At 39.5% G+C, this 63,666-nt stretch overlaps 1 protein-coding gene across 1 annotated transcript; it reads right to left on the reverse strand.

Moving 5' to 3' along the window:
* Nucleotides 1-29,044: 29,044 nt before the first annotated feature.
* Nucleotides 29,045-49,827, reverse strand: NFKBIZ (NFKB inhibitor zeta). Its single transcript, XM_044070957.1, has 12 exons — nucleotides 49,273-49,827; nucleotides 47,242-47,375; nucleotides 46,901-46,937; nucleotides 45,069-45,169; nucleotides 43,681-44,420; nucleotides 42,538-42,643; nucleotides 40,823-40,969; nucleotides 33,099-33,162; nucleotides 32,362-32,528; nucleotides 30,442-30,552; nucleotides 30,156-30,323; nucleotides 29,045-29,800 (listed from the first exon to the last, which is right to left on the reverse strand). Exons 1-12 carry the CDS (start codon nucleotides 49,499-49,501, stop codon nucleotides 29,747-29,749), a joined length of 2,058 nt encoding a protein of 685 aa, XP_043926892.1. The 5' UTR covers nucleotides 49,502-49,827; the 3' UTR covers nucleotides 29,045-29,746.
* Nucleotides 49,828-63,666: the final 13,839 nt, after the last annotated feature.

Raw genomic sequence — 63,666 nt, forward strand, 5'->3', positions numbered from 1 at the left:
AATGGGAGTGGTGGAGGGACAAATTAGTAGATAGGGTTGTGGTGTAGTACTTGAGTTAAGAGTGTTGTTTGAGGGATGGAAATAGAGAGTAGGTAACTGTGAGTGGTAGGAGGTGAGGTGATAGAGTATAAGGAGTAGAGAAGGGAAGAGTATAGTTTGAGTTTTAAGAGACATGTCACTTTATGGGATGTAGAACAGAGGATGAGAGGAAGGGGTGGGAGTAAGGTATAGTAGTCTTTGATAATGGATAGTAGGTACGTGTGGGGAGGAGCAAAGAAGGGAGGTAGTATGAGAACAGGAAGTAGAGGGGTGGTTAATTTGGGAGGAAGTGAGGGGGTGTGGTTGTATGGATAGGTATAAAGGTAATGATATGGGGGGTGGGAGGGGAGCGAAGTGAGCGAGCCGGGACTACACCTTCCAAATAGAACTTATCTAAAAAAACTATCAGCTAGTCCAGAGACACTTACTAGAGATGCTACACCTGGAGGGTTTTCAGCTGCAATTAGAGCAAATATGGCATCCAGGATTTTTAAAACCTTTGGTGTGTTGTACCTGAGCAATCACTTAGGGGGTGGGGAAGGGAGGGAAACCATCAATTGGAATTTAAAGTAGCAGGGGAGAATCCAAGGCACTCTGCTAACCTAGCTAATTATCAAAGGACAGCCAAGAAAATAAGGTAAACATACAGGCACCCTTGTTCAAGGACTGGAAGGTTTCTCCAACAAAAACTATGTGTAGGAGTACTCCACAGTTAGAAATTGTATGCTGCTTACTAGTCTGCAATGGCAGATTTTATTCTCTTTTATATTTGTATTCCCCTTTGCTCATTGTTTGCTGCACACAATGTAGCTAAAGATAAAAGCAGCTGGAGACTTTGCACCTCTGTTTGGTGTTTAGTGAAGAACAAGTATTGAGGACGAGGGACTGAAGGCCATGACTATTGAGAGGGGCTATTCTAACTGAATCATTACCCAAGTATAAATAAACTAAATCCATGAACAAATATCTTGAAGAATTGCATTAACTTAACTGGCTTAATATTATGCAAAATATATTTATGAATACTGCCATGACACTATATAAAAATGCTAAAAGTTTAAGCCAAAAATGTGGTACTTAGCAAGGAGGCAGAATTAATGCAATGTATTAAAATTTTAAACAGTAATGTCCATAAAAATGTAAATATTAATATAAAAATATCAATATAGAAATCAATAAGAGCATTTAGATATTTAAATTATCAATGTTCTTTTCCTCAATACTGGCATAAGGTTTTTAGACTCGTTCAACTCAGGTAGTGAAGCCACATTTAATCTTAACTGCCAGTACAACTCTGTCAGAGCTAGATTGTTTTCCCAAAAACCTCCTCTCAGGTTTTTTTTAACTATTTCAATAATCCCAAAGTAAAATTTCATGAGAGACTGACAACTATTACTGTGTTTGTACAAAGCATTATTCAAATTACAATGTTAAATGGTGTAATTATGTTCATGAATCCTTTTACAGAAACTTCTTTCTGTTTTCCCCACATAGTAATGTGAGCAGCTCTGGCAAATAGCTATGTAGTCATCTGGGGATTAGTGCTTCTGTTTACTCCTGGTGAGAGAAGGAGAGAAGTTACATTATTTCCTGGAGACTGCTGATCACCAGAAAGCTTAATCACTGCTTTATAGGTGACAGCTTAGAATCTGTGCTTATATTCTGATCCTGGTGAGAGTAGGTGCATTGATTCCTGACTCTTTCTCATTGGAGAGTGAGTGTCTGTGCTTAACATACCGGATTGGTCTGTTTGCTATTCGAGGCATCTACCAGAAAAAGGCTACAAGCCTGTAGACCCTTGCATCATCTGGGACAATACTGTGTATCACCAAACAGGCCGTGGCCTGCTTCTCTCCTTGGGATTGATGCCAAAACTAGCTAGTTTTAGCTAGAACTACCCAGTTTTTTGGTTTCATAACTCCAAATTGTTTCCTTGTGCTCAGCACTTGCTTAGAACTCATTGTAAGCCCTAAATAAACTACAAATTACTACAGCACTCGACTTTCCTCACTTGTCAAGAGGAAAACAGTTCTTAGTACTTAAATAAATAAGCACTTATCCTGGCATGTCCATGGGTCAGCTCCCGGTGTTTTGTCCTGTCCACCTGATGAATCTGGGCATCTTGGGGCAATGTAGCAATGTAGCAATTGCCTCATGTACGCTGACAACCCTCACCTTCTATCACCCAACACTACAACCTGTGAGTGATGCACTTATATAGCCAAACTGGAAGCTAAGCTCTCTCCAGCCAAGACTGGACTAGACAGTCAAGAGGAGAAGGTTAACATCTACACCACACCACACTCAACACATAGTCCTTCAAAACCCACACTACCAAAACCCACACATAGAAACACAAAGCATGCACCCACATTCACAGAGGCTCTCAATAAAAATCTGCCCAAGCAACAGAGACCTCTCAAGCTGAAACGCAGACAACCACTACCCCCCAACACTACCCAAATGACACATAGCCCACAAAATCAGAGTGCCACTCAGCCTTAGCCCATAAGGCAAAACAATATACCCAAAACACTAATCATAGATGACTCTATAGTCAGGCACACTGATGTCCCACACAGGTCACTCCACAACAAGTACAAATATGACTCTGTCATTGTCCATGTTGGTGTGAATGACCCGAGCTGTACCTCCCTGGACTACATGAAAAAAGACATGGAGGACCTCTTGTATCTTGGAGCAGAGGCAGGTATGACCCTAGCCCTGAGTAGCATCCTGCCATCGCCCAAAATGATACCACAGTACAAGGACAAAATGATTGACTTCAACAATTGGCTAAGCTTCTGGTGTCATTCTAAGGGCATCCAGTATCTGTTTGCCTGGGACAACATGGTCGACCACGATGCTTTGCCAGAGATGGCCTGCAACTGTCACCCCAGGGATTCTGTATACTGGCTAAGGCTCTTGCCACCCCAATAGTGCCTTTTTTAGGCAAGGTTGAATTGTCAAATTCACCACTGTAACAGGTACAAGCAAGCAAACTCTAAGGGTAATGCTACTCAACGTTAGAAGTCTAAACCTCAAAATGCACTCACTCAAGGCACTCCTTAAAATTGAGAACATTGACATCTGTGCAGTGACAGAGACCTGGTTCAAGACTCCAGACAGCAACCCTGCATTACCAGGCTATAATTCATACCACACCTTTCGGCCACCTAACATGGACCGAAATACTAAAGGCGGAGGTGTGTCCATATTCATTAAGGATATCCACACCTCCAGGCTAGTTGCTCAACATAATGCACCCAAAATTATCCAAGTGCAACTAACACTGGGCAAGGCTGCAATCCAATTTTAGCTTGTTACAGATCCCCCACCATGCCCCAGGATTCCCACTCCTCATTTCTTAAGATACTGGAAAATATTAGGGTACAACCAAATATCTTAATTATGGGTGATTTCAACTACCCCACCATCAACTGGGAAAACTAGTCATGTACCAACTCATTCGCTCAACGTTTTCTGGAATTCATAAATTCCAGCGCCTTGGATCAGCTTGTCCACACCCCCACTAGGGGCAGCAATATCCTGGACCTGGTCATTACCAATATGGGTAACCGGTGTTTTACGCCAGAGGTCAACTCCTCACTGGTCGGATCCGACCACAAGCTAATCACCCTAGACATCCATATCCCACCCCCACCACCCATTAAGGAAACTATCAAAAACTACTCCAAAGCCAACTTCATGCTTCTTAAGACAGAAGTGGCAAACTTCACGACACCCATGCAGATGGAAAATAGAGGTATGACTGCTGAATCTTATACAAATGCACTGTATAAGCACATACATGACTGCATGGATTGTGCCATCCCCAACAGAACCAAGATGCTATCCTTCAAAAAAAGGAAGCCAATCTGGTGGTCCCCTGCAATAAACAAACTCTACAACAGAAGGACAAAGCTGTTGCAAAAAAGAGTAAAATCCCAAGATTGGAGGAACTCCCTGGTCAGCCTCAGCAAGAAGCTGAGATCCCTCATAAAATCCTCCAAAGCCAGTTATGAAAATAAAAGCGCCACTGATTCCAAAGACAACTACAAACCATTCTACAGCTATGTCAACAATCTCAATGGCAACACTCAGATCTGCTCTGAGCTACAGCACAATGGCACTAAATATACAGAACCAACCGATATTGCCAACATCCTGGCAGATAGGTTCATTGCTAACTTTACCCTCCCTCTCACCCTCCAAAGGGCCCATCTTAATACTGAAATAATGCAAAGCCCCTGTAATCATGGATGAACAAGTAAAGACCGCACTCTCCAAAGCCAAGAACACAGCATCCATGGGACCAGACAACATCCCAGGCTGTGTACTGCATGGACTACAGAATGAACTGGCACCCCACCTAAGTACCTAGTTCAGTCATAGCCTCGCCTCCGGCTATGTGCCTACTGAATGGCACACAGCGACGGTTATCCCACTCCACAAAGGGGATGCCACCACGGACCCTGGAAACTGCCACACCATTAGCCTGACGAGCCTGATCTGTAAGGCCATGGAACGTATCATCTTGGCGCTTATAAACAAAGACGTAGGTAACTCTCCAAACCCTGGACCCCACTCAGTTTGGGCTTGTAAAAGGTAGATCATGTCTACTAAACCTGATTGACTTCTTTGAAGCAGTCACCAGAGACTTAGACGAGGGCAAGGTAGTGCACACAGCCTATCTTGACCTTGCCAAGGCTTTCGACACCATCCCCCACTCTGGAATTATAGATAAACTCACTAAACTGGGCATAAATCCCTATGTGACAAGATGTGTGGCCAACTGGCTCACTGACAGAACCCACACAATAAAAGTAGCTGACTCCAAGTCCAATTTCAGATCAGTGATGAGTGGAGTACCACAGGGTTCAGTCCTGGGTCCCCTCCTGTTCAGCATCTACCTCTCTGAAGTGCAGGCCAACACAGAAGGTCTTTGGCTAACAAAGTTCGCAGATGACTGCAAACTGGGCACCATAATAGAATCACCTAATGATGTAGACATTCTACAAAAGGGCCTCACAGAGACAGATGCTTGGTGTCAAAGTCATGGCCTCAAGCTCAATGCCAGGAAGTGCATTGTCATCCCCTTTGGGAAAAACTTGGTACCCATGAACTACCACATAGGTGGTAGCTCACTAAATACCAAAAGTGTGATGAGACCTCGGGACACAGGTGGACAGTAGTCTCTCCTTTGATAACCACATCGCCACAGTAGTCAGGAAATCCTTTCTACATGGCACACCTCATCACAAAAGGGTTCTCCTCTAGAAAAAAGGAGGTCATTGTTCCTCTCTACTCATCCCTCATCAGACCCATTATAGAGTACAATGCCCCGTTTGGCATGTATCTCACAAGACACCTACAACAATTGGAAAGGCCACAGAAATACCTCACTAAGAGGATTACTGGCCTCAAACAGATGCCATAAGCAGACCGTCTCAAAAAACTCCAGCTCTACTCTATCACACATTGCCTACTCAGAGGTGATCTCTTTCTAACATACAAAGTTATGTCAAACTATTGGACATGCTACACTTAAATAAATCCCAGTCTCTCCATACCACACGCTCCAGGGACCTAAACCTTGTCACCACTATAAACAGAACATGCTGGAGGGATAGATTCCTGTCCCAGAGACTTCCCATATTCTGGAACAAGCTACCCATTCATGTCAAGCAAAGCTCCTCATTGGCCCCCTTTAAGAAAAATCTTGACGACTGGATGGGAAATAGAAAATTTACCTCAGGGATCACTTCTGCGGCACTGCTCAACAGGGGCACAGGAAAATAATTTTCTTGGGTGGTGAAAGCCAGGGAATCTTTTTGGCTAGGCTTATATAGGCCCCAGTGCTGATAGCCTAGTACCTACCTATGAACCTATGTACACAAGACATTTACTGCCATAGTTCCCTGTGTCTTATTTTACTAGTTGCAAGCGTTTACCAACTATGACTACCTCACCCTCCTCAAAGGCAAACACACATACCAAGTGCATTAACAAACACATTTTCTGCCTTAAATGGGTTAGTCAGGAAACTGCTCAAGTCAACAATTTCATGATCATCAATTTGATTTGCATCCATTGTGTTTTAATTGAGTCACATACCCATAGAATTCCAAAAGCACTTCAACAAAGAAGTTACTGAAGATAGAGTAAGATTTAATTCTTTCAAGTTTTATTACACAAAGACTTCATCAGAGTAAAACCAGACTGTATTAACTGCATTTGAAACAACTGATTGCATCATGTGACCATGTAAAAAAAAGTTAAGTAACAACATTCTAGTATAGTAAAATTTCACAACACTGTTTAATTCAGTGAAATATCTTTCAGTAAAACTTTTTTATTCAGTCCTGGGTTATGACCTGCTTTCTTATTTGCCATAACATTTCTTCTTGTTCTTAACTGTTATCTGTGCACCAACTTTTTTTCGGGTCTATATTAGAACACCGACAAAGCCATTAATCAAACGGTCTTATCATCAAAAATGCCAGTGATAGAAGATAGAAGTGTGTTTTGTGAGATTGCGGCACAGTGAAGATCAGAAAATTTGCCCTTTCCTCACTGTAGTGCGATATCGGAGTTGGTATATATAATTAGCGGGGGGGTGGTGCAGCCCCCCCCCCACAAAATTGAGTTCTATCAATGGCATTTTTGCTGATTAGACCGTTTAATTAACGGCTTTGTCGGTGTTTGAATATAGACCCCTTTTTCACAGTCTGTCTCTCTTAAAGTCCATTACACAAAACAGAAGCACCTTCAAATTAACAAATGTCATGGAAGGTCTAATCATTACTTTCTAACATACATAATTAGGCATATCTTATTTGTAGTTGTATGTGATGATTGAATATGTCTGTCAAACACATGATCAATGCTTCTAGCCATTATGGAGAGTTTTCTTTGCCTGATCTTGATTGGAATAGTAGATTATACTGTAGCATTTACTGATAGAAGATTTTAGTGACTTTTCTATTGGTAGATTGTGTTAAAAATGTTTAAATTTGTTTCTATTTAAGCATCGCATTTGCAGGGGGTTGGCTCAGTTTGGCAGAGCTGCTCAGAGTTCAGCATTCTTAGCCAGAGATCTGAAGTGCATCTAAGAGAATCCAAGGCATCCACTGAAATCTTCAACAAATAAGTAGAATTTAAGCCTCTTTTTTGCAGTTGTGTACTGTATTTCACAGAACTGTTGCTTCATTTTGTACTGTTTTTGCAGCTGTGATTTGAAGATTTCTGGAATAAAATATCTGTGAGGGACTTTTCTATTGGTAGATTGCGTTAGAACTATTTAAATTCACTTGGAATTGAGTACCACATTTGCACAAGTTTGCTGTCAGTTTGGCAGAGCTGCTCAGAGTTTGGCGGAGCTGTGCACTGCCCAACAGAGGTTAGTGGTGCCTTGTATAGACACAAATACTTAGAATCACATTTTTTCCCCTGAACACCACTCAGCGAGACCCATTCAGGCTTCTCTGCTGCTCTTCATGCAACTCTGTTGTGCACTGCTGCACTGCAGACAGCTCAGTTAAGCACTGTCAAGTGTCACCCACTTTCTTTGCTAATCCTATAAAATGTTAAGTACCCTTGGTAATCCCAGAGTAACAGCTGAACTTTTTCCCTCCCACAAACCAGGAATTACCTGCTGCTATGGACAGCCAATTTACTAACATTTCTCTAGCCAGCCTGATTGACATGGGCAACCTGAGATAATTTAGCAATTGCCTCATGTATATTGACAACCACCTGCTCCTAAAGCAAACAAATACAGTTTGTGAGAGATGTAAGTGCACCATGAAACTTGAATCAGTCCTCTCATGTAACAATAAACAAGACATCAAATATGTTGTCAGCTCACACACCTCTCCTCTCTACACAAGACAAAGTCAAGACACATAACCCAGATATGCAGAAGTACTCACCAAGAGTTTACCAAAAGACCAGAGACCTCCCAAATGCAGTCAACCCTCACATAGTACTTCACAAACAGAATCCACCAGTACACAAAACAACACATATAACAGTATCTCAGCAATCAAGACCCTTAGGCAAAACACTTCTAAACCAAATTTCCTAGTCATAGGTGACTCAATAGTGAGACACGCAGACATCAATCTCACCAGGCTGGACAAGGAGAAGGTCATGGTCAGCTGCCTGTCTAGTGCCAGGATGTGCCAAGTCACACACGCTCTCAAGTCACTCAGCAGCAATTACCGTTATGACTCTGTCATAGTGCATGTTGGAGTGAATGACTTGAGAAGTACTTCTCTGGACTGTATGAAGAGACACATGGTAGAGCTCTCAGATTATGTGTGCCAGGCAGGTATGTCCCTAGCCCTAAGCATCATTCTACATTCACTTAGGATGATGCCACAGTACAGACAAAAAAATTATTGATTTTAACAATTGGCTTAGCTTCTGGCGTCAGTCCAAGGGGATGCAGTACCTGTCAGACTGGGAAGACATGGTCAACAGACCTCAATGCTTTGCCAGAGATGGCCTTCACTTGTCTCTTCAAGGCTTTAGGATATTGGCAAAGACACTTGCCTCCCCCATAGAGCTCTTTTTGGCTATGTCAAAACAACAAAACTTCTGACTTTAAAAAAATACTCTAAAGACAAACTCAAGGTCATGCTGCTTAATGTTATGAGCCTAAACAGTAAGCTGCATTCCCTGGAAGCACACCTCACCTTGGAGGATGCTGACGTCTGTGCAGTCACTGAGACTTAGTTCAAGACCGTGGAGAGTACCTAGGCCAAGCAAGGTTACAATCCCTTCCACACATTCAGACCCTAAAACGAGCCTGAAAGAACCAAAGGTGGAGGTGTATCCATTTTCATTAAATCCAAATACAGCTCACAAGTGGTGAAACAGTACGACTCTCTTGAGCTACTTCAGGTGCAAATAACTATAGGCAAAATACCCTACTACATCATAAGTCCCCCACTATAAACAAGGAGAAACACACTGCCTACCTGTATTTGCTTGAATTGTACAGTATACAATCAAATCCCTTTGTCATGGAAGACTTCAACTACCCATCCATTGACTGGGCAGCTTACATGAGCACAAGCATGACTGAACTGAGGTTCCTGAACTTCGTTAACTCAAATGCACTGGAACAGTTAGTCTGCACCCCAACAAGGGGTTCAAATATCTTAGACCTTGTACATACCAACATGAGGGGGGGCTACTGCACTATCCCCAGTGTGCTGCTGTCCCTAGTTAAGTCAGACCACAAATCTGTCTCATTTGAATCAAAGGTCGGAACTGACACCCCCACAGGAGTGAAAAAAATTTAAAAAAATTCTCCAAAGCAAACTATCGCCTCCAAAGCAATGGTATAAATTGTTTTGAAGCCCCTGCTAACACAGGCAACAATAACTCCTATGTGAAGAAGTACACAAATGCCCTATATAGCCACTTAAGGAAATGTTTTGACTCAGCAGTACCTGACAGGACTAAAACCGGGTCCTGTTGCAAAAACAAGCCACTCTGATGGACTGCAAATATAAATAAGTTATATAACAAAAGAATGAAACTGATATCTAAGAACAAGAAGGAACATCAGCAAAGGAAGACTGCCCCACACAGCCTAAACAAGCAAACCAGAAACCTTTTAAAGTCCTCCAAAGGAAGTTACAAGACTAGACTGGCATTCCTATCTAAAGACACTCATAAAGCATTCTTTAGCTACATCTGAAACCTCAAAGGGAATACTGTGTGCCGAACCTATAGTGGATGTCACCCCTCACAAGGATCCTGAAGAACTTGCTAACCTGCTGGCTGACAGATATGGCAAAACTTTTACCCCCTGTCCCCACCAGCCATACCCCATAGCATTCCTGATACCTATCCTATACAATTTATATCCAAAGAACAGGTTATTCAAGTGTGCTCCAAGGACAAAAATATGGCTTTTGTGGGACCAGATAACATCCCAGGTTGCATACTAAACAATCAAAAACAAGACCTAATGGAACTATTTAGCTGTCTCTTTAACCACAGCCTGAGCACTGGTTTTGTGTCAGAGGAGTTGAGAACAAAACAGTAATCCTGTTGCACAAAGGGCATCCATCAACCGACCCTGGGAACTATAGACCCACTAGCCTGACCAGCCTTATCTGCAAGGCCATGGAAAGAATCATCATGGACCTTATAAACCAGGACATAGGCAACCTTCAGACTCTTGACCCAACCCAGTTTAGTTTCGACAAAAGTAGATCTTGTTTATTTAACTTGGTAAACTTGTTTGAGAAAGTCACCAAAGCTCTGGATGAGGGTAAAGCAGTATACACTGCCTGTCTTGATTTAATCAAGGTGTTTGACACAATTCCCCAGTCAGGGATCATCGAGAAACTCTCCCATCTGGTTATCAACCCATTCATCACTGGATGGGTTGCAATCTGGCTCACTGACAAAATGCACGCTGTTAAAGTTGGGGAATCCACCTCAACCAGTAGACCAGTTACCAGTAGTGTACCACAATAATCTGAACTGGGCTGTCTACTCTTTGGAATTTATTTTTCTGAAGTCCAGTCAAAAGTTGATGGCCTGTGGCTTACTAAGTTTGCAGATGATTGTAAACCTGGAGCAATCATAGAGTCCTCCAATGGCATCATCAAATTACAGAAGGGACTTCCATAGACAAACGATGTGAGGACCATGGACTGAAACTAAAAGCAAAAAGATGCCTCCCTTTGGCAGAGAAGTAGCCCCTGCTAGTTACAATATAGACAGCACTTCTCTAAGCTCAAATGCAATGGTGCATGACTTGGGAATGCAGACTGACAGCAATCTAAACTTCAATCACCATGTGTCCACATTAGTAAGGAAAGCCTTCTACACTGCCCATCTCATAAATAAGGGCATCACATCTAAGACCAGGTAAGACATTACTCCGTTGTATTCCCTTCTGCATGTGCCTCACCAGATATGTGCAGCAGCTGGAGAAACCACAGAGGTTTCTAACCAAGAGAATTCAAGCCATCAAAGACATGACTTACATGAAAAGGCTGAAAGCAAAATTTGCAAAATGAGGATGTTTAAGAGTTGTTTTGAAAATCAACCATGTACTTTTAAAAACCGGGCAAATATTAAGAAAATATTAGAGACCAAAGGGTAATCCTAGCTTTGGTGATATTCTTTTAAATGTGGCCGATGTAAACAATGTGCATATGTTGAATCTGAATATAGTGGCATGCTATGGAATAAAATAAAAAAATGGATTGTTACAGGTAGGTATTAATGCTACACTTCGAAGCTAGTTTATTTGGCTAGATGTCAGTCTTGTCCAGCATTTTATGTTGGAAAGACAAATAATGCACTTAAACGCATTTATCAACATTTACACAGTACTGGCAAGAAGGAAAACAACAGCGCCCTTGCAAGACATGCCATGACTTGTAACAACTTCAGTATGTTTAAATTTTGTGTTTTAGAATGGGCGCATTTGGATAACCACTGAGGTGACTTGCAAAACTGTTTAGTGCATAAAGAGTTGATTTGGCAGCTATGGTTAGATGCCACTAGTATGCCTAGTTTAAATGAGGATATTTCAATAACTAGAGAGCTTAAATATAGATATTCTAAACTGTAATGTATGTGTTTTTAATGTGACAAGTTTCATTGATGTTGCATTGACTTGTTTGTTACTTTTCATTTTTAGCTATTGATGTGCCTGTTGCTTTAAATTATTTGGCAGACATTTGTTACATTGTTTCTGGTTATACATATAAATAGGGAGGTGTGTCTATAAGATTTTATGGCATTTAGCAGGAGATTTATTATTTTATGTGGTTGTGGAGGTGTCTATTTTCATTTAGATGAAAATGATTAACCATTCATGTTCATAATAAAGTTCCTTTGGAGACTTTAGCTACCTGGTTATCAGTTCTTGAATGCTTTGTATTTATTTTATGATCCAACGTGGTTGCTTGCCTGGTTAGTTTATTCATATTTTACAGCAGTAGTAGACTATCAGCCTGTCTTGATAAGTAGAGTATTCTATTCAAACCGCCATCTTGGGACATGCTGCAGACAATATGACTCTAAAGTAAGCTGATTTAAAACATGAAACCTGGTTTCTTCTGACTCATCAAAGTCCCCTACTCCCACTTCCCTTGCCTAATGTATTCAAATGCCAGGAAGTGTTCTGAAAGTTTATTTTTATTTAATTAACGAGTTGTTAATTCAGGTTAGTAGATTAATTCTTGGAGAGCATTTCCAGTCGTAGCCCAGGCCACAAGAGCAGCAGTAACAATTACATACATGGATAATTTAGAGTAGGCACTAAGCAGCATATTTTGGTAGGTAGAAGGAAATCAGAATGTCTTAAGGAAACTCACATGGATAGAGGGATTACATACAACCCCCTCAAAATGTGTTTAGTTTAACAAAATACTTTCACTCAAGACTTCTCCCCAGTCCAGTCCAATCATTTCCTGTTTTTTAAGTTTCTACTTGACTTCCATGACCTCACTCATTTTACACATGACTCTGAAACCTTGATATCCCTGTAGTGCTTTTATGAGTCAAACAGTTTTTGTTACTGTTTTCCTCTTTAAGCTAAGTGGACTCATTTTCTATTTCTCCCTGTCTGTCTTCATTCAGCACACTCACCTCATTTTTCACTTTTCTGGGGTTATTTTGTCACTATGTGCAGTACTATTGAATTTTCACATTTTTTGATAAGTCTTGGTGATCTGAAATTATTTTGGCCATTAGCATATAGGGTTAAAGGCTTTGAGCAGTTAATATGTGCTTCCTGAGATAAAGGGTATGATTCTTTCCACTTCCATGTGCCTACTTTGTTACTTTGAGCAAGCTGCTTGACCAGACAGTACTCTCTGGTCACTCTGAAAAGGGACACTTGTGTCTAGTGTACTTAACTGCTTAACAACGTTATACAATAAATAAATAAAATCAGAAGGTTCATCACAGTGGGTTATAGCAACAAATCATACAACCCATGTCAGCAGGAAAAGTGAAAAAAACATGTCACTTCTGTCAGTCTTCAAATCAAACCCAGTCATATTTTCTTCCACGATGCACAAAATTAGATGATTAATTCAACTTAAGTTGTGGATTGAGAACCCTGCTAAGCACTCATTAACAACAGGAGTATGAATAAACTAGCACTTTGAATCATGCAAGAAGTGTGAAACTGCAATATTAATAGTAAGGGTTTAACCACTAGTGCAATGTGTGACAGAAAATGTAGAATGCTCAGCTAAGGAGACTCATGGCCAATGTAGAATCAAGGCTACAAGTAGGAAAATGTCTTCTACTTTGATTTCTCATCTTAGGTAAGTCCTGTTGGATGCAGAAGGCATAATGACCCTGTCTGTCATAGTTCAAAGCAGGACCCATTGTGGGAGTGAAACCCTATTGGACCATATAGGTTCAATTGGCCTAAAGCTGTCTGTCATACCATTTGTGATGAGAATCTGGTTGATGCTAGCCTAGAATCAGTTTTCTGGGGAGAATTTATTTGTCTTTGTTGACCGGGAAACACTTGACTTGGTAAAACCCATTTTCAGTGGAGGCCAAGGGAGAAAAGCTCCACATTTAAGTTACACATGATGCATATTTATAATTGCAGGGTAAAACATCTGTACATGAGCTTATTTACATGATTTTCAAATATTTCTTACATAAACATAGCATTTAACACAAAAAAGAAAGCAATTAGCATTAACTGACATTATTGAATAGAAAAATAAAATACAATAAAAGTTAATGTTTATAGCATGATGGCTGCAGGGAAAAAATCAAACTAGAGTGTTTTTGAGGTTTATAATAATTTACAAACAGACAAGTAGAATGTAGCTTAAAAACTGATAATAAAAGTGATAGGAAAGGAGAACCTATGGAAATGAGCAGGAAGATAAAGAGGAGGAGGAATTGTAGTTAGTGGTATGGTGTGAGAGAAATAGGAAGCGTAAGAGTTTAGGAAATTAGTGCAGTATGAGGAGAAGTGATAAGATACAAAGTGGATGTATGAGTCTGAGTATATAGAGCATGTAGTAGTATGTAGGGCATGTGGTAGTAGTATGTGGAACATGTGGTAGTCGTATGTGGAGCATGTAGTAGTAGTAAGTGGAGCGCCTGGTAGTAGTAGTATGTGGAACATGTGGTAGTAGTATGTAGACCATGTGATAGTATGTAGACCATGTGGTAGTAGTATGTGGAATGTGTGGTAGTATGTGGGGCATGTAGTAGTATGTGGAGCATGTGGGGCATGTAGTAGTAGTAGTATGTGGAGCATGTGGTAGTAGCATGTGGAGCATGTGGTAGTAGCATGTGGAACATGTGGTAGTAGTATGTGGAGCATGTAGTAGTATGTGGAGCACGTGGTAGTAGTATGTGGAACATGTAGTAGTATGTGCGGCATGTAGTAGTAGTATGTGGAGCAATTGACAGACTTCTTGTCTCTTGTCTCCCACGTGTTATTAGAAAGCTTAGGATATTTTCAGATTAATCTATCATCCTTGTTATATAATTATTCCTTAGGATCCCTGTTGGATGATTATTCCTTATCTAGTGAGTCTGAGGATTGAATTTCACTCCACTAAAAGAGTGGAGATTGTACCAGGTCTGCATCCAGTAAATGAATTTGTGGGGATCTTCTGACGAAACTAATGGACATTACTTTGTTAATTCACAGAGATTCTGAATGTTTAACTGGAATATAGTGGAACACTTATAAAAGGTTTTTAAGAGGATAATCTCCCAATCTGGGACCTATAGAAGCAGAAATCAAGAGAATGAGGAGTAAGAGGTCATAATGTCCTGCATTTGAAAATTAGATAATAGCGTTTTTCAAACATGAAACATGGCTTATGTCTTAATCTTAAATGACTTGAAAAGTAAAGCTCAATATTTATTAGATGATAAATCAGACAGCTCCTATCAGGAGTACAAGAGCTGATATTGAAAGTCCCAGCTGCAATCCCAAGAAACAACAATGATATCCAAAACTTGATGTTACCTTTTAAAAGCATTTTTGGGGGGACATTGTCTTCTTATACCTTTGGGCAGGGGCAATGTATCCCTATCCCTGCCATTTAGTATATGCTAACTCTAAGACTGCTGTACTTAGGAACACAGATACCACACTCTTGGATTTGGAATGTATACCATCTAAACTGCTCTTGCAGAACTGCACTTCAGAGGACTGCAGTTAAAGTTGAGGAAATTTCAGGGAACACTCCCATCAGAGGTAATACCTATGAAGCTGGCAGCTCATAATTACTAGGCTATGGATCTAAAGATGCAAAGAGTCCTTAACAGGATGCTATTACTGAAGGACTGTACACATCCTGATTCCAGGCCAGGACTACAAGCCATGTTATCAGTATTCAGGAAATATTTCAGTGAGTAACAGACTGAAGAAAGAAGCATGTGGAAAGCATCAGGGCATTCATTCAACTCATGGGGCTTAAGGTTTTATAAGAACAAATGAATGGAACACAGTAACACTTAACTCAAGAAAAAGGAATTGAAATTATGGTGTTTCTTAAACCTATTAACTGTCAGATATGATGGGCCCCCTGCTGAAGTTTATCAGGGTGCTCTACATCTTTGCTGCACACAGTCTTTCAAACAGTAGGTAGATTAACAATTATACCTCTTTTGTGATACAGTCCTTCAAACAGTAGGTTGATCAACAATTATACCTCTTTGGTGGTACAGTCCTTCAAACAATAGGTTGATTAACATTTATACCTCTGTGGTGGTACAGTCATGCAAACAGCAGGTAGATTAATAATTATACCTCTTTGGTGGTACTGATCTTATATGGTTCCACTTTTGAAACATGACAGGAAACCCTCATCATATCAGACAGTATCTTCCTTCAGTATAGATGTCAGGCTGGGATGGTACAATCATTGTTAAGATAACTGCACTTCTGAATGAAGATTATGCTGGCTTCATGGTCAACAGGAGTAGTGCTAATGGCACACAGAAAGCCATTCAAGTTATTTAAAGGTGAATCAGTTAGGAATTCCACCTCTGTCAGCTAAGAAAAGAAACAATTTCCAGAACAATTTCTGAATATGTTAAAGTGCATTAACAGTCATTCCTCAGCAGTGGAGGAAATAAGGCAATAATTATCTGGTATTGTTTATTTAAAAAGTGGGACAAGGTTTCTCAATATCTCATTTTTTTCAATTTAAAGATATAACCATTAATTCAACAATTAAAACACATTTCCATAGATCTTATGAGAACATCTGTCTCATTCACAGGGTTAATTGTATCCTACATATTGATGATTTATTGTCTATTCTGGTAAATGTGGATCATCAGAACACTCATATGCAGCTGCATGGACTTCTATCATTTGGAGATCAGTTTGTCAACTTACAGAATATCATATTTTCAAAGTTCAAGAAGATCATACAGACTTTTCGAGTTATGATACCAAATCTAAAGTATTGATACCAAAAAGTATGCATTTCTTATTTGTGCTTAACATTTCCTTTACATTGGATGTACCTTCTTTATCATAACTAAGAATAACTGGGTGATGCCAAAAATGGTCAGAAATAGAAGGAACATGAACGGGAGCCAAAAACACTACAGAGATTGGGAAGCTTGGAAATTATAATCAAAACTGATTTGGTTTTATATCTGAAAATTCTTTGCATATTTCAGGCCCTGTCAGCACTAACATGATGGCTTCTTAATGAAAATCTTAATATTTTGAATGGAACTGTTAATGTGGGTTTGACTTTGAAGCCTTTGTTTTATGTGCTAACAAAGACCGGAATTACCAGTGCTGAAGAAAACTGGCATAGATGATTTTTGGTCAAGTTTTTTTTTCCAGAGACTTTAAAATCCTCCATACCCAATGGCAGTATCAGATTTTTATTCCATGAGGCTAGCATACATATATATATATATATATGTGTGTGTGTGTGTGTGTATATATATATATATATATATATATATATATGTGTATATATATATATATATATGTATGTATGGATCCCTATCATATGATAAAAACCTCATTTGACTGAAACCCATAATACTAAATTTCAACATACTAAATTTTAAACTGGACCATATAAAACCAGACAAGGTGAGGGGCTATGCCCCCCCACACCCCCAATGTAGGGAGCTGTGCCCCCCATACACCCCTAAGTATATATACTAACTCCAGGGTCATACTACAGTGGGGAAAAGGGCATAGAAGTGGCAGCATGTAGACTACTTTAAGGTAAGTGAAAGGTATATGGGGAAAAGGGGGTTTACTATTAAAATATCGAAACTAAAAAAAAAAATGGTACTTAACAGTGAACTAATTAGCCAAAATTACACATTACCTAACAGTTCTAATGTTGAAAATCAGCTGTTAATGCCGAAAATGTTGAACACGACATTTTACGGCACTTAATGGCAATGCCACCCTTGCTGTAACCCCCTAACTACTACTACACTTAACATCCCATTTATGCAGGGGGCAAGTCTCCCTGCACCCCCCCTGTGGGCCCACACCCCCCTAACCATATATTTCAACTCCAAGACCGCACTACAGTGAGGAAAGGGATGTAATTCCCTCACCACACTGTACCACGATTCTTGTACATCCCTTCAAACATTCATATTTATGAATGCACAGTACATTCGCAAATATTACGTTCGATTATTTAGCTTGCACACATATGAACTATTCGAACATTGGGGTGTGTGTGTGTGGGGGGTATAGCTTCCCACCTACTCTGGTTTTATATGGTCCAGTTTACAATTTAGTATGTTGAAATTCAGTATTACGGGTTTCAGTCTAGTGACTTTTCAGTCATAACGATTTAAAAAAAATTAATAAAGGCACCAGCATTCAAGAAATGGTATTTGCACTTACTTATTTAACATTTGTTGAATAGGTTAAAATGGTCCACAAAACCTTTTCAGTCATAATCTGGACCAAAAAAAAAAAAACAGAACCCAACATAAACAGTTACACTGTGACTAAACTGCTTACAAGTAGTTTCTTTTTCCCTTCAACTCAGCCCTGACCATCAGAGCATCCTAATGCTCTTTTTATTGATCAGGTTTGCCTACTGCCTTAATCACTTCTGAACTTAACAGTACAAACTCTAAAACCAAAAAATATACTCAGCTCTGTATATTTACAGAGACAACAGTTTCAACAGAGATCTAAGCAACAATTAACAGTACGAACTCTAAAACAAAAAAATATATACTCAGCTCTGTATATTTGCAGACAGATTGGAATGCAGTCTCTCAGAACACATGTTCCAGCAATTAAATGCACGCTGTTACTAACAGGTCTAATTTTATGCAAGGGAACCTTGAGTTAGATAACACACAAGCTGTAAAAAACAGTTATATCAACTGAAGACGGCAGAAAATAGGGGGAGGTGTGACAAAACAGTTTCAACAGAGATCTAAGCAACGATTAATAGTACAAACTTTAAAACCAAAAAGATATACTCAGCTCTGTATATTTGCAGATATTTTGGAAAGCAGTCTCTCAGAACAGGGAACAACAGTTTCAACAGAGATCTAAGTAACAATGAACAGTACAAACTCTAAAACCAAAAAAATATACTCAGCTCTGTATATTTGCAGATAGATTGGAAAGCAGTCTCTCAGAACAGGGAGACAACAGTTCCAACAGAGATCTAAGCAACAATTAACAGTACAAACTCTAAAACCAAAAAATATACTCAGTTCTGTATATTTGCAGAAAAATTGGAAGGCAGTCTCTCAGAACACAGGTTCCAGCAATTAAATGCAGGCTGTTACTAAGAGGTCTAATTTTATTCAAGTGACACTTGAGTTAGATAACACTGAGTAGGAGCCCATTTTCAGCGGAACCCTGAGGAGAAAAACTCCAAAATATTACAAATTATTTTAACAATAATTTTACAATCTTTAAAAATCATACAAAAATAACTACAGTTTGTTAAGAATAGATACAAGTCATATGACAAAGATTTAACATTTAGAAAAATGTTAGCAAGTTTATAAAGAAATTAAAGGCAAATCAGGAATTGCATTATAAAGTGAGAGAAAAGCTGGCTTATGGTATATTTAGAGAGAAAGCTGGGGGGGGGGGACTGATAGAAGTGAGTGAAGAAGGAAGTGTAAGGTATGACTAGGTACTTGTTCACATTTAGGGATATATTGTTTATCCTGGTGCTGAGCAAGAACTTTGCCAGCTTTTGGTTAGGAAGTCTTTCAGAATGGTTTTGAAGGATGAGTGTGATGGAAAGTTCCAGGCCTTAGCAACATGGTACGAGTAAAAAAACAATGCCTAGTAGATCCGATAGGTCTGTGGACAGACAGGAGTTTTTGGTCATTAGATCATAATGCCCGACTTGGCACATAGTTGTGTAGAGTGGTATTTAGTGCTGGACAAGCAGATGGATGCTGGATAATTTTATATGTGGTAAGAAACTGTGTATATGTTAATGGATGGGGTAGTCCTAACCAATTTAGGCTTTTTAGTGCTACACAGTGTTGAGGTATTTGCTGCAAATTTAACAACTTTATTATGGTATTGTTTAAGTTTTGAATTTTGTGATGCCTGAAGGTTAGTAAGGATGGAAGGCCCATAAAGAAGTGTGGGAAGGAGATAACTAGTGGCAAGTGAAGTTTTAGTTGTGTTGGTCATAAAGTTTTTGGCTGTACAAAGCCTCTCTAGTTTTTTGTGAGTTTTTCTTATGCACTTTTGTATATGCAACGTGCATTTAAAGACTGTCATCCACTAACATCCCTAATAATTTGCAATGACTTCAATGGCTTTAAATTTTATTTAATGAGAAAGGAATTTGGAGAAAAAAGTTTTTGTTTTTTTTTTTTTTTTAGGGATGAGCAGGATTTGTGAGTTACAAAGCCATATTTTAGTGGCTGTTAAAACCTCCTGAGTACTTTTTTGGAGGTGTACTATGTTGCCAGATGTCCAAATGAGTGTGGAATCATCTACATACTGTATTAGGGAGGCCTACTGTGTGGAGGGTGCTGGTGAGAATATTAGAGAGAGGACAAGACCAAGGATATAGACTTGTGGCACACCGGTGGTGACTTGGAGGTATGGAGAGAGGGTGGAGTGCCCTTTTACTGACAAATACCCATTGGATAGGTAGCTTTTGAACCACAGAAGGGTGGGCTGAAAGAGACCTAATGAGGAAATTTGAAGTAAGTTTGCAGTGACAAACTGTGTTGAAGGCTTGAGACGTCTAGAAATGAGGAGACTAGTTTGCTGTATCCCTAGCTTTACTGACAGAATTTACATTGGTTAGAAATGCTGTGTTATTACTATGGGAAGGCCGAAAGCCATGTTGTGTGGGGTATAGCAGTTCTTCCTGTGGAAAAAAATTAAGTATTTTGTAGTAGGGAATAAGATAGCTATAGGTCTAAAGTTACTAATTTCTGTTGAATTTACTACTTTGTGCAAAGGGATAATGTACAACTTTTTCTAATGAGAGGGAACATGGAACTCCTGGACAGACCTATCTATAAAGATTGACACAGGATAGGCAATGTTATCAGCTGCCATTTTAGGGGAGTCACTTGGAGGTTCATCATCTGAAGTACAGCATGGTTTTGACTGTGTTTAAGAATAGTTTAATATAGAATGTGGGCACAGGTTTGAAGGTGGAAGCAGATGTGGTGATATACTGTTGTTGGGCAGGGTTATAATTAGATGTTGGGAATCCTCGGTTAGAGATGCTATATCATCTACAAAATAAGAGTTGAACTGTACTGCGGTTTTGAGTGGGGAATTATTGGAGAGAGTTTAGTGATAAACTTTTTGTCAGGATGCAGGATTTCTTTAATGGCTGCCCACATTTTTTAGGTCCATTTATTATTATTCCAAAAGTTATTATAGTATACTTACTGGTCTTCATTTATTTGTTTTTAGTATGATTGCGAAGCATTCCAAAGATTTCAGGCTATTGTGGCGTTTTAAATTCTTGCCATTCTTTCTATGCTTTTTCCTCTATCCTGCATTAATGTTCTACTCTTTTGGATAGCCAAATTGCATTATTTGTTTCTAGTCTCTTCCTTTTAGGAGATGCAGAGAATTATCTTGATGTTCTTTGTGATATGTGGGGCCAGGATTAGCGTAGATGTCTCCTCTTAGAAAGATTTTAGTATACTGGGGAATTACTGATGCTTGTTTTCTGGAGAGTATTTTTACACTTAATTTTGTTTTTGCTCGAGTTGAAACAGAAATAGTCCGTATTTGGAGTAAAAGTGAGGAGTGTCATTAAATAAGTTAGATGTGATGTATGGACAGTGCAAGGAAGAAGTATGAATAAGTGGTTGGGACAAAGTGGAAGAGATTCTGTGAGCTATTACAGAGTCATGGTAGGATAAGAGATGGCCCAGTAGGAGAAGAATAGAGGATAAGCTAAGGAGTAGCATGATTAAGTAACAGATCTGTTGGCAAGTACAGGGGAAGTACGGCTCAAAAAGAAAGAGGCTTTTCAGGGCAGTAGGATATTTAGTGGTGGGGGGATCTGAAAGCTGGTACAGGGTAGGTAGGAAAGAAGTACTTTTTAAGAAAGTTTGGTTGTCTAGTAGCTTCTCTGGAATGTAAGGAACAGAGGGGTTTAAAATGCTAGAGTATGAAGACATAGTTAAAATAGACAGAAGTGAGGGTTTATTCAGGAAGAGTAAAATATATAATGGAGACTAGTTAGGTACTGTTAAGAAGGTGTGTGACTATGAATGCAGTGCAAAGCAGTATGGGAGGGAGAAAGATAGTTGGGAATGGTGTTAAATGGAAGTTAGGAATTAGATAAAAAGAAACATGAGTGTTTGAATGATAGTAGCAAGGTTGTTTGGAGAGGGATAGGGAATAAGTCACAAGTGAAATGCGTATGTTAGAAGTAAAATAGTTGAGTATGAAGCCATATGAGGGGAATTAGGATAGGGTGGGAAATAGAAGCAAAGCCAAGTGTAAGAGGCTTCCACTGACACTTGGGTCAAATTGTAACACAATAATTAGTTTATAACCATAATCATAACCCATCTGTTCCACAGTAGGGGTTTTCCCCACTTGGAGATGAGGAATGGCTATGTGAATGGTGTCAAACCCAGCTTGTAGCAGTAAACAGGCCCATGGAGCATACAGATTCAGCCTGGTGTGCTGCCAAATTGCTGCTATATTTATGTGAAGCCATCTGCAGCACCCATCCTTATCTTAGTGCACGTGACAAGGGTGCACTATGTGCTGCTCTGTTGAACAATTCCTGTACTTCAGTGATCTGGGAAAAGGGACGGCTGCACTGGTAATGGAGCTGTGACAGTGGAAGGGAAGTAACAACCACTGTGCCAAGCTATTGCCACTATTGGCTGGCTCATATTTCCCTGACATCAGTCATGCCCTGATCCATGAAGGACAAGGACCCGATATACCTAATTACCTGAAAGCAGACAGTCTGTCACCTCATATAGATGTCAAGATCTCCACCATGTCTGTGAGGGTGTTCTAAGCAGGTGAAACAACTACTGACATCGTACAAGTGTCATACTGCAGAAGTTGTCCTTTTTGAAGCTGTTTTTGTATCTCCCATCCTACCACTATTTTTAGAACCATGCTTACCAGAACTTTATTGGAACTGTTGGTTTTAGTTTTTGGGAGAAAAGAAAGAGGCACGGGTTTTTAAAGTTTGAGAGAATGGGGACTGAAAAGTTTTAGTAACTCCCTGAATCAATATGCCTCTTATCAAAGTTTTAGTATCTACTCATCTCACATCTGTTTGAATTGTTTCTGTAAGTAAACTTTTTTGTTGTTCTTTAACAAACTACTGTTAAAAAGCAGAGATCACATCATTTATACTCAGCCTTGGCCCATTCTTGGTTATATTGAAAAGCTCTTGGATTTTTTTTTCATTTTACAGACCTGTTTTACTGATTAGATTACTATCCTGCTCTTTGTTTAATTAAGACTATATATCACTCAGCCAAAAGATTTCCCTTATTTATGTTACCATGCTGACTTATATACATATACTGCGAACAAGCTGCAGTATCTGATTTGTCTGGCTTCTTTAGTTTTCCATAAGTAAACTTTTTTGTTGTTCTTTAGCTGACACAGTTGTCTCTTTCGGCTTTTCCCGGTTAGGGGTCGCCACAGCAGAACTCCGGTCCGCTAATGATTGGCAGTTAATTTTTGTGTGCCGAGTTGCCAGCCCTAACACACAACCTTCAACGAAGGTACGCCCATTCACGCATGTCTCCACGCAGAAGATGCTCTAGCTGAGAGTCGAACCGGTCAGCATCTTACTGTGGGGTGACAACGCTACTGCAGCACCACCACCGCGGATTCTTTAGCTGACAGTACTACTAAGATCTTTTACAACATAGCCAAATTCCCACCCAGGGTGATGTTAAGGCCTTTATTTAATAGTAGTACTGTGTCTTAGGCCTATTTATTTATATATATATCCTCTGGTAGCTAGTAGTGCAGATAAAGGCTCTTTTACCTTGCCTGATTTTTTTTTTGTCATGAGCTTTATATTTCTCATATAGATTGTTAATTATGGAATTTTACTAGAATGGCTTGTGTTTTGCATTGACCTCATACTTATTTTGGGTATGTACAGTTGTTTAATATGGTTATACAAGGTTTCTGTGAACATTTCTGCATAGGCAGTAATATTTTCCATCAAGTAGGGGGGGGGTGGCTTGAATACTGGGTTGTGTAGTGGTATGCCTTATGGGCTTAAGAGGTTGACACCATGGGTTGTGGCAGCATGCATCTTGGGTGTGTTTGTGGGCTGTCCTTGACGTCACTTAGAATTTTTGTTTTGTGTACAGTACCTTGGAGGTTTTTCATGGAAATAACATTTAAGAGCCTCTGCATATGTGGGTTTATGTAACTGGTCTGTACTATGTGAGGAGGTTGTCGTGTCTGTGTGTTACTGACATCCTGTTTGGTAGTGCAGGTGCTTATGTGAGTGCCTTGCTTCCAGTGACTGTGTAACTACATGTTGCACACCTTGTATGTATAGAATAGAATTATGTAGTTGTCAGTGTACATGAGGCAATTACTAACTACTTACTTTATGTAAATGACTTGTTTGTATTAACTTCAATGTGGAGCTTTTCTCCCCGGGCCTCTGCTGAAAATGGAAATGTATCCAGTTGGACTAGCCCGGTAAACAAATGTAAAATAAATAAAAAATAAATAAATCTCTCTAGAATTTTGGAGAGTAGAGAGGGAATAGCTATGGGGCGGTAACTGGTTAGTTCAGTGGAGGGGCCACCTTTGTGGAGGGGAATTTTGTGATACTAGTGTGGGGACATAACTTTCTGAAAGAGATTGGTTAATCAAGATGGATACTAGGTCGGCTAGATCAGCTGAGATTTGTAGGTATTCACTTGGGAGGTTGTCTGCTGCTAATTTGGTGGGCTTGTTTAGTTAAGAGGCTTTTTTTATGTTGGAGATGGGTACAGGCGAAAGAGAAGGCAGTTGGGAGATTACTAGTTGAAGGTGTTGGAGGGGAGGGGGGGGTTGTGTTTAGCTAGTGATAGTATGGTTTGTGTGAAGTGTGTGCTGAATGAGGTAGCAATATTTTCAGAGGAGTGAGGGTTGTTAGGAGGGGGTACTGACTTTACCTGGGAGGATGATGGAGTTTATGGAGGACTTGAATTGTTTGGGGTTGTGTTGGGAGGAGTCATGGGCAGACTGGCAGTATTGGAATTTATCCTGTTTTATTAGTTTGACTATTGTGTAGTTTTAGGAATTTGTCTAGTGGAGGGGGGGGGGGTTTAGTTTGTGCCAGTGCTCCCAGGCTTTGGGGTATATACTGTGGACAACAAGCTATAGTATTTGAATATTCTGGCATTCATCTAGAATTTTCTATAAGTAAACTGTTTTTGTTCCTAGTTAAACGTAGGGGCCATATGATTTGTAATCAGCCATAGTCATGGTAGGAGCTTGGCTGTGTTGTAAAAGCTCTCAAATCCGTTTCTTTTCTTTATTTTCCTGGTTGTACAGAAATGTTCTACTGACTGGATTGCTAGCACTACTCAAATCTAGTCCCTAGCACTAGAGACCACACTAGGAGCCCTCTGTAAATCCCAGTCCTTGAACGCTGTACAGGTCCAGGCAGCATGGATTTGCAATTTCCAAATGGCCAGCTTGGTAAATATGGGCATCCCAAGACAATGTATCAATTGTCTCAATTCACTGACAACCCTTCACTCCTTAAAGAAACCAATACAGTATATGAGAGATGCACATACAAAATTTCCTTTGAGACAAAAAATATTGCACACGAACACTGTATCCACCACATACAGCTTCCATATGCACACAGATCATGTTACGCTGTGGCACTAAAAAGCAGTCTGTTCAAACCTCGAGACCTCCTAAGCCTGCAAACAGCACAGCTACAGTCCGTGATCTCTAAAGCATACACCAAAAGCAACATCAGACTCTCCAACTATTGTCTCTAGGAGCTCCCCAAGGATCCATCCTTGGACCCCTACTCTCTATTTTCACCAATAATCTAGCCTCTGCCACCAAACCTGGCACATTCATACAATACTCAGATGATTCAATCTGCTCAGCCCAGTCCCTACTCGAACTGCAAAAAAAGTCTCACAGGAAGCCTTTTCCTCTGTTGAAACTTGGTTATCAGATGCCCAATTAATACTAGACCCAAACAAAGCTAAACTACTCCTCTTCCAACCCACCAAACACTCAAAACACCTCTCACTTTAACATTACAGCAAAAGACAACACTATATACAACCAACAGAACACACCAAATTGCTAAGAGTGGAAATTGTCATTCACATATCCATGACCATAAGTCAAACTAGGAGCATTATACAGAAATAAGCAACTTCTCACCAAAGCAGCAAAGATTTCAGTATCAAATTCCCACCTCATCTCCACCCTACTTTATGCCTCTCCAATATATACCAACCTGAGGCAATGCAATCTAAACAAGCTAGAGACCTGCTACAACAAACCGCCAAATTTGCCACAGGGGCATCCTAGTCACCACTGTCTCTCATTTGCTGAACTGGGCTGGCTTGAACTCCCTCACCTCCTCCAATGGTAACTCACACTCGCCCACAGACTAGTAAACCATCCACTAAATGTCCCATCCCTCCAGAATCTACTCCAACCCTATCGCACCACCAGAGCACTAAGATCCAGCAACAAAAATCACTTGTAGATCACTAAAGCCAATAACTGCTGGTGAAGCACTATTCTCTTCTGCCATAGCTAAATTATGGAACTCCCTCCCACCCACAATTACCTCCATACCATCACGCACCCACTTCAAAACTTTACTAAAAGCGCACCTAAAAACATGTTGGCTATGCCCTTGCAACTCCCACTCTTAATATCACCCACCCACTACCTTTTTCACCCCACTAACTACCTTGATTATAGCAAGCTCGGATGCTCGTAAGCCCCACTAACTACCTTGATTATAGCAAGCTCGGATGCTCGTAAGCCTACTACATATACAGCAGGAACTTCTTATTGTAACAATTGTTAATGTCTGTTATGTACTCCGCAGATAAAGATTCTAGTTGTCTACAGATGTACTATATTCTTCATCTGAAACTGTTTGCAATTGTTACTTGCAATGTAAAACCAATGTAACTGCTGTCTGTAGAGTTTAACTGTGGAGCTTTTCTCCCTGGGCCTCTGCTGAAAATGGACCTACTTCCAGTCAGACACTCTCGGTCAACAAATGTAAGTGAATATCAGGTCAGCATGCATGCCAAAATCACAAGGAAGATGTTTTTGGTCTACTGATATATAGAGCTGTCTAAATACACTCTCACTGTCACAACTCTACTGTGGGGCACAGGCTGAGATTATGAATACTACACTGTCATTAGGCTGGACTCTGCCATCAGTCTGTCACTAGTTCTGATAATATCCCTTACTGCCTTCTGAAACTTCTCCCTTACCACAATTACCACACCATTTCTGATCTATCCTCCTTGTGAGTAGTCGGTCTCTTGATCCCAAGTTAAGTAGTTTTGCTGCACTGCCCTTCTGTCTTGTCTCTTGGATACATAGAATGTCCAGCCTCCTCCTTGCAATCATGTCAGCCACTTCCAAGCTGCATTCTGTCAGTGAACCTAACAATTCTTAGTTCACGTTTGGCAGGTTGATTGGATTTGTCTATCTTTCGCTCAACAGAACTAGCCTAGATAACTAGAGTCGGGCAACTGGACCAAGAACTTAGCCAGACTTCTAGTTTGTGTCTTTCGGCTTTTCCCAGTTAGGAGTCGCCACAGCTGAACTCCGGTCAGCTAATGATTGGCAGTTGATTTTTACATACCGGCTTGCCAGGCCTGATGCACAACCTTCAACAAAGGTACACCCATTCACGCATGTCTCCACGCAGAAGATGCTCTAGCTGAGAATCGAACCAAATATCTTCTGGCTTAAAAATCTGACTTACCCCCTTCCCCAGGAAATTCCACAGGTATGTTGACATCCATCGCACTCCCAAAATCACTAAACAGCAAGTCCTCACTGCACTCTCCAGGGCCAACACCACTGCAGTGATGTACCCTGATAATATCCCAAGATGCCTCCTTAATGGCATATGATTGGTCTCCACTAGAAACTCAATTTCAACCAAAGCGTACAAAATGGGGGGTCATACCAAAATGAAATTGAGGACTTAGGAGGTATACCACTGCTCAAGGACAGCCCATGCACAAACCCAGGAAACTACCAAACCATTAGCCTGACAAGCTTGCCGTGCAAGGCTATAGACAGGAAAATGACATAAATTAGGACATAAAGCAACCCAAAACACTCTGGACTCAAAGTTCGGGTTTGCCAAGGGCAGGTTTTGTCTGCTAAATCTAGTGGACTTCTACCAAAGAAGAGGGCAAATCAGTACATACTGCCTACCACTGACACATTAGTCCACTCTGGCGTTGTTAAACTCACTAAAATTACATATTAATCCATACATCACCAGCCGGCCCTGACAAAACCCAAGATTAGAAAAAAAAAAAAAAAAGTCTACCTCTACGAAAAGGCTGGTTACCAATGGGGTTCCTCTCCCAGAGATCAGTGCTAGGGCAACTACTGTTTGGCATGTAATTTTCTAAAGCAGGGGCTAAAGTTGAGAGCCACTGACTGACAGTTGACAGATTACTGCAAACTGGAAGCAGTCTGTAATTACCCTCCCCCCCACAAAGATAGTAATATGCTCCAAGATGGTCTGAGACAGACCAGAGTCATAGCAGAATTAATTTCACTGCTGACAGTGGAGAGCCCCCCCATGCCACATATTTCTATTTCTTCCCACCTACCAAGCAAAGGGTTTTACTATTAGGCAAGGCAAGATTTATCACCCTAATTAGGCAATATCATAAGCTGGTTAAAATTTTCAGGCAAAAATAGAAGACTGAAGTTATAACAATTAAACATTTGCACTCGACTCGTAGAAAGAAGAAAAAAAAAAAAAAAAAGAATCACATTTTATTGTGCTCAGATCTTTATTTAAAAACTATTAAACATACTTCAATATATAAATAATTCCACTTTTTGCATCACTGTTTTTGTATTATTCAAATACATCAAAAATGTTGTCCACAAGACATACCATGTTAAATGCTATGAACATACACATAGATAAAAAGCCATACTTAAGCCAATGATAATTTATCAAAATGAAATCACACGATCTTTTCACTGTATAAAAGAGAAAAAATCCAAAGAATATTTAAAATGAATCAATGAGAGGTCCAAAATGTGGTACCAAGTGGCACTACAAAAAGAAACAGCCAAAATATCTCCTCCACACACTTTGTAAAATATCAATTTCCTCAAAATAAAAATCTACGCAAGATTAGATTATATATTACTAATGTCAAGTGAAACATCTGCATATTCATTTAACAAAAAAAAGTTACATTACACACGTGTGTATGTGTATATGTACACATACTATATATATATATATATATATATATATATATATATATATATATATATACACACACACACACACACACACACACACACACACACACTACATATATACGTATACACACATATACATAGACACACTCTCTCTGAAGTCAGTCTACACTTTTTGCATTACAAAAAATATAATCTCAAAAATGAACAGTATCTGTAAAATTGTGTTACAGGGTCTATGGACCACTCGAATCATAAAACTGACTTATTATGCGGCTCTTTTCTTCATCAGTATATGAGAAACTTGTTTTCTATGTAGTGCAGACATACCTCTATATGCTAACTGCATGTAAACTGGGCCCCGTATTAGGCAAAACAAAGATTATGGTGCTCAACAGCCCCTTATGCAATGTTGACAACTAGCTTTACATTTTTAGTTATAAAAATCATGCAAAAATTCACTCATCTACCACACTCAATGGCACGAAAGGATAAAGCCCAAGTACCACCCTCAGGTGGGGGGAAACTGGTGGTTCCACTTTACAGGTTACCACTACACAGGCAGAGAGCTGCAGTTAGTGAACAAGGCCACAGCAAATCACCTGAAGAGGCAAGACGTCCTTATCTGCTCAGTTTTCCTAAAAAGTCATTACATAGTAGTGAACAAAATACATTTTGTTTCATAGAAACAACAGTCATTTGCCATTTCATGACAAATGTATAAAAACAGGACTGCCTAACTGACAGTGAGTATAGAAGTTTGAAAATCTTTAAAATTCAGAATTAGTAGGGCAATGTTCTTGGGTGCACAGTTTTTCCTTTCAGAATGCGCCTAACCTGTGGATGGAGGAAAGGAAAACAAATTATTTCTCAACTCGGGTCACCAACACCGCATACTGTAAAGAATCATTTCAAAAACAGTAAAACAAACCTTTGTTGAGGCACAAGACATTCACAGTATATACCAGAAAAGGATGCACTCAAAATACACATTTCAGAGCTAAGCACAGTGTAGCCATCATATCTGCATCCCAAATTTTTACTTTTAAACCATTAACTAACCCCGAGTAAAATGCATATCCTGAGACTTACCCACCCCCACACACACACACACACACACACACACACACACACACACACACATGCAAAAAATAAAAACTAGCAATGAAGAGAGAGAGTTTACATTACTTACTTGTTCCCCTAAGGAACCATCAAGTACCAAATGAACAGGCTGCTCATTCTCTAAATTTCGGGCACTTGGATCTGCTCCTTTTCTCATCAAGAGCCGAACAGCATCAAGCTGAGCTACCCGGTACTGCAACCCAGAAACAACATGCAATGCAGTATTCCCACTGTAGGCCTAATGTCACAAAGCAATAAAACAATTAGTATTTCTACTGGATTTTCCACCTAACTATTAGATGAATACAGGTGTTCTTTTTATTAGGACATCAGCGTTAAGTGTTAAAACGATTTACCTTGGCATTAACAAAACATAGGGAGTTAGGAAGTTCAAGGAAGACCCGGAGCAGCTCAACATTAGCTTCTTCAGCAGCCAGGTGCAGTGTAGTGCGACCACTTTTTCGATCCTACAAATACAAAAAAAGGCCAATCCATAATGGTTCTATACAAGCTACATTTTTTTTAAAAGTCAAATTAAAGACTGTCCATGAAGCTAATGTAACTTATCTAGATCCTAAATCAACAGAGGCATTCAACTAAAAGAATTGCCAGACTAAACTTTCACTCAAGTCTTTTGCCACAATAAAAAAGTTTATGCACTGCCTACAGAAACGGTGGTTGTTACAACCATCTGTGACTGAAACAGATAAGATTAAGTATCCCAAGACCGCAGGGATCAGTATTAGGCTCCCCACACAAACATACAAGAGAAAATATTCAACCAGTATATAAATGAAGCATGACTCAAAGCTCTTTTGCCATGCAAAGTTATACCCTCCAACAGGAGTTTATCACAAGTGTTTAGAGCATATATAAAACAATTTAGAAGATTAGTAGACATGTTAAGAAAGTAGCAGTGTGTGTGTTTGAACCTGCCCTGTGTAGCTGTGGTTACAGAAAAGGGTCTTCTGAGGTAACGGTACAGACAGGGTTATTGTAAGCACGCACTAGTAAGGTGGGGGTTACAGAAACGGGATTTGTGTTTTTTTGCAATTTCAAGTGGAACTTCGGTGTTTGTATTGACAGTTCTGCATTTGGGGTGCCCATATTCCAATATTTTGGATTCAGCATTTGGGGTGCCCATATTCCAATATTTTGGATTCAGTATATATATCTATATTATATATATATATATATATATATATATATATATATATATATATATATATATATATATATATATATATATATATATACATATACATATACATATACACATACACACACACACACACACACACACACACACACACCACAAATTACATTCATATCCATTTATACACATGCATGGATATCTACATTCACTGCAGCCCTCATTTGTGAACTTACATCAAGCATTAAATGAAAAATGAAACCAATAAAACTGTATTCTGCCACAGCGTAGGAAATGATGTACTTTTTCCTACAACAGTATTTTTTTCCCCCAGACCCCATTTGTAAATGGCCTGTGTCCATCTATGGCAGAAAGTATGAGAATCTTTGCAAGCTTGTCTCCTACTGCCTGTGCAAAACTGCACTTCTCACTCTGCAAAGACTTTCTAGTCCCAAATACTGTGCAATCTCACCATTAACCCAGTTTTATTCAGATATCAAGGACCTCACTTACTGAACAACCTTGTCTTAGTACTCTGGAGACATGCAAATCTATACAAGGAAAAGTAAAGTAATCAGAGTCTTGATATAGCAACTATAGTAGGGATAAAATGATGGAACCAAGTTCTTCCTTACATACACACATTCTAGTATGCTCTCCACAATGAAATTAAAAGTCAAGCAAACTTGTCATCTTAGTTGAATTATAGTGCACAAGAGGTCTTAAAGAAATCAATGCACACGCCCACATGGCAAAGTGCAATATCCACATGAACACAATGCAGCCATATGGCACAAAGACAGTAGCTGGAGATCAGGACTGAATGTAGACACAGGAGCCACTGTGCCATCTACTGCTGGCCACCCAATTCACCAAGTACTAGCAATAACCCAAAAGCAGCTTTAAAAGATGCCTTGAGCCATTCCTCACTGCCATACTTGCATACATGTGTTGTAAAACTTACTGACCAAGGATAAAGACAGCACATTTATATCAAGTGAAAGCTGAAAGCAGTACCTTTACTCCACAAGATAAATACCTGGAACAGGTTAAGTACCAGATAAAAACCTTTATTCCAGGGGGGGGGGAGCTTTTACTGAGACCCATCATTCACTAAACTCACCTTTGCTTCAACAGAAGCACCCATCTGGATCAGCGTTTTGACTGTATCCACCAAACCTTTGTTCTTCAGCAAAAGCTCTTGCATTTCAGGAGAGCGAGGCTGACTCCTCTGGAGTTCATGTACCACTGCATTGTGAGCAACTGCTGCACAGTGAAGGGCCGTTAAGCCTGAAACAAAAACAAAGATAAGAAAACACATTAGAATTGAAACATAAGCTGGTTAACCTTATACCACCAGTGGTGACCTGCTTGATAAACTGCTTTACAGCTTATGCAATTTTGTAACAAAACACTGTCCACCTCTGATTAAGCACAAGAGAAAAAGGGATATGACCACAAAATTAAAAGGAAAACAGAAGTTGCCCAAACACTGGCTGTAAAACAGGAGAGGAGTTATTGACCTCTTGAATACACTGAATACACATTTGACATTCTATTAAAAACAAATCACCTCAGAGTACACAAACCCAGTCAGACAAAACACAAATCAAGCAAGATGGGAATGACCAGGTTAACTGATCTTAACTGGCATCAAAGTGGCAGTTTCCAAAAGTACTTTAGCAGTCTGCTAAAAAGTTTTATTTTTACAATACTACTTGCATGAATCTTTCTGCATGCAAACACCTGCGTACAAAAGTTAATTTCTGAACAAGGTACTGAACACTGTAGCCATTGCTCTTCTGCAAACAAACCCTTTGTAAAAACATTGTTTTTTTTCTATGTTCCAAGAGTACTTACCATCATAATTTGTAGCTTCAAGATCCATCTGCTGAACACTAGTTCTTGCTCCTTTTTGGAGAGCCTACAGTTAAATTACAAATATTGACACTTGTTACAATTGGATACTTTACAGCAGATGCACAACCCGAAACACAAACACCTATTTTAACAAACAAAAAAAGCACACACCTTATAATAATGTACCACCTGTAATGAAATACCAAAATGTAACCACTGCACGAGTTATTTACTTAACTGTATTCTAGAACTTGGGAATTCTACCTCGGGGGGGGGGGTCAGAGTTCTGTAAAAATATGCAGTAGCAGTGCGCAACGTAGCTCATAAGTTAATTGCAGGATTACTACATAAACCTAATGTTTTGGAAATTCTGCAGAAGCTCTTCAGACCGCTAGCAATAATGTAGAAAGAGGAGCAGAGGATTGTAGGGATATTTAATACTAGTACGGCAGAAAAGAAATAACACAAAAGTGAAGCAATAAGACACAAGGGCAACTCAAGAGAATACATTTCCAATAGAATTCTACAAGGGGGAAGTCGGTATCAGCAAATAATTTTTGCAAGGGCTTTTGGTGATTAGGCTTAAAGAAATGGGGGGGGGGTGCAAGTCAGTCCTGATGTGTGTTAAGAGTCACCTAGTGGAAAGACAGGAGCAGATTTTAGGGAACTGGAACATACAGATGACTACACCATGATGCTTATTGGGCACAAAAGGGATGGCCAAGGATGCTGGAGAGAAGAAAGAATAAATACATCAAATGTGTGTGGCAGGGCTGAGGACACAGCAAAAATATAGCTGGTAAATATTTTAAGCCAATCTTTCAAGCCCTTTGGGTAGCACTCTCTCAAATTTACGTTTCCTAACAGTACTGTCTACTGATACTTGCCACATAACTGGTAGCATCATGTATAACGGTGATTGTGAAATGCAGCTAGCCTTAACTTATAACATTTATATGCAAAGAACATTCTAGTTACAGGAGCAATAGAGCATTTTAAAGCTAATTAACGCAGTCAAGATTTTCATGCGAGCATAGCAAAGTAAAAAAGGACTGACACCAACTAGAAGACTAGTTGGAACTTCAAATTCAAGCTGAAGCAAAAAGCACTGAATAGGCTACTTGCAAACTTAACATTCAAAACATACAAGAAATTGTTGGGCACCTAGGTGAAAGGATGGCAGTGCAAGACGACCACCAAAAATGCACTTTGTATCCTCACAAGATCATATCACAAAGGCAACCACCTAAATTTGTAAAATGAAATCAAATCAAAATAGTAGCCCCCCCCAAATCACCCCAGGTTGATCTTCCTGGGGTATAATGAAAACCATAACCCCTTATGGTGATGCAAGTCAATACTTCAGAAAGACCAAATATACCATGATGTTAAGTTGTCTATCTCGCCTTCATTCTTGCTGGATGGGTTCGGAGCCGACCTCGGCTCCGACTCGGCCACTCTAAAAGCTCGAGAGTTGGTTCCACCAGCTCGAGGCTCCCCCTATATCCCACAATGCTAGGCGTGAGTTACCTCAGATCTCGTTTGCGGCTACAGCGATCGAGGTGTGTTTTCTACCGGCTCCAGGTTAGTGAAAGTTAGACTAGTTTAAATTCTTAGACTTAGGCTAGCTCTGTGTATTTTTCTTTCCCTTTAGTGTAGTGGACTTATCCCTTCTACCTTTTATCCAGCCCCCTTTTTTTCTAAAGAACTTATAGTTCTTTCACAAGGCCTTCGGGCCCTTCCTTCCCTATCCTTAGGGTGTGTATGTGTTTTAATTAGGGAGTTCTTTTTTAACTTACCTTTAGTTTAAATAATTCCCTTTGAACCCTATTAGTGTAATCTGTGTGTGTGTTTTCTGTGTGTGATTACACTGCATTTCCTTGAATATGTCCAAGGATACAAAGGTCTCAGGCTTCAAGAAGTGTGACTCGTGCTGTCAGAAAATGTCTCTGACAGACGGTCACACCTTGTGTGTATTGCCTGGGACCTTTACACCTGCAGGTTGTGCTGTATGCCATGGCTTCAGCCCTAGAGTCCTGCAGGAGAGAAAAAATAAACTCATTTTGAGGGGAAACCTTCTAAGGCTTCAAAGACCTCGGCTCCAGCTTCAGAGTCGAGGCCTAAGGCTTCGAAGCCTACTGCTTCATCGGCTCCGGCTGGAGCCGAGGCATTAGAGATTCCTGGGTCGGCTCCGATCAGACCATCGGAGCAGACATCTAGAAAGAGATAGAGGTCACCGTCCCTTGGCTCCGTTCATTCGGCTCCAGCGTCTCCCCTGCTATCTGAACGGAGCCATAGATCTCACTCCTCCAGGTCATCGAGACTCTCGGATCTCGACCTCCAGAGGGTAGTGAGTAGACTTTTGAAGTCCGAGGCACTGGCCCAAATGCTCCAGAGTCCGACTCTCGATGCCTCAACTTGTTCCAATAAATATTCCTCCTCCGACTCCTTTGAGTTTGGAGCCGGGGCGTCTCGGGACCGAGACTGTGGTAGCGTCGGAGCCGATACATTTGTCTTCGGCTCAGTCGTCGGCTCCGATTTCTTCCTTTGAGGAATCTCTGCGCCGGGCTTCCCTCGTTGGCTCCGAGGGGGTGAGTGGCATCGGACCCTTGTCCGACCCCCCTCTCCCTCTTGGTGCTTCGGCGCTGGTGAGCTCAGCTCCGACATCGGCCTCGGAGCCATCTCTGTTGGTGCCGAGGGAGGTTCTCAGCTTCTCGGAGCGGGGACCTCTGGCTTTGCCTGACAGGGGTGCATTCGAGGTCATGCGGAGTGTGTTGGAACCTTGTTCGACTCCACAGTCGGCTCCGTCCGCCCCTCCCACTTCGGTGCCTTTGGTTATGTCGACTCACTCCCTCATCCCAGACCGCAGAGAGCAAGCTCCTCAAGAATCCCCTGTGGGGATATCATCTTCTTCTGAGGCCTCTCCTGAATTGGCAGGGGAGCCCCCTAGGAAGAGAAAGTGTAAGAGGAAGCACATAGACTCACCTGAGTCTGTCACCTCTGACACAGATTTAGAGGATTCCGAGGGTTCCCCACGTTCCCCTTCTGAAGATGTCTCTTTCGCAGACATTCTAGAGATCCTGAAACAGAGGGGAAATTGGCCAGCCCTTAACCCTTCGGAGGATGAATCTGTGTATCTTGAGGAGTTTGGCTCTCGCCCTTCCACCTCCTGGGTGTCCCCCCCCCTTTGATCCCCTCATGCAGGTGGTTGCAAAGAAGGCTTGGACGGCTCCTGATTCAGTGAACCCTACCCCCAGGAGACCCTCCAAATTTATAACAGCACCAACTGACAAGCAATTTCTCACAAAAGGTGTTTCTGTGGATGCTATGGTGGTAGCTGCTGCCACCAAGAAGGAACTAGCTGATCCTTCAGTGCCTGTTCATCCCCCTAACAAAGAATCTAGGTCTATGGACAGGTACGGGAAGCGGATGTTCTCGTCGGCGACCTTTGCTATGCGTTCGCTGAACTACCTATGCCATTTTACTCGTCTTCAAAGAGACTTGATCAAAGAAGCGAGTGACATGTTGAAGGATCCTACGGCTGCAGGTTTTCAAGACAAGATGAACACCCAGCTGGCTACCCTGAACTCCATAGCTAACTCCTCCATGCGCCTCCTTTCTTATGCGGCTGATGGAGCGAGCAGGGCCGCAGGGACAGGTGTGGCCTTACGCAGGCATGCCTGGACGCGGCTATGCAACTTTGCGGACCCCTTTAAAACGTCTTTCACTAATTCCCCGTTTGATGGATCATCTCTCTTCGGTCCTCAAGTGAAAGAAACCTTTACTAGGTGCGAGACAGATGGCAAGACTCTGCCGGAGTCCGTTTTTCTACTCCTTCTAGGCCTTACCCCAAAGGCCAGAAAAGTGGGAAAATGTGGTTCCGCAAACAATCTCAAGGGACTTCGCCTGATGCACAAAGCCGGTTCCCCGCCAGAGGCAGAGGGGGGAACAACAATGGTAGACTTCGCCCTAGAGGCAGGGGGGGGTCCGCAGAACCAGGGCAATCGGGAAGTTTTCTTTCAGCATCCCTGAGGTGTTGCCCGACAGGCAGTCGGGGGAAGATTGTCACTGTACCCAGAAGCCTGGCTATCCCTGACTCAAGACAAATGGGTACAGTCCATCATTTCCGAAGGCTATTCCATTCTCTTCGTTCGCATTCCAAACCAGTCAAAAAAATCCCTTCCAGATGTTCCACCCGCTCAAAGGGATCTTGCAGTTTTGGAAATTTCAAAGCTGCTTGCAAAAAGAGCAATTCAGCCAGTTCCAGCAGACCAGCAAGGATCCGGAATCTACTCCAGGTTCTTTTTAGTTCCAAAGAAAACAGGGGACTGGAGACCAATTTTGGATCTCAGTATCTTGAACAAGTCAGTCAAGAAAACAAGATTTCGGATGGTCACGCTGCAGTCCATCCTTCCCCTTTTGGGAAAAAGAAACTGGATGTGCTCTATAGACCTTCAGGATGCGTACTATCACATAAAAATGAACAGACGCTCCAGAAGATTCCTCCGCTTCAGGCTGGGAACCAGTCATTTTCAATTCAGAGCCCTGCCCTTTGGTCTCACCACTGCCCCCCGGGTGTTTACCAAATGCATGGCAGTGGTAGCTTCTCACCTGAGACGTCAAGGATTCCAGGTGTTTCCATATTTGGACGACTGGCTCCTCACAGCTCCCACCAAGCATCTTCTCCCAATGGCCAGGGACTACACCTTTCGCATTTGTCAAAAGTTAGGCATTTCAGTAAATTGCGAAAAGTCTGTTTTGTCGCCTTGTCGTACTATTACCTTCATAGGCGCAAATCTAGACACAGTCAACATGTCTGCGAGACTAACACATCAGAGAATAGCAGACACACACAAACTGGTCTCACTCCTCTTCCGCAGCAACAGAGTCAAAGCCAGGTTAGTTCTGAAAGTGTTGGGGATTATGGCTGCCATACCTCTGCTTCCATTAGCCAGGTTCCACATGAGAATCCTTCAATGGATGCTCTTCACGCATGGTCATACCAGCAACTTCCAATGTCCCACACCATTATGATCACGCAAACATGCAGAAATAATCTTCTGTGGTGGATGTCTTCCCCTCAGCTCTTATTGGGAAGACCTTTTGTACCTTCCCCTCCGGTTGCTACTTTGACAACGGACGCCTCCCTGATCGGGTGGGGGGGGGGGCATTATCAGGTCAGAACTGTCCAGGGCACATGGCAACCAGACGAATGCCACTTGCACATAAATGTTCTAGAGATGAGAGCAGTGCTTTTAGCGTTGCAAGCCCTTCAAGACTCTCTTCCCTTGGGAACGATAGCAATCCAGACGGACAACATGTCTGTAGTGTGGTATATCAACAAACAAGGCGGAACCAGGTCATATCCCCTGTGTCGAGAAGCATGGCAATGGGCGATTTTCTTCTCAGCGGTTTCTGATAGCAACGCGCACATCCCCGGGAAGTCCAATCAAATTGCGGACAAGTTGAGCAGAGCTATCCTCATGCCTCACGAGTGGTCCTGAAAGACTCTGTGGTGAGAGAAATCTCTCAAGTGGGGTCAGCCTTGCTGCGATCTTTTTGCTACTCCCCAAAACAGCAAGTGCAGAGATTATTTCACCCTATTCCCGTTACCAGGCCAGCCCAGCAGAGACGCTCTAGTCCAAGTCTGGCCCCGGGGACTTCTGTATGCATTTCCTCCCTTCCCACTAATCTCTCAAGTGATACAGAAAGCTATCGCTCAGAAGGCCTCGTTGATCCTCATTGCTCCTTACTGGCCTCGACAAGTTTGGTGGTTCCCCTTTCTACATCATTTTCTGTTGGAGCGACCTTGGCATCTGGACCTAGTTCCAGATATTTTGATCCATCAGTCGGGGTCAGTTTCATCGCTCCCTTCCCTCTCTGAACCTCACTGCTTGGTTCCTCCTATTCCAACCTTAGCCAGGCTTCCTCAAATATCTCACTCTGTTAGAGATATTTTGATAGCTTCCCATAAATCTTCCACTCGAAAGATTTATTTGAGTAAGTGGAAATGTTTCGCCTATTGGGCTCAAGGAAGGGACATAGATCCTTTCACTGCTTCCATCCAAATGGTCCTTGATTTTCTAGCTGAACTCTTCCATGCAGGTTCATCTCCTTCTACTCTTAAAGTTCAATTGGCAGCTATTTCTAACTTTCATGTGGGCATTTCAGAGTCTGCCATAATGTCCCACAAACTTTGCAAAGCCTTTTTGAAGGGAGTTTTTCTACTCAGACCTGCTATAAGAAATCCTCCTCCTCGGGACCTAAATTTAGTTCTTTGATTCTTTCCCCTTTCGAACCTGCAGCCTCCTGTTCTTTAAAATTGCTATCATGGAAGACACTCTTTCTGGTAGCTATTACTTCAGCTAGAAGAGTTTCAGAACTTCATGCACTCAGCTGTCTACCTCCTTATCTGTTGTTCCATAAGGACAGGGTATCTTTACGAAACAACCCGTCCTTTTTACCTAAGATAGCCTCGGCATCTAACCTGAATCAAAGCATTGACCTCCCTGTGTTTTTTCCAGAATATTCTAACAGGTCTGAACAAAAATTGCATTGGCTAGATGTTAGTCAGTTAAGGTACTATTTGGATAGAACCAAACAATTCAGAAAATCTGACCAGCTGTTTGTCTCTTATGCAGAAGGCAGAAAGGGACTTTGTTTCAAAGGTATCATTATCTAGATGGCTAACATCTCTGATTTCCCTTGTTTATGAAATTAGACACCAAAAGCTGCCTAACAAACCTAAAGCCCATTCCACCAGAGCTTTGGCTACTTCTATAGCCTTCCAAGACAGACTGCCTATTGACACCATTTGTGCAGCGGCTACTTGGGCTACTCCTCACACTTTCATTTCTCATTATAAGTTGGATTTAGCTTCTAGGCATAGAGCTAACTTTGGTTCCACTGTTCTCAAGAGTCTGTTCTGTTAGGCCACCCGGGACAAGGTGCTAGGGACGCGGTCCCATCCAGCAAGAATGAAGGCGAGATAGACAACTCAACATATAGAAGTTATGTTCTTACCATAACGTTCCATGTTAGTTGTCTTCTCGCCTTCTTCTTGAGTCCCACCCTCCTTCCCCCTGGCCTGGACAGACCTAGAGGAGTTTGATTGCGACCTCTCTTTCTACCACCTCTTTACTTTAGGTATATGCTGCTGTGCATATTTTCCTGGATCAGGATGTAGGTCACCCTTCTCTTCTCCCTGGTTTATAGAGGTGGACTGTGTTTATAATTATTCTATTGCTATTATAAGCTGGGCCTAGCTTACAAACGAGATCTGAGGTAACTCACGCCTAGCATTGTGGGATATAGGGGGAGCCTCGAGCCGGTGGAACCAACTCTCGAGCTTTTAGAGTGGCAGAGTCGGAGCCGAGGTCGGCTCCGAACCCATCCAGCAAGAAGAAGGTGAGAAGACAACTAACATGGAACGTTATGGTAAGAACATAACTTCTATTTCTTCTTGAAAAAAGCAGACAATGTTTCATACAAAAAAAAAAAAAAAAAAACTGAAAAATACATCCATGCAAGAATAAAAATGGATCAAAGAAAAACTAGCATCTTTCAGTTGTCCTCCAGCATTTTATAAACTTCCAATTCTACAATTAAGTTAATGATATACTGCATAATTGTTTTTTTTTTAAAGTTCATTTTCATCATTATGAAATTACTGCATTCTTCATTTTTAACGTTATCAGCACTGGACAAAAATCTCTCCCTCTCACCTGAAGGACTTGGGCAAAACCTTTCTCAGCACAGACATGTAGTGGTGTCCTGCCCCAACAGTCTGTCGTATTCACCTGTGCACCAAGACTTACTAGGTCCTGAACAATCAGATGCTGGTTGGCTGCAACAGCTACTTGCAAGGCACTCTGTCAAAATACACAAAATAAAGTAAAATTTAGATGCTGTTATATAATCAGTGGTTAGCGCAAATGCCCCACAAGGAAGGCAATAAATAACTGTGTAGAAGCAAACTGTCAGGCTCCTGTTAGTACATCAGCAGGTTTGCATGCATTTCACAATAACAAAGCAAGAAAATGCATGGTAAAATGTGCACAGAAATGAAAAACGTTAAATGTAAAGCCACCACTAGAGACAAACATGCTAACAAAAAACAAACTGAATTTGCTATTTAGGTTGTTTTGTATACGTTATGAGATTTATAGGATTCAGTCCAGCTAACAGTATTACCGTGCATGTTAAATGTGTCTTAACTAGGTACCTGGGACTAGTTTTGCATCACTGTGGCCTAGAGGAGAAATAAAGGCCAACTAAAGTTGAGCATTTGAAGTAGATATTTACCAAACATTTTGTTGGGACACCTCAATCTTTCCTACCCAAAACCTGAACTCACTTCCATTTGAACAACCCACATGCCTTTTCATTCAAATCTCGAAAAGGCACAGAATTTTTGCCAGTCATCTCTTTTTCACAACTTCATCCCCCACCCCCAAGACCTCTCTTGCCAAGCTTATGGCTTAACTATTTCCACTCTACCAATGTCACACCCAACATCCTCCTTCACACTTTTTGCATGTGCATCCCTATCCTGATGTCATTCATTTCAAACATCTTTACTACCAAACAATTACATCAAAAGTTACATCCCTTCCTGCTTGAACAACCCTTTTTCAACTTCATGCCATTTCCTTACTCCCTCCTTAACCACCTTATCACTTTCTTATATTTAACATTTGCAGAGACCGGCAATGTTTTGTTAATGCAAAACTGTGAATACATTTCTGACTACACTTCAGTGCGTCTTTGGAGTGCAAAAGATAATAATGTCACAGTGCAAGTCGTTTATATTACATTTAACAGTTCATCCCTGAAACAGGCATCTCCCATCAACTAGAAAATAAATAGGCAAAATCCTACGTTATACATTTATATACCATACCACCACAGCAAATTAAACTATTACACCACAATGAAGCAGTAATTTGACATTTAATTAATGAAAAGGTGTTAGAGAACTTCATTTTCAGTGGAGGCCCAGAAGAAAAATTCCACATCAGTAATTACAGTCATTACGTTTTAACATTGCAATCATAAAAAGAACTAAAACACGGAACAGTAACAAATCACATGAACAAAGTACTAAAAAAAAAAAAATAAATAAAATGGTTGAAGCAAGTAAGCAGGAATGAAGACAATTATAGGAAGGGGATAAGAAAACAACAATTTACACAGATGTTAAAAAAGTGAAAATCAGAAGAACTGGGGAGAAAGTGTAGAGGCAAGTTAAAGTGAGAAGGAAAAAGAGGAGATACATTATGAAATGTCAGGTGATAATACAGGAGAATTAAATACAATGGTCACTACTACCCAAGAAAATTCATTAGCACTACTTCTAGCAATAAGAATGCAACTCCTAAATAACCAATGCTGCACCCCAGTTAAATTCAAATACAATCCATGGCATTTTCTACATTACCTGCCCATTGTGCTCTTTAACATCCAACATACACAAGGCAGCCATCTTCCTTGCTAGGACATATGACAGAGCCCTCCGTCCCTGTGCAACACTTATGTGAAGGAGTCTAAACAGAAAGGAAAAAAAAAAAATCAAAATACAAGTGACTGTATTTACAACAGTTTGGATCATCAGCATTCCAAAATTACACATAAGCAAGATCACTTACTGTTTTATTAAAAAAAAAAATATATATACATGACACTGGTCTCAGAAACGAGCTACCCATGTGCCAAAGTATAAAAAATTAAGTTTTTACATAAGGCAAACCAGACTAAACACACCAAAGCTGTTTTGGACATTTTAGGTGACAAAACACAAGAATGTTGCACGTTTACAATGTTTTTGTTCTCTACATATGAACAATTATAACCATGTGGAAGGCAAGCATAGCCTGTGTCCAGTTCTAGCAGCAACACTGAGATAAGGGCCCAGTGTATCTGAATTGCAACATAAGAAAAGGGAAAGCAAAACTACACAATGGTGGAGAACAGAAAGCAAAAACACAAGGCAAAGATGACTGTAGAATGGTACATAGATCTGTCACACATGCTTAGCCAAACAATGTAATAAAGGGGAAGAGCTACCAGCATGCTTATCCAAACAATTTAATAAAGGGAAAAAGCTACCAAAAAAGCAGCATGCAGACTGCTACATACAGGAAATACATACAGGAAATACTTTGGGTATGTTCAGCCCCAACAAAACAATGAATTCCACATTCATCTAAAACAGCACAGTTAAAAAGCCACCTTGCTAATGCAATGCTGTAGAAAGAAATTTTTAGCAAAAAGAAAAAAAAATGGAGAAAGTGACTGTAAAAACACAGCATCAGCCAATTTTTTTTAAGAAGCCAGAACTCTCACAAGGTGCTCATCTAATACGGATAGGAAAGCCTTCATTTGCTACTAAATAGAAAGCCTTTATTTGTTACAGAAACAAAAAAGGGGAGAAGCATTCTAGGACAGAAACAATACCAATTTAACAGGGAACTTCTGCAGATGCTGCCACCATGTAAACAAGTGTGCCACACAGACTGACAATGCAAATCAGTTACTGTTAGAACTTACATGCAAGAGATCACCTCTCTTACACAATACTTACGTATCTCCATCAGAGTCCTTGGCCAAAAGCTGATCATGGGTAACATTTGTAAGTTTATTCTCCTCCTGTTCTATCTGCCATTGAAAGAAAGACTTTCCAGGCTGTACAGGGTTTGTCTCAGTAACAGGCTTCTGCTGACAAAAACGCTCAGATGACAAAAACAAAGCATTTGACTGCACCGCAGCAGAAACTTGATCTTGTGAAAGGTTCATATTCTGGGAGCAATTAAACATCACAGAATGAGTCTGACCACTAGGCTGAACAAGTGGAAAACTTTGCTCATGCAGTACAGATTGGAAGCTTTGGCCTTGGGTTTCAAATGGCAAAGTATGGAATCCAAATCCAGACTGCTGGTACATATTAGACTGGCCATCTGCAGGAAAGAGCTGGTAGTCCTGTAAGTCACCTCCATTTAAGTACTGCTGTAAACCTGGAGGCAAAAGTGAAAGGTCAGGTGAAAATGAACAGGAAAAATTCTGCTCTATTGAGTGTTGGGGACTGGTGTCCTGAAGATGGCAGTTCTGGGACTGTGAATAAGAAGCTCCTGAGCATACTTCAAGATAGTCCTCTACTCTGCAGTCTTTTTTCAAATTATTGTTCCAACTGACTTGCACACTGTTGAGTGACAAGGGGTGAGACTCATTCTTTATATTTATAATAGTCTGAAGTGCATCAGAGTTTGACTCCGCTCTACTTTTATCATCCATACTTTCAGCAGACGTAGGCGTATGAGGAGGAGTCTAAAAAAAAAAAAAAGTTAGCCATTTTTATTCAGACCAAATGAAAAACACTACATTTAACTGCCCCTACTTTTTTTTTTTTTTTTTTTTTTAACTGCCCCTATATGTTGTTGTGTCTTCCGGCTTTTTCCCGGTTAGGGGTCGCCACAGCAGAACTCCGGTCCGCTAATGATTGGCAGTGGATTTTTACATGCCAAATTGCCAGCCCTGACGCACAAGGTACACCCATTCACGCACGTCTCCCCACAGAAGACGCTCTAGCTGAGGCGACAACGCTACCGCAGCACCACAACCGCAGTTCATCCATGCCAATTAATGTAACATCTACAAGAGTAGCTCTTGCACTGTGTTTTAGTCTGCAGTCAAGATGCTACAACAGCTCTATTTTCAGTCAGCTTATTACAGAACATGTAGACACCAAACAGTGCTTTGGAAAAGAATTAGTGAAAGACAGCAGTATTATTAGCGGATACACATTATATGGCAGATACACATTATATGGCACAGTGTAGGAGAGAATAAGCATTTAGCTAAATGTTTTATGAACAGGGGGCAATTACTTTCCCTCAGTTTGACCTACACAACTATTCATTCTGGATTAATTTGCATCTCAAAATAAAACTAAGCAATAAAAATATTGATACATACCAAGAGAGGAAGTGACTCATAAGATGATCTTTTGCAAGGCAGTTCATCACAATGATCATCAGGTGCATTTCTTTTGGAATTTCTAAGAATAGTCTTCAATTCTAAAAAACAAAAATAATAAAGGTCTCAAAACACCAAACAAAGATTAACATGAACAATTTCTTTCAAATGCCGTTTTGAAATACCTACATATATTCTGGTTTTGGAAAAAAAATGTCTATAGCTAAGAAATAATTTAAAATGCATACCGTTACAAATTATGCACTTCAGTTAAAATGATCCAAATTAAACATGCCCAACTAGTTTTGCCATTACAAAAAAGAAAAAAAAATGTACCAACATTGCAGATAAAAGAAACCAGTACACCAGGGTAGCACTAGAATGTTTCAATAAGTGTAAATTCTAAAATAGCAATAATCCACAGCTGGGTGTGGATAATGCTGAGTTACCCAGGGAACTTTAAATGTACAGGAGATGGGACAAAGAAAATAGTCAGATATGTTTCTCTAAATTAGTTTTGCATAACGTAACTGGATATGTTTTATGCTTCTCTAAATTAGTTTTGCATAACATAACTGGATATGTTTTTGCCCTGTGTCTCATTCATTTGAAGTCTCCCGTTTTTGTAACTTTTTTAAATGAAGTGATTGCTGAAAGTAAAATTTTCGTGAAGTAGCACGCTGATTACTGAGATAGGGACACTGACTTGTGGCTTGGACAGACGACTGGCAGCTACAACTAGAGTAGCACCTCTCTCTAACCAAGGGAACTGCATTGTGAAGGCAAGGATATAGAAAGTGAAGATCCAAATAAATTATTGCACGAAACGTACCTCTCAAATACCCCCGATTTTGGATACTACTTTTAAGCTTACCTCTTAAAATTACTGAGTCTTTGAGGAAAAGGGTGGATTACAATCAACATTCATTGCAGTTTCAAATTTCTTAAACTTCTGAAAACGCATGTTAAGTAGTGTACTCTTATTTTATCAATTTACTAAATAACTGGCACTGAAATATTAAATTTTTTTGTAGCATATATTACTGGAAGAAAGGCTGGGCGACCAGAACTTTACTGGCAAATGTTCAATATTTACAAAGGGCATGCTGGTTGGACACAGACCAGGGGAAGGCTGGCACCACAGAAAATATTTTAAAACACTGCAGGATAGTCTCACATAAATACAGAAAGATTCTAAACTAATCTTGCTATACTCCCATGCATCGTTAACAGAGATACTATAATCCAGGAGAGCAAAGCAAATGCACATTAGAAAGTGCTGAAGATGGATGTTTCAGGTTCAAACACAAGATATAAAATGTACACTCACTCGGAGGTGGTTTCAATTATTATCAAACATTTCTACTGCACTCTCAGATTACATCATTCTGTCATCTATGTCAAAAATTTTTCAGAAGTTTGCCTGGAACTGGAAGTCATAAAACAGTTACCTCTGAAACTTGTAATTATTTCCATTTCCAGACAATAGAAAGAATTTCTAGCTGCAGACATTCTGTCTCCTAGCTGCGATAAACCACTGTAAACAATTCACTTATTTTGTTAGAGTCTGCAAGTGAACTATGTTCTTTTCCAGTGGGGTACACTGTGGTTGCGTTCTTGAAGCTCAGCACACAACATACAGTTTAACAGACACTTTTGCACCAGCAGTTTAGTATACACAACATGTTCTCTTACATTTGTAAGACAAGCATACAAAATCACATTACTATTCAAGAATGACAGTATTTACAAAATTCCTACTAGCTGGGCTGGTACCCTTCAGACACATTTTATGAATATGTAACTGGTAATTTACTGTAAAAATTACTTACCTAAAAATTGTTCTGGATCCGCTGGACTTCCTTTTACCTTAAAGGGAAAACAAATATATTTTTTTTAAATCACATTTCCAAGTCAGAAGGGACTTGTGGCATGCTTTCACTATCCTTTTATATTGGCTACAATGAACAGATAAAACATGAATGTTAGTAGTACATTCACCCCTTTGCTTGCCAACTAAATAAAACAAGCTCAGCAAAAGTTACACTTCAGGAAACAAATCTCACCAAAACACAGGTTAAAGAAACGTCACACACAACTAGTACAGACGTACCAAAAATGTCAAAAGCAGAGAGAAAACAGAGGGGGGGGGGGGACACCACAAATACTGCACCTTATAATCTTCCAAGGAGTCTCCTACCAACTGTTGGTTTCTGAAGTGGTTGAGTAGCTCTTTCACAGGATTTTTCACACGAACACCCACAAAGCTGCCTTTATGCTGCCTTCCTCCACCGATCTGACGTTTTCCTATAAACAAAACAAAAAAGGTCAAGGAAAAAACTCACTTTAAAAAAAGTAAGCCAATAAATAAAAGTGTTGAGCCATTGCTTGCACTGGACATGTTCTTTAATCTACGAGAATCAAAAATCTCAAAAATATCATAAAGCCGTACAGTATTTCAAGGTAACTATGATCATTCAATAAACTGTTGGTCCAAACCCACAAAGCCTTTAACTCAGCCTGCGACTCCCTGGTTGCCAACGTTGTTGGCAAAACTTGGAATTCACTTCCATCTAACCTTACCCTCAAACCATCTTTAAATCTTATCAAAAAAGCCTCAAACAGTAAAGAGCACTGGCTTTGTCCCTGCACTAACCCGGATTAACCACTATTACACGCTGTGTATACTGTGAGTACCTACTAGAGGGTTTTGTAAATATGTTATATCTGTTATGTTCTGTGTTATCTGGAGCTTCCCCCCCCCCCCCCCGGCCTCCACTGAAAATGGACATATAAATGTAAAATAAATAAGTATCACTATAGCAAGTTAAAACTGCATTACCAGGACTAGTCTCCCTCTAACCTGGGATACAGCAACTTCAGAGTTAACAAAGATACATAAAAGAGATGTTGAGGTGCACGGTAACAAAATGTTAATGGTGTTCTACAAGATCCACAGTGCAGTCATTTACACAAAAGTAATTCGTTTACACTGGTTTACATTTACTTACCTGTGTAAACACAGTGTGAATACATTTATTTACTTACAAGAAACCATAACCAGCACTGTGATTTACCACAATTATGGCTATCATATGCAGTACAGTGCCAAGACGAAGTCACTTGAAATTCGATTAGACAGACAGTCGTAGGACTGTGCCATTCTAAGTATAAATATGTACAACTGCACACAAATGTCCCCCAAGCAATGTATTCTTGTACAAAACCCCCAAGAGATATTTGTTCCATCATTCACCCATCCCACTTTAAAGTTATCTACTCAACTCCAAAACATGTCCTTGTCAAGCCCCTACTTAAGCTCCCCACAACCCTGCTATATACCTTTTCAGTCCCAGCACATAGTCAAGTTATCGGCGACATTGTGGACACTTATTAAACTCTACAATCAATACTACTGGACTTAATATAACTATACGTTTTAGGCTGTAAAAATACTGATATGTATATTTAGGCTGTAAAAATATTGATATATATATATATATGTTTACATTTCTACTCCGTCTCTAACGTTCTTGTATAACTGATTTTGACTTTTTGATTCCGATGTTAAAACTCTGTAAACTGTTTTTTTTTCCCAGCTTTTCTCCTCTGGTCTCCATTGAAAAGGGGCCACAAGCCCAGCTGGACCAACCAGATTAATACAGGTCAATAAATAAATAAAACCACCACCGTAAAGTAAAACCCCAATTAAGTTTTGTTTTTCTTAATTCAAATATGAAACGGCGAACGCTGCTCTGCTGAACCACTCATTGCCGCCTCCCAAAAGTATTTGTATAAATACAAACATGGGAGAGCATACGCACCTTTCTCTAAACTAATCTCAATAATGAATCGTTACGTACTACAATGCACTAGGCGGCGCTTATTCTAATGAGCATTCATCCCAAACCTGCGCGGAAATTAGGCAGGGTAATTAAAACACACTACGTGCAAAATAATGTAATCCATCAGGAAAAGAAACATTTTATATCACAGTAACATAATTGGGAAAAAACGAATCTGATCCAAAAGAAAAATAGAATAAAACGTGTTACAGAGGTACCAGAAGCCAACTGCCATTAAGGAAAAGCACTACAAAGACATTAACTCATAACCGGGTAAACAGCAGCTAATCTAGTTAAAACTGGTTATAAACTCAAAAACGTAGACATTTACGAAAAGGCAAGTCCCAGTGGCAGTTTACCGTTTCGCTGTGATGCCTGAGAAATTCCAGCGTCGCTCAAGCAGCCTTCGTTGCTGCTACTCAGAGAATTACTGTCGGGAGACACCGGAACGAAATACGTCTGATGTGGGGAGCTTGGCTCACTCCCTTCAGGGGAACTCTCCCCAAAATGGCTGAAAAATATGGGGCTTTCCCCATACTCCAGAACAAATGCTTCCCTGTTCTCTTCGGTTATCCTATCCACTATCATTATGTCCGCTTACTCGTCTGTGTGGAGAAGAAAGCAATATCTTGTTTACTGTCAAAGGCTGACCTTCCTTCCCACGCACTGGCGACAACTGTTTTCTTCTTTCTACCCAGATACGCTGTGATCTCTTGGAATGTCTGAAAATGTCTGCCTTGACTTGCTTTTGCGCCTAGTTTAGTATGGTATGGTATGGTATTACGTCTGACTGGTCAGGTTCCTCTTTCAGAGTCTGCACCAATGGAAACGGCCAAGTGTCGTGTTAAACTGCCTTTATTGGCAGGGCCACGGTGGGTGTTTCCTGAAGAGATTGTAATAATGTCGCCATTATTTGCTTTTGACACGCAATGATTTTTTTGTCACGTACACAGAGAAACTTTCGTGTCAATGTTGTTCGACAAGTGTAACGTGTTGTTGAAAATACTTCAGTTTATTTATTTTGTAAAACAAACCCACGGCGAGTGCAAAGTACAGAACGGTTTTCGCACAAATAAAAACGTTTTATTGTAGCGTATGAGTTGCTTATGCTATTTCAATGTGGCAGTAAATCATACAAAGTGTTTCAGATACAAAATGCCTGCGTTATTCAACTATTAAAGAAAACTCAGGAATTATTTTTGTCCGAAAATCTCACGACATTTGCCATTTTTTACGTTTTTTCTCACCGCAGGACACGACTGCCCAAAGAGAGAATGCCCCTCGCAATGATGGACATCTCTCCTGGTTCCACATACAAAAATAAATAAATACAGAGAGAAAGACATGACTTAAAATATATAACATGTCTGCTGAAATGGCCATACAGATTTCTCCAATTTGTAAGACTATTACATTCTTTGTTGACTTTGTATATTTACTGAGACATTACAATGTACGCTTTTTACTTCTAAAGAAATCATGGTTTATGTGCATGATGATTACAGTTACATGTATGTATATCTTTTTATCTGATCGTGTGGTTAAAAAAAATGTATTGATTACATAATTTTATAATAGAGAGAGAACTGCTTACTCGTACACAAATATTGTAAGGGCTATCTGTCTACAGACTCGAACTACTACTAGGGAAAAGACTCCACACCGAACCTGTGGCGCCCACTAACGGCAGAACTCTAAACAAAAGAAATTCCTTCATGATGTAAAGGGAAAAACCGTAACCTAATCCCATGTCGAGAGTAATGATTTTCACAAACTTGTACGCGGTTCTTTTTCGGACACAAATCTCAGTTCTTCAAATCATAGGTATAAAACGCTGGCTTTTTTCATCAAACTTAAGCTCGTTTATATGTGATGCATAATAAGAGTCGACATTGTAACTCGGAATATGTCATGGTGGCCAAAGCTTTAAGTACTAACATGCGATAGAGGGTCTCATTCTGTTGTTTCAGTTAATCCATGGCCGTAAACAAATAAGGAAAACATTTCTAAGTAAAGAATGTTTATTCAGTTCTGCAGCGCCAGCACACGCTATGCTGTATGTTCAGAGCAACATATTGCACACAATTTAATTTTCCACATCATTGTATTTTTATATTATTATTATTATCGTTTGTTTTTGGGCGGCTACGGTGGTGCAGCGGTTAGCGTTGCCGCCTCACAGGAAGAGGTTCATCTGGTTCGATCATCGGCTGTGGAGTCTGCATGTCCTCCCTGTGGTCGCGTGGGTTTCCTCCCAAAGACATGCTGTAGGTGGCATTGGACACTCTGAATTGGCCCTAGGTGTGTGTGCCCTCTGTGGAAGGTTGGGCGCCGGGCTGGCAACTCGACACTGTAAAACTCCACTGCCAATCATGAGCGGACAGGTGATCCGCTATGGCGACCCCTAACCGGAAAAAGCCGAAAGAAAAAGAAGATTATTATTGTTTGTTTTGTATAACTTCTTATTGTATTTATAGGCTAAGTCTGTAATTATTCATTGTTCGAGTACTTATTTCTTTGACATTTGTTAACCGGGATAGACCGAGCGGGAAAAAAAAGCTCCTTACATTAAAATAATCAATAATTAATATACAATATAATACATATCTAGACAAAAAATGTGCAAGAAAAGTAAAGTTAGTGAGAAAAATAGGCATACTTCTCAACTATCCAGATTTTGTCTAGAATGTTTCCTCACGATTTTTTGGCTTGTTCCTTATAAAAAAAGATTTTCTGGCAAACCATTGAGGGTTTAAGTCAGAAAATAATGTCAGACACATGAGTTTTAGATGTCATACCCTTCAGAAAATTCACACTGCGGTGGTGGTGCTGCGGTAGCGTTGTCGCCTCAGTAAGACGTCCTGTTCGATTCTCAGCTAGAGCGTCTTCTGTGTGGAGACATGCGTGAATGGGCGTACTTTCGTTGAAGGTTGTGCGTCAGGGCCGGCAACTCGGCACATAAAAATCTACTGCCAATCATTAGCGGACCGGAGTTCCGCTGTGGCGACCCCTAACCGGGAAAACACAACACCCTTCAGAAAATTCATGCTAATGGCAACCTCGTTATTGTATCACTTTTCTACGTTTATAAGAGTAACATTTATAAATTGTCCATATTTTGGGGGGTTACATTAATTATGGTTTTGTCCGGATTTGTTGCTCTAAGAGATTGAGAGGTATGTTAAACTAGTAGGAAGAAATATAGTAAGCAAAGTATAAAGTACCAGTGAGTGGAAATTTTTAAGAGATCCAACGTGCATTGCAGAATAATAATACAATATAGATTAATTTAAGAGCATATAAAGCATTATATATAAGGTAAGGTTAGTAGAATTGAAATGCAGGATGGTACTGAGCTATATATTAAGTAGGAGTGTGAGTTGAGATTGGTGACATGGTGAAAAGAAGAGTAGGTTGGAGGTGGAAGAGAGGTGATGAGTTGGGAGAAAAAGGAGGGGGTGGCTGTACTAGAGGGGATAAGATAAAGCAGGCATATTATGATTCATCTCATTTCACCTGCACCAAGAGCTAAAAAGCTATCATAGATGCACCAAGAGCTAAAAAAACTATCATAGATGATGCCTCTTTTGTCACCAAGCCCTAAATGTAGAAACAACTGACAGGCGACACTGTGTAGTTCCAACTTTATTTTCCAGTAATGGCTGTTTACTTCCTCCCCTACCATTTGAGACAGGCAATGAGAAGTAGTTGTCTTGTCAGATCTTTCTTGCTACTGAAGAGAAACACATCCACTGCTCTGTTTAACTGAGGTCTGTCTCAAGTATTTAAAACAATTTCTCCAAGTACAAGCTTTATTTCGCTATTCCTTCTTCATAGTATGATTCGCGGTATACTTAGTATTTCTGTGCTACATTTACACAGGGTATTTGTTACATTCTTTATACCTGCATCTTAGTGGCAGCTATAAGTGTTTCAACAAGGGCAAAATCATGTGGTGCACATTGGCTCTAGGTGCTTTGATCACACTGACTTAATGTTGATGTGATACCCCAAACCCATGTTAAAGTGAGGAAAAGGGGGTGATGCTACTGCTGCCTACCATAAGTCTCTCAGGCTGACTGGGTTGTTTTTCCCCTCTACAAGACAGGCTCCCAGCTGCTAAAGATGTGTGCTGTACATGTGTTAAAAGTTTCCATTTGAAAGTGGTGCTGTTAGATGTTTATATACCTGGTCTAGGGTGTGTATATTTGACACCTGTTTGCTGCCATGGGGCTGCAACAAAAGTCTTTACATACTTATTTCAGAAAGCTCTACATGCTGGCTGCTTCTGTCAGTTCTCCTGCAGCTGTTTATTTTGTTCGATTTTTATGCTGAATTTATACTTTCCATCTGAGTTGTTGATAGTTGTTTCATTTCATTGGTGTCCCGTGTTGAAACTGTAATTTTTCCACCTGGCTGAAAATTACTCATTGAGTCACAATATCTGAGCAGACAGTTTTATAAAAGGAATAGAAGGGAGAGCGGGACAATACTGTCCAGTGCCTAAGAACTTTACAGTGTTTTGAGTAACACCATAGGCACCAGCTCACTTTCCAAAAGGTGTCATTTTACTAATACTGATTCAGGCATTAAGTTTCTTAATCTCAAAAGCAGAAGAATAGACAAAAATATTTATAGTAGATTTAACTTATCGCACATTCATTGGCTGCAGTAATAGCTAAGGTGATGCAGAATTCTTTAGTGAATACTGCCATTCAACAGGAAACAAATATATGCTGTTCATCATAAATCACTGCTGCAGTAGCCTATAACTATACAGGTTATAGCCAATGATATAACAGCCAGTCAGTCTTCTAAAGCCTTTGGCCATTTCCATATGGGTCTATATTATATGCTCCACCATTTAGCTTGCCGAATGCCAAAACGTCAACAACTAAACATCGAAAACTTAAAATTGTGAATGGCCAATTATGCAAATTTTTCATCAGGAAAGAATTTGCTTGTCCGTTATTGGGAATTTGCCCTTTCCCCAATGTAGAGTGACCTTGGAGTTGGTATATTTAGTTAGTGGGGGGATGGGAGGCACAGCCCCCCACATTGGGGGGTGTGGGGGGGCAAAGCCCCCCCCCCCAACTTATTAGGGCTTGGAAGTTTATTTTAATTTGCGACGGCCAAGCAAATTTTTCCAGATGAAAAAATGTGCATAAGTGGCCATTCGCCGTTTAGCTGTCGACGTTTCGGCGTTTGGCAAGCTAAGCGGTTGAGATTCTAATATAGACCCTTCCATACATGCCCCTAGATGCTGGTGGTGCAAGGCACCAAGGGAGAAAATCAGCAGCCTCAGTGCCACAACCTTCAGTAGTTTGTTGCCACTGTTTATGAGCTCTCCTCCTGGACCTCTACTATTAGTATTCAGATAAGTCCCGGTTTACGAATACCTTCCACACTTATGTATTTTAATATTATGTGAAAAAAGTGCTGTGTTGCTTTAAGAATACCCACAATTTTCATGTATTTCTATATATATTGTGCCCTTTTTTCTTCCAGATGGCCTGATGGGGATTACCTACTGACTTACTGTAATGATTGCTTTTTTTTTTTCCCATTGGTTTGCTCACACGGTGCAGTTGTGAACCCATAATGTGATATATAAACAGAGTACAAAGGATTACTCCAGATAAAGCACTAGAAGATCTAGGAGACTCTCTCTCTCTCTCTCTCTCTCTCTCTGACACAGTCCCCGTGGGAACAAAGACATCTTGTTGAAGTTTCAAGCAGTTTAAAAAGTTAGCAAGTACAGTAGTTTACCTACTTACTTAACTGAATAAACTGCTTGAAACTTCAGCAAGGTGTCTTTACTTCTCCCACAGGGAAGGCATCAGAGTCAGAAACTCCTAGATCTTCTAGTTTAAGTGATTTTATCTGGACTAATCCTTTGTATTCTTTCTTATTAGTCCTGTCACACTCTGGGTTGCAGGTGGAATACCAGACCTGACTGGAGTTTTCTGGATACCTCTCATTTCTTACTGTGATAATGGACTACATGCAAAACATCATCTTGCTATGTTTGTGCATTTACTTCTAATGTTATTGTTGTAAATCACTAGCTTCTTAGTCTTACACTGCATCATTGCAGGTGGAATACCAGTCTTGACTGGAGTTTTCTGGATACCTCTCTTTTCTTGTGATATGGACTACATGCAAAACATCATCTTGCTATGTTTGTCCATTTACTTCTAATGCTATTATTGTAAATCACTAGCTTCTTAGTCTTAGACTGCATCTGGAAACAGTATCAATGTGTTTTGTGTTTTATTGACTTACCTTAATTTGTGCAAGTGGCAAGCTGCTGCAAAACCTTTCTTCATATATTTAAAACTTGTTCCAGACCACTTAATTAAACTGCATTGCATATATATTTCAGAAAGTTGAGAACACACAGGTTTAAACTCTGAGCTTTGGCAAGCTAAGACCTACATACAATCAACTGGATGTATAAGTGAATTTAAGTAAATGTTTATCTGACTTTTTTTCAAATAATACAGCATTTAAATTGATTTACTTGTGCTGCATTGAATAGTATCTAGCTGGAAGTTGTGGCTCTGTTTTTACAGTTAATGCTTGTTAGAATTCCTGAATAGCCAGTGATAAGTGGGAGTAGTTCACTTCATTGTGATTTGGTTTCTGCCTTATATAAGTGGTACATTTTGAATTATTTTCTGCTTAAACTCTGAGCTTTGGCCAGCTAAGACTTACATGCAATCAACTGGATGTATAAGTAAATTTAAGAAAATCTTTATCGAAACTTTTTTCAAATAATAGAGCATTTAAATTGATTTTTTTCTGTAGCGTTGAATACAATCTAGCTGGAAGTTGTGGCTCTGTTTTTTCATTTAATGCTTGTTAGAAATCCTGCATAGCCAGTGATGAGTGGGGGTAGTTCACTTCATTGTTATTAGGTGTCTGCCTTATACAAGTGGTACATTTTGGATTATTTTTACTTAAACTCAAAGACCTACATGCAATCAACTGGACGTATTAGTGAATTTAAGTAAATATTTATCTGCACTTTTTTCAAATAATGCAGCATTTAAGCTGATTTATTTGTGTTGCATTGAATACTATCTAGCTGGAAGTTGTGGCTCTGTTTTTTCAGTTAATGCTTGCTAGAATTCCTGCATAGCCAGTGATAAGTGGGGTTAGTTTACTTCATTGTTATTCGGTTTCTGCCTTATATAAGTGGTACATTTTGGATTATTTACTGCTTAAACTCTGAGCTTTGGCCAGCTAAGACCTACATGCAATCAACTGGACGTATAAGTGAATTTAAGTAAATCTTTATCTGCACTTTTTACAAATAATACAACATTTAAATTGATTTATTTGTGTTGCATTGAATATTATCTAGCTGGAAGTTGTGGCTTTGTTTTTTCAGTTAATGCTTGTTAGAATTCCTGTATAGCCAGTGATAAGTGGGGGTAGTTCACTTCAATGTTATTCGGTTTCTGCCTTATGTAAGCAGTAAATTTTGGATTATTTTCTGCTTAAACTCTGAGCTTTGGCCAGCTAAGACCTACGTGCAATCAGCTGGATGTATAAGTGAAAAGTAAATCTTTATCTGCACTTTTTTCAAATAATACAGCATTTAAATTGATTTATTTATGTTGCATTGAATACTATCTAGCTGGAAGTTGTGGCTTTGTTTTTTCAGTTAATGCTTGTTAGAATTCCCACACAGCCAGTGGTAAGTTGGGGAAGTTCACTTCCTTGTTATTCGGTTTCTGCCTTATATAAATGGTACATTTTGGATTATTTTCTGCTTAAATTCTGAGCTTTGGCCAGCTAAGACCTACATGCAATCAACTGGATGTATAAGTGAATTTAAGTAAATTTTATCTGCACGATTTTCAAATAATACAGCATTTAAACTGATTTATTTGTGTTGCATTGAATAGTATCTAGCTTGAAGTTGTGGCTCGTTTTTTTCAATTGATGCTTCTTAGAATTCCTGCATAGCCAGTGAGATAAGTGGGGGTAGTTCACTTCATTGTCATTTGGTTTTTTCAATTAATGCTTCTTAGAATTCCTGCATAGCCAGTGATAAGTGGGGGTAGTTCACTTCATTGTCATTCGGTTTCTGCCTTATATAAGTGTTACATTTTGGATTATTTTCTGCTTAAACTCTGAGCTTTGGCCAGCTAAGACCTATATGCAATCAACTGGATGTATAAGTGATTTTAAGTAAATCTTTATCTGCACTTTTTTCAAATAATACTGCATTTAAATGGATTTATTTGTGTTGCATTGAATAGAATCTAGCTTAAAGTTGTGGCTCTGTGTTTTCAGTTAATGCTTGTTAGAATTCCTGTATAACCATTGATAAGTGGGGGTAGTTCACTTCATTGATATTCTGTTTCTGCCTTATATAAGTGGTACATTTTGGATTATTTTTTGCTTAAACTCTAGCTTTGGCCAGCTAAGACCAACATGCAATCAACTGGATGTATAATTGAATTTAAGTAAATCTTTATCTGCACTTTTTTTCAAATAATACAGCATTTAAATTGATTTATTTGTGTTGCATTGAATACTATCTAGCTGAAAGTTGTGGCTCTGATTTTTCAGTTAATGCCTGTTAGAATTCCTGCATAGCCAGTGGTAAGTGGGGGTAGTTCACTTCATTGTTATTCGGTTTCTAATTTATATAAGTGATACATTTTGGATTATTTTCTGCTTAAACTCTGAGCTTTGGCCAGCTAAGGCCTACATGCAATCAACTGGACGTATAAGTGAATTTAAATAAATCTTTATCTGTACTTTTTTTAAATAATACAGCATTTAAATTGATTTATTTGTGCTGCATTGAATACTATCTAGCTGGAAGTTGTGGCTCTGTTTTTTCAGGCAATGATTTTTAGAATTCCTGCATAGCCAGTGATAAGTGGGGGTAGTTCACTTCATTGTTATTCAGTTTCTGGTTTATATAACTGGTAAATTTTGGATTATTTTCTGCTTAAACTCTGAGCTTTGGCCAGCTAAGACCTATATGCAATCATCTGCACGTATAAGTGAATTTAAGTAAATATTTATCTGCACTTTTTTCAAATAATATGGCATTTAAATTGAGTTATTTGTGTTGCATTGAATGCTATCAAGCTGGAAGTTGTGACTCTGTTTTTTTCAGGTAATGTTTGTTAGAATTCCTGCATAGCCATGATAAGTGGGGGTAGTTCACTTCATTGTTATTCGGTTTCTGCCTTATATAAGTGGTAAATTTTGGATTTTTTTCTGCTTAAACTCTGGGCTTTTGCCAGCTAAGACCTACATGCAATTAACTGGACGTGTAAGTGAATTTAAGTAAATCTTTATCTGCACTTTTTTCAAATAATAAATCATTTAAATTGATTTATTTGTGTTGCATTGAATACTATCTAGCTGGAAGTTGTAGCTCTGTTTTTTTCAGGTAATGCTTGTTAGAATTCCTGCATAGCCAGTGATAAGTGGGAATAGTTCACTTCATTGTTATTTGGTTTCTGCCTTATATAAGTCGTACATTTTGGATTATTTTCTGCTTAACTCTGAGCTTTGGCCAGCTAAGACCTACATGCAAAAACTGGACATATAAATGAATTTAAGTAAATCTTTATCTGCAGTTTTCAAATAATACAGCAATTAAATTGGTTGTGTTGCATTGAATACTATCTACCTGGAAGTTGTGGCTCTGTTTTTTTAGTTAATGCTTGTTAGAATTCCTGCATAGCCAGTGATAAGTGGGGGTAGTTCACTTTATTGTTATTCAGTTTCTGCTTAATATAAGTGGTACATTTTGGATTATTTTCTGCTTAAACTCTGACCTTTGGCCAGCTAAGACCTACATGCAATCAACCAGACGTATAAGTGAATTTAAGTAAATCTTTATCTGCACTTTTTTCAAATTATACAGCATTTAAATTGATTTATTTGTGTTGCATTGAATACTATCTAGCTGGAAGATGTGGTTCTGTTTCTTCAGGTAATGCTTGTTAGAATTCCTGCATAGCCAGTGATAAGTGATGGTAGTTTACTTCATTGTTATTCGGTTTCTGCCTTATATAAGTGGTAAATTTTGCATTATTTTCTGCTTAAACTCTGAGCTTTGGCAGCTAAGACCTACATGCAAACAGCTGGACGTATAAGTGAATTTAAGTAAATCTTTATCAGCACTTTTTTCAAACAATACAGAATTTAAATTGCTTTATTTGTGTTGCATTGAATACTGTCTAGCTGGAAGTTGTCGGTCTGTTTTTTCAGGTAATCCTTGTTAGAATTCCTGCATAGCCAGTGATAAGTGGGGGTAGTTCACTTCATTGTTATTCGGTTTCTGCCTTATATAAGTGGTACATTTTGGATTATTTTCTGCTTAAACTCAGAGCATTGGCCAGCTATGACCTACATGCAATCAACTGGACGTATCATTGAATTTAAGCAAATCTTCATTTGCACTTTTTTGAATTTTAAATTGATTTATTTGTGTTGCATTGAATACTGTCTAGCTGGAAATTGTGGCTCTGTTTTTTCAGGTAATGCTTGTTAGAATTCCTGCATAGCAAATGATAAGTGGGGGTAGTTCACTTCATTGTTATTCAGTTTCTGCCTTATATAAGTGGTACATTTTGGATTATTTTCTGCTTAAACTCTGAGCTTTGGCCAGCTAAGACCTACATGCAATCAACTGGACGTATCATTGAATTTAAGCAAATCTTCATTTGCACTTTTTTGAATTTTACAGCATTTAAATTGATTTATTTGTGTTGCATTGAATACTGTCTAGCTGGAAATTGTGGCTCTGTTTTTTCAGGTAATGCTTGTTAGAATTCCTGCATAGCAAATGATAAGTGGGGGTAGTTCACTTCATTGTTATTCAGTTTCTGCCTTATATAAGTGGTAAATTTTGGATTATTTTCTGCTTAAACTCTGAGCTTTGGCCAGCTAAGACCTATATGCAATCAACTGGATGTATAAGTGATTTTAAGTAAATCTTTATCTGCACTTTTTTCAAATAATACTGCATTTAAATTGATTTATTTGTGTTGCATTGAATACAATCTAGCTGGAAGTTGTGGCTCTGTTTTTTCAGTTAATTCTTGTTAGAATTCCTGCATAGCCACTGATAAGTGGGCGTACTTCACTTCATTGCTATTCGGTTTCTGCCTTAAATAAGTGGTAAATTTTGGATTATTTTCTGCTTAAACTCTGAGCTTTGGCCAGCTAAGACCTACAAGCAATCAATTGGATGTATACGTAAATTTAAGTAAATCTTTATCTGCACTTTTTTCAAATAATACAGCAATGAAATTGATTTGTGTTGCATTGAATACGACCTAGCTGGAAGTTGTGGCTCTGTTTTTTTGAAGTAATGCTTGTTGGAATTCCTGCATAGACAGTGATAAGAGGGGGTAGTTCACTTCATTGTTATTCGGTTTCTGCCTTATATAAGTGGTACATTTTAGATTATTTTCTGCTTAAACTCTGAGCTTTGGCCACCTAAGACCTATATGCAATCTACTGGACGTATAAGTGAATTTAAGTAAATCTTTATCTGCACGTTTTTCAAATAATACAGCAATTACATTGATTTATTTGTGTTGCATTGAATACTATCTAGCTGGAAGTTGTGGCTCTGTTTTTTTCAGGTAATGCTTGTTATAATTCCTGCATAGCCAGTGATAAGTGGGGGTAGTTCACTTCATTGTTACTCGGTTTCTGCCTTATATAAGTGGTACATTTTGGATTATTTTCTGCTTAAACTTTGAGCTTTTGCACGCTAAGACCTGTATGCAATCAACTGGACGTATAAGTGAATTCAGTAAAATCTTTATCTGCACTTTTTTTCAAATAATACAGCATTTAAATTGATTTATTTGTGTTGCATTGAATACTATCTAGCTGGAAGCTGTTGCTCTGTTTTTTCAGGTAATGTTTGTTAGAATTCCTGCATAGCCAGTGATAAGTGGGGGTAGTTCACTTCATTGCTATTCGGTTTCTGCCTTATATAAGTGGTAAATTTTGGATTATTGTCTGCTTAAACTCTGAGCTTTGGCCAGCTAAGACCTACATGCAATGAACTGGTCGTGTAAGTGAATTTAAGTAAATCTTTATCTGCACTTTTTTCAAATAATACAGCATTTAAATTGATTTATTTGTGTTGTATTGAATACTATCTAGCTGGAAGTCGTGGCTCTGTTTTTTCAGGTAATGCTTGTTAAAATTCCTGCATAGCCATGATAAGTGGGGGAAGTTCACTTCATTGTTATTTGGTTTCTGCCTTATATAAGTGGTAAATTTTGGATTATTTTCTGCTTAAACTCTGAGCTTTGGCCAGCTAATACCTACATGCAATCAATTGGATGTATAAGTGAATTTAAGTAAATCTTTATCTGCACTTTTTTCAAATAATACAGCATTTAAATTGATTTATTTGTGTTGCATTGAATACTACCTAGCTGGAAGTTGTGGCTCTGTTTTTTCAGGTAATGCTTGTTTGAATTCCTGCATAGCCAGTGATAAGTTGGGGTAGTTCACTTCATTGTTATTCGGTTTCTGCCTTATATAAGTGGTACATTTTGGATTATTTTCTGCTTAAACTCTGAGCTTTGGCCAGCTAAGACCTATATGCAATCATCTGCACGTATAAGTGAATTTAAGTAAATCTTTATCTGCACTTTTTTCAAATAATACAGCATTTAAATTGAGTTATTTGTGTTGCATTGAATACTATCTAGCTGGAAGTTGTGGCTCTGTTTTCAGGTAATGTTTGTTAGAATTCCTGCATAGCCATGATAAGTGGGGGTAGTTCACTTCATTGTTATTTGGTTTCTGACTTATATAAGTGGTACATTTCGGATTATTTTCTGCTTAAACTCTGAGCTTTGGCCAGCTAAGACCTACATGCAATCAACTAGATGTATAAGTGAATTTAAGTAAATCTTTATCTGCACTTTTTTCAAATAATACAGCATTTAAATTGATTTATTTGTGTTGCATTGAATACTATCTAGCTGGAAGTTGTGGCTCTGTTTTTTCAGGTAATGCTTGTTATAATTCCTGCATAGCCAGTGATAAGTGGGGTAGTTCACTTCATTGTTATTCGATTTCTGCCTTATATAAGTGGTACATTTTGGATTATTTTCTGCTTAAACTCTGAGCTTTGGCCAGCTTAGACCTACATGCAATCAACTAGATGTATAAGTGAATTTAGGTAAATCTTTATCTGCACTTTTTTCAAATAATACAGCATATAAATTGATTTATTTGTGTTGCATTGAATACTATCTAGCTGCAAGTTGTGGCTCTGTTTTTCAATTAATGCTTGTTAGAATTCCTGCATAGCCAGTGATAAGTGGGGGTAGTTCACTTCATTGTTATTCAGTTTCTGCCTTATATAAGTGGCTCATTTTGGATTATTTTCTGGTTAAACTCTGAGCTTTGGCCAGCTAAGACCTACATGCAATCAACTGGATGTGTAAGTGAATTTAAGTAAATCTTTATCAGCACTTTTTTCAAATAATACAGCATTTAAATTGATTTATTTGTGTTGCATTGGATACTATCTAGCTGGAAGTTGTGGCTCTGTTTTTTCAGTTAATGCTTGTTAGAATTCCTGCATAGCCAGTGATAAGTGGGGTAGTTCACTTCATTGTTATTCTTTTTCTGCCTTATATAAGTGGTTTGTTTGTTTGTGTCTTTCGGCTTTTCCCGGTTAGGGGTCACCACAGTGGAACTCCAGTCCGCTAATGATTGGCAATATATTTTTACGTACTGGCTTCCCGGCGCTAATGCACAACCTTCAACGAAGGAAAGCCCATTCACGCATGTCGCTACACAGAAGACTCTCTAAATGAGAATCGAATGGGCAACGTCTAACTGTGAGGCGACAATTTTGGATTATTTTCTGCTTAAACTCTGAGCTTTGGCCAGCTAAGACGTACATGCAATCAACTGGATCTACAAGTGAATTTAAGTAAATCTTTATCTGCACTTTTTTTCAAATAATACAGCATTTAACTTGATTTATTTGTGTTGTATTGAATACTGTCTAGCTGGAAGTCGTGGCTCTGTTTTTTTCAGTTAATGCTTGTTAAAATTCCTGCATAGCCATGATAAGTGGGGGAAGTTCACTTCATTGTTATTCAGTTTCTGCCTTATATAAGTGGTAAATTTTGGATTATTTTCTGCTTAAACTCTGAGCTTTGGCCAGCTAAGACCTATATGCAATCAACTGGATGTATAATTGAATTTAAGTAAATCTTTATCTGCACTTTTTTCAAATAATACAGCATTTAAATTGATTTATTTGTGTTGCATTGAATACTGTCTAGCTGGAAGTTGTGGCTCTGTTTTTTCAGTTAATGCCTGTTAGAATTCCTGCATAGCCAGTGGTAAGTGGGGGTAGTTCACTTCATTGTTATTCGGTTTCTAAATTATATAAGTGATACATTTGGAATATTTTCTGCTTAAACTCTGAGCTTTGGCCAGCTAAGGCCTACATGCAATCAACAGGACGTATAAGTGAATTTAAGTAAATCTTTATCTGTACTTTTTTCAAATAATACAGCATTTAAATTGATTTATTTGTGCTGCATTGAATACTATCTAGCTGGAAGTTGTGGCTCTGTTTTTTCAGGCAATGATTTTTAGAATTCCTGCATAGCCAGTGATAAGTAGGGGTAGTTCACTTCATTGTTATTTGGTTTCTGCCTTATATAAGTGGTACATTTTGGATTATTTCTGCTTAAACTCTGAGCTTTAGCCCA

Source organism: Protopterus annectens, chromosome 5.part0, assembly GCF_019279795.1.
Source record: "Protopterus annectens isolate FY-2018-M chromosome 5.part0, PAN1.0, whole genome shotgun sequence".
NCBI classification, from domain to species: domain Eukaryota; kingdom Metazoa; phylum Chordata; order Ceratodontiformes; family Protopteridae; genus Protopterus; species Protopterus annectens.

Coding starts and splice junctions, on each gene's coding strand:
- NFKBIZ (XM_044070957.1), bottom strand. CDS start 49,501: ATGATAGTGGATAGGATAACCGAAGAGAACAGGGAAGCATTTGTTCTG. Junction 46,938..47,241: donor ACTCCTTGGAAGATTATAAG/GTGCAGTATTTG, acceptor TTTCCCTTTAAG/GTAAAAGGAAGTCCAGCGGA. Junction 32,529..33,098: donor TGAAGCTACAAATTATGATG/GTAAGTACTCTT, acceptor TTTTTGTTTCAG/GCTTAACGGCCCTTCACTGT.